This window comes from Triticum aestivum, chromosome 6B, assembly GCF_018294505.1.
Source record: "Triticum aestivum cultivar Chinese Spring chromosome 6B, IWGSC CS RefSeq v2.1, whole genome shotgun sequence".
Classification (NCBI taxonomy): domain Eukaryota; kingdom Viridiplantae; phylum Streptophyta; class Magnoliopsida; order Poales; family Poaceae; genus Triticum; species Triticum aestivum.
The window spans coordinates 487,343,618-487,415,706 of NC_057810.1; positions in this window are offsets into that span (position 1 = coordinate 487,343,618).

Here is a 72,089-nt window from a genome sequence, read left to right on the forward strand (position 1 = left end):
CTTTTCTCTATCATCTGCCGAGGTCAGGCATTGACCCGTGGTCAATTTCACACCTTGCAATATAGGCAAGAACCCCTTCTTGGACTGACCCATATTAAACTTCTTCAATATCTTATCAAGGTATATGCTTTGTGAAAGACCGATGAGGCATCTCGATCTATCTCTATAGACCTTGAAGCCTAATATGTAAGAAGCTTCTCCAAGGTCCTTCATTGAAAAACACTTATTCAAGTAGGCCTTTATGCTTTCCTAAAGTTCTATATCATTTCCCATCAATAGTATGTCATCCACATATAATATGGGAAATGCTATAGAGCTCCCACTCACTTTCTTGTAAACATAGGCTTCTCCATAAGTCTGCATAAACCCAAACACTTTGATCATTTCATTAAAGCGAATGTTCCAACTCCGAGATGCTTGCACCAGCCCATAGATATAGCGTTGGAGCTTGCACACCTTGTCGGCATTCTTAGGATCGACAAAACCTTCCGGCTGCATCATATACAATTCTTCCTTAAGGAAACCGTTAAGGAATGCCGTTTTGACGTCCATTTGCCATATCTCATAATCATTGAATGCGGCAACTGCTAACATGTTTCGGACGGACTTAAGCTTCGCTACGGGTGAGAAGGTGTCATCGTAGTCAACCCCTTGAACTTGTTGATAACCCTTAGTGACAAGCCGAGCTTCATAGACGGTCAGATTACCATCTGCGCCGGTCTTCTTCTTAAAGATCCATTTATTTTCTATGGCTTGCCAATCATCGGGCAAGTCTGTCAAAGTCCATACTTTGTTTTCATTCATGGACCCTATCTCGGATTTCATGGCTTCAAGCCATTTGTTGGAATCCGGGCCCGCCATCGCTTCTTCATAGTTCGAAGGTTCACCCTTGTCTAACAACATTATTTCCAGGACAGGGTAGCCATACCATTCTGGTGTGGAACGTGTTCTTGTGGACCTACGAAGTTCAGTAGTAACTTGATCTGAAGTTTCATGATCATCATCATTAACTTCCTCTCTAGTCGGTGCAGGCACCACAAAAACATCTTCCTGAGCTGCGCTACTTTATGATTCAAGAGGCAGTACTGCATCAAGTTCTACTTTCCTCCCACTTACTTCTTTTGAGAGAAACTCTTTCTCCAGAAAGGATCCGTTATTCGCAACAAAGATCTTGCCTTCAGATCTGAGGTAGAAGGTGTACCCAATGGTTTCCTTAGGGTATCCTATGAAGATGCATTTTTCCAACTTGGGTTCGAGCTTTGCAGGTTAAAGTTTCTTGACATAAGCATCGCATCCCCAAACTTTTAGAAACGATAGCTTAGGTTTCTTCCCAAACCATAATTCATACGGTGTCATCTCAACGGATTTAGACGGTGCCCTATTTAAATTGAATGAGGCTATCTCTAAAGCATAACCCCAAAATGATAGCGGTAAATTGGTAAGAGACATCATAGATCGCACCATATCCAATAGAGTGCGATTATGACATTTGTACACACCATTACGCCGAGGTGTTCCAGGCGGCGTGAGTTGTGAAACAATTCCACATTTCCTTAAGTGCGTACCAAATTCGTGGCTCAAATATTCTCCTCGACGATATGATCGTAAGAACTTTATTTTCCTGTCACGTTGATTCTCCACCTCACTCTGAAATACCTTGAACTTTTCAAAGGTCTCAGACTTGTGTATCATTAAGTAGGCATACCAATACCTACTTAAGTCATCAATGAGGGTGATAACATAATGATAACCACCACGAGCCTCAACACTCATTGGACCGCACACATCAGTATGTATGATTTCCAACAAGTTGGTTGCTCGCTCCATTGTTTCGGAGAACGGAGTCTTGGTCATTTTGCCCATGAGGCATGGTTCACATGTGTCAAATGATTCATATTCAAGAGACTCCAAAAGTCCATCTGCATGGAGTTTCCTCATGCGTTCGACACCAATGTGCCCAAGGCGGCAATGCCACAAGTATGTGGGACTATCATTTTTAACCTTACATCTTTTGGTATTCACACTATGAATATGTGTAACATCATGTTCGAGATTCAATAAGAATAAACCATTGACTAGCGGGGCATGACAATAAAACATATCTCTCATATAAATAGAACAACCATTATTCTCGGATTTAAATGAGTAGACATCTCGCATTAAACGAGATCTAGATACAATGTTCATGCTCAAAGCTGGCACTAAATAACAATTATTAACGTTTAAAACTAATCCCATAGGTAAATGTAGAGGCAGCGTGTTGACGGCGATCACTCTGACTATTGAACCATTCCCGACGCGCATCGTCACCTTGTCCTTCGCCAGTCTCCGCTTATTCCGCAACTCCTGTTTTGTGTTACAAATATGAGCAACCGCATCGGTATCAAATACCCAGGAGCTACTACGAGCGTTGGTGAGGTACACATCAATAACATGTATATCACATATACCTTCGGTGTTGCCGGCCTTCTTATTCGCTAAGTACTTGGGGTAGTTCCGCTTCCATTTCCCTTGCAATAAAAGCACTGAGTCTCGGGCTTGGGTCCATTGTTTGGCTTCTTCCCGACAACTGATTTACCGGGCGCGGCAACTCCCTTGCCGTCCTTCTTGAAGTTCTTTTTACCCTTGCCTTTCTTGAAACTAGTGGTCTTATTCACCATCAACACTTGATGTTCCTTTTTGATTTCCACCTCCGCTGATTTCAGCATTGAATATAACTCAAGAATGGACTTCTCCATCCCTTGCATATTGTAGTTCCTCACAAAGCTCTTGTAGCTAGGTGGGAGCGACTGGAGGATCCTGTCAATGACTGAGTCATCTGGAAGATTAACTCCCAGCTGAGACAAACGGTTGTGCAACCCACACATAGTGAGTATATGCTCACTGACAGAACTGTTTTCCTTCATCTTACAACTATGGAACCTGTCGGAGACTTCATATCTCTCGACCCGGGCATGAGCTTGGAAAACCATTTTTGGCTCTTGGGACATCTCATATGCTCCGTGCTGCTCAAAATGCTTTTGGAGCCCCGGTTCTAAGTTGTAAAGCATGCCGCACTGAACAAGGGAGTAATCATCACTACGCGACTGCCAGGCGTTCATAACGTCTTGAGTTGCTGGGAAAATGGATGCGTCACCTAGCAGTGCTTCAAGGACATATGCTTTCTTGGCAGCTATGAGGATGACCCTCAAGTTTCGGACCCAGTCCGTATAGTTGCTACCATCGTCTTTCAGCTTGGTTTTCTCTAGGAATGCATTGAAGTTGAGGGCAAAATTAGCGTGGGCCATTTGATCTATAAGATATATTGCAAAGATATTTTAGACTATGTTCATGATAATTAAGTTCATCTTATCAAATTATTTAATGAACTCCCACTCAGATAGACATCCCTCTAGTCATCTAAGTGATACATGATCCGAGTCAACTAGGCCGCGTCGATCATCACGTGAGACGGACTAGTCATCATCGGTGAACATCTCCATGTCGATCGTATCTACTATACAACTCATGTTCGACCTTTCGGTCTCTCATGTTCCGAGGCCATGTCTATACATGCTAGGATCGTCAAGTCAACCTAAGTGTTTTGCGTGTGTAAATCTGGCTTACACCCATTGTATGCGAACGTTAGAATCTATCACACCCGATCATCATGTGGTGCTTCGAAACAACAAACTTTCGTAATGGTGCACAGTTAGGGGGAACACTTTCTTGAAATTTTTTGTGAGGGATCATCTTATTTATGCTACCGTCGTTCTAAGCAAATAAGATGTAAACATAACAAACATCACATGCAAATCATAAAGTGACATGATATGGCCAATATCATCTTGCGCCTTTGATCTCCATCTTCGTGGCGCGGCCTGATCACCTTTGTCACCGACATGACACCATGATCTCCATCATCATGATCTCCATCATCGTGTCTTGATGAAGTTGTCTCGCCAACTATTACTTCTACTACTATGTCTAACGATTAGCAATAATGTAAAGTAATTACATGGCGTTTTCAATGACATGCATGTCATACTATAAATTAAGACAACTCCTATGGCTCCTGCTGGTTGTCATACTCATCGACATGCAAGTCGTGATTCCTATTACAAGAACATGATCAATCTCATACATCACATATATCATTCATCACATGCTTTTGGCCATATCACATCACATAGCATACCCTGCACAAACAAGTTAGACGTCCTCTCATTGTTGTTGCATGTTTTACGTAGCTGCTATGGGTTTCTAGCAAGAACATTTCTTACCTACGCAAAAGCCACAACGGTGATATGCCAATTGCTATTTACCCTTCATAAGGACCCTTTTCATCGAATCCGATCCGACTAAGGTGGGAGAGACAGACACCCGCAGCCACCTTATGCGACAAGTGCATGTCAGTCGGTGGAACCTGTCTCACGTAAGTGTACGTGTAAGGTCGATCCATGACCCTTCATCCCACAATGCCGCCGAATCAAGATAGGACTAGTAATGGTAAGCAAATTGATCAAACCAATGCGCACAACTACATGTGTTCTACTCGTGCATAGAATCTACGCATAGACCTAGCTCTGATACCACTATTGGGCAACGTAGCAATAATTCAAAATTTTCCTACATATCACCAAGATCAATATAGGATATTCTAGCAACGAGAGAGAGAGGGAGTGCATCTTCGTATCTTTGAAGATTGCTAGGCGGAAGTGTTACAAGAACGCGGATGATGGAGTCGTACTCGCGGTGATTCAAATCGCGGAAGATCCGATCTAGCGCTGAACGGACGGCGCCTCCGTGTTCAACACACGTACAGCTCGGGGACGTCTCCTCCATCTTGATCCAGCAAGGGGAGAGGAGAAGTTGAGGGAGAGCTCTGGCAGCACGACGGCGTGGTGGTGGAGCTTGTGGTATTTCTGCATGGCTTTGCCAAGCTCTATGGAGGAGGAGGTGTTGGGGAGGGAGGGGCTTCACCAGGGGGAGGGCTTGCCCCCAAGCTAGGTGGGGGCGCCCCCTTTAGGGTTTACCCCAACCCTAGGCGCATGGGCCCAAGGGGGGAGTTGGCGCCCAGCCCACCTAGGGGCTGGTTCCCCTCCATATTCAGCCCATAGGGCCCTCCGGGGCAGGTGGACCCTCCCGATGGACCCCCGGAACCCCTTCGGTGGTCCCGGTACAATACTGGTAATCCCCCGAACATTTCCGGCGACCGAATATGGACTTCCCATATATAAATCTTTATCTCTGGACCATTCCGGAACTCGTCGTGATGTCTGGGATCTCGTCCAGGACTCCAAACATCCTTAGGTAACCACATACTATTTCCCATAACAACTCTAGCGTCATTGAACCTTAAGTGTGTAGACCCTACGGGTTCGGGAACCATGCAGACATGACCGAGACATATCTCTGGCCAATAACCAACAGTGGGATCTGGATACCCATGTTTACTCCCACATGTTCCACGATGTCGGGGATTTAATCAATCTCGTATACAATTCCCTTTGTCCATCGGTATGTTACTTTCCCGAGATTTGATCGTCGGTATCCCAATACCTCGTTCAATCTCGTTACCGGCAAGTCTCTTTACTCATTCCGTAATGCATGATCCCATGACCAACTTCTTTGTCACATTGAGCTCATTACGATGATGCATTGCCGAGTGGGCCCAGAGATACCTCTCTATCATGCGGAGTGAAAAATCCCAGTCTCGATTCGTCCCAACCCAACAAACACTTTCGGAGATACCTGTAGTGTACCTTTATAGCCACCCAGTTACGTTATGACATTTGGTACACCCAAAGCATTCCTACGTTATCCGGAAGTTGCACAATCTCATGGTCTAAGGAAATGATACTTGACATTAGACAATCTTTTAGCAAACGAACTACACGATCTTGTGCTATGCTTAGGATTGGATCTTGTCCATCACATCATTCTCCTAATGATGTGATCCCGTTATCAACGACATCCAATGTCCATGGTTAGGAAACCACAACCATCTATTGATCAACGAGCTAGTCAACTAGAGGCTTACTAGGGACACATTACGGTCTATGTATTCACACATGTATTATGGTTTCCTGTTAATACAATTATAGCATGAACAACAGACAATTATCATGAACAAAGAAATATAATAATAACCATTTTATTATTGCCTTTAGGGCATATTTCCTACAGTCTCCCACTTGCACTAGAGTCAATAATCTAGTTACATTGTGATGAATCAAACACCCATAGAGTTCTGGTGTTGATCATGTTTTGCTCGTGGAAGAGGATTAGTCAACGGATCTGCGACATTCAGATCCGTATGCACTTTACAAATATCTATGTCTCCATCCTGAACATTTTCACGAATGGAGTTGAAGCGACCCTTGATATGCCTGGTCTTCTTGTGAAACATGGGCTCCTTGGCAAGGGCAATAGCTCCAGTGTTGTCGCAGAAGAGAGTCATCGGGACCGACGCATTGGGAATAACTCGTAGGTCGGTAATGAACTCCTTCATCCAGATTGCTTCATGTGCTGCCTCCGAGGCTGCCATGTACTCCGCTTCACATGTAGATCCCGCCACGACGCTTTGCTTGCAACTGCACCAGCTGACTGCCCACCATTCAAAATGTACATGTATCCAGTTTGTGACTTGGAGTCATCCAGATCTGTGTCAAAGCTAGCATCGATGTAACCCTTTATGACGAGCTCTTCGTCACCTCCATAAACGAGAAACATATCCTTAGTCCTTTTCAGGCACTTCAGGATATTCTTGACCATTTCCCAGTGTTCCATGCTGGGATTACTTTGGTACTACCCTACCAAACTTACGGCAAGGTTCACATCAGGTCTGGTACACAGCTTGGCATACATAATAGACCCTATGGTTGAGGCATAGGGGATGACACTCATCTTTTCTCTATCTTCTGCCGAGGTCAGGCATTGAGTCGTGCTCAATTTCACACCTTGCAATACAGGCAAGAACCCCTTCTTGGACTGACCCATATTGAACTTCTTCAATATCTTATCAAGGTATGTGCTTTGTGAAAGACCGATGAGGCGTCTCGATCTATCTCTATAAATCTTGATGCCTAATATGTAAGAAGCTTCTCCAAGGTCCTTCATTGAAAAACACTTATTCAAGTAGGCCTTTAAGCTTTCCAAAAGTTCTATATCATTTCCCATCAATAGTATGTCATCCACATATAATATGAGAAATGCTACAGAGCTCCCACTCACTTTCTTGTAAACACAGGCTTCTCCATAAGTTTGCATAAACCCAAACACTTTGATCATTTCATTAAAGCGAATGTTCCAACTCTGAGCTGCTTGCACCAGCCCATAGATGGAGCACTGGAGCTTGCACACCTTGTCAGCATTCTTAGGATCAACAAAACCTTCCGGCTGCATCATATACAATTCTTCCTTAAGGAAACCGTTAAGGAATGCCGTTTTGACGTCCATTTGCCATATCTCATAATCATTGAATGCCGCAACTGCTAACATGATTCAGACGGACTTCAGCTTCGCTATGGGTGAGAAGGTGTCATCGTAGTCAACCCCTTGAACTTGTCGATAACCCTTAGCGACAAGCTGAGCTTTATAGATGGTCACATTACCATCCGCGCCAGTCTTCTTCTTAAATATCCATTTATTTTCTATGGCTTGCTGATCATCGGGCAAGTCTATCAAAGTCCATACTTTGTTTTCATACATGGATCCTATCTCGGATTTCATGGCATCAAGCCATTTGTTGGAACCCGGGCCCGCCATTGCTTCTTCATAGTTCGAAGGTTCATCGTTGTCTAACAACGTGATTTCCAGGACAGGGTAGCCATACCATTCTGGTGTGGAACGTGTCCTTGTGGACCTACAAAGATCAGTAGTAACTTGATCTTAAGTTTCATGATCATCATCATTAACTTGCTCTCTAGTCGGTGTAGGCACCACAGAAACATCTTCCTGAGCTGCACTACTTTACGGTTCAAGAGGCAGTACTTCATCAAGTTCTACTTTCCTCCCACTTACTTCTTTCGAGAGAAACTCTTTCTCCAGAAAGGATCCGTTCTTGGTAACAAAGATCTTGCCTTCAGATCTGAGGTAGAAGGTGTACCCAATGGTTTCCTTTGGGTATCCTATGAAGATGCATTTTTCCAACTTGGGTTCGAGCTTTTCAGGTTAAAGTTTCTTGACATAAGCATCGCATCCCCAAACTTTCAGAAACGATAGCTTAGGTTTCTTCCCAAACCATAATTCATATGGTGTCATCTCAACAGATTTAGACGGTGCCCTATTTAAAGTGAATGCGGCTGTCTCTAAAGCATAACACCAAAATGATAGCGGTAAATTGGTAAGAGACATCATAGAGCGCACCATATCCAATAGAGTACGATTACGACATTCATACACACCATTACGCTGAGCTGTTCCAAGCGGCGTGAGTTATGAAACAATTCCACATTTCCTTAAGTGCGTACCAAACTCGTGGCTCAAATATTCTCCTCCATGATATGATCATAAGAACTTTATTTTCCTGTCACGTTGATTCTCCACCTCACTCTAAAATACCTTGAACTTTTCAAAGGTCTCAGACTTGTGTATCGTTAAGTAGGCATACCCATATCTACTTAAGTCATCAGTGAGGGTGATAACATAACAATAACCACGGCGAGCCTCAATGCTCATTGGACCACACACATCAGTATGTATGATTTCCAACAAGTTGGTTGCTCGCTCTATTGTTCCGGAGAACGGAGTCTTGGTCATTTTGCCCATGAGGAATGGTTCACACGTGTCAAATGATTCATAATCAAGAGACTCCAAAAGTCCATCTGCATGGAGTTTCTTCATGCATTTGACACCAATGTGACCAAGACGGCAGTGCCACAAGTATGTGGGACTATCATTATTAACCTTACATCTTTTGGTATTCACACTATGAATATGTGTAACATCATGTTCAAGATTCAATAAGAATAAATCATTGACCAGCGGGGCATGACAATAAAACATATCTCTCATATAAATAGAACAACCATTATTCTCGGATTTAAATGAGTAGCCATCTCGCATTAAATGAGATCCAGATACAATGTTCATGCTCAAAGCTGGCACTAAATAACAATTATTAACATTTAAAACTAATCCCATAGGTAAATGTAGAGGCAGCGTGTTGACGGCGATCACTCCGACTATTGAACCATTCCCGACGCGCATCGTCACCGTGTCCTTCGCCAGTCTCCGCTTATTCCGCAACTCCGGTTTTGTGTTACAAATATGAGCAACCGCATCGGTATCAAATACCCAGGAGCTACTACGAGCGTTGGTAAGGTACACATCAATAACATGTATATCACATATACCTTCGGTGTTGCCGGCCTTCTTATTCACTAAGTACTTGGGGTAGTTCCGCTTCCATTTCCCTTGCAATAAAAGCACTGAGTCTCGGGCTTGGGTCCATTGTTTGGCTTCTTCCCGACAACTGATTTACCGGGCGCGGCAACTCCCTTGCCGTCCTTCTTGAAGTTCTTTTTACCCTTGCCTTTCTTGAAACTAGTGGTCTTATTCACCATCAACACTTGATGTTCCTTTTTGATTTCCACCTCCGCTGATTTCAGCATTGAATATGACTCAAGAATGGACTTCTCCATCCCTTGCATATTGTAGTTCCTCACAAAGCTCTTGTAGATAGGTGGGAGCGACTGGAGGATCCTGTCAATGACTGAGTCATCTGGAAGATTAACTCCTAGCTGAGACAAACGGTTGTGCAACCCAGACATAGTGAGTATATGTTCACTGACAGAACTGTATTCCTTCATCTTACAACTGTGGAACCTGTCGGAGACTACATATCTCTCGACCCGGGCATGAGCTTGGAAAACCATTTGCAGCTCTTGGAACATCTCATATGCTCCGTGCTGCTCAAAACGCTTTTGGAGCCCCGGTTCTAAGTTGTAAAGCATGCCGCACTGAACCAGGGAGTAATCATCACTACGCGACTGCCAGGCGTTCATAACGTCTTGAGTTGCTGGGAAAATGGATGCGTCACCTAGCGGTGCTTCAAGGACATATGCTTTCTTGGCAGCTATGAGGATGATCCTCAAGTTTCGGACCTAGTCCGTATAGTTGCTACCATCGTCTTTTAGCTTGGTTTTCTCTAGGAATGCATTGAAGTTGAGGGCAAAATTAGCGTGGGCCATTTGATCTATAAGATATATTGCAAAGATATTTTAGACTATGTTCATGATAATTAAGTTCATCTTATCAAATTATTTAATGAACTCCCACTCAGATAGACATCCCTCTAGTCATCTAAGTGATACATGATCCGAGTCAACTAGGCCGTGTCCGATCATCATGTGAGACAGACTAGTCATCATCAGTGAACATCTCAATGTTGATCGTATCTACTATATGACTCATGTTCGACCTTTCGGTCTCTCGTGTTCCGAGGCCATGTCTGTACATGCTATGCTCGTCAAGTCAACCTAAGTGTTTTGCGTGTGTAAATCTGGCTTACACCCATTGTATGCGAACATTAGAATCTATCACAGCCGATCATCATGTGGTGCTTCGAAACAACGAACTTTCGTAATGGTGCACAGTTAGGGGGAACACTTTCTTGAAATTTTTTGTGAGGGATCATCTTATTTATGCTACCGTCGTTCTAAGCAAATAAGATGTAAACATAACAAACATCACATGCAAATCATAAAGTGACATGATATGGCCAATATCATCTTGCGCCTTTGATCTCCATCTTCGTGGTGCGGCCTGATCACCTTTGTCACCGACATGACACCATGATCTCCATCATCGTGATCTCCATCATCGTGTCTTGATGAAGTTGTCTCGCCAACTATTACTTCTACTACTATGTCTAACGGTTAGCAATAAAGTAAAGTAATTACATGGCATTTTCAATGACATGCAGGTCATACTATAAATTAAGACAACTCCTATGGCTCCTGCTGGTTGTCATACTCATCGACATGCAAGTCGTGATTCCTATTACAAGAACATGATCAATCTCATACATCACATATATCATTCATCACATCCTTTTGGCCATATCACATCACATAGCATACCCTGCACAAACAAGTTAGACGTCCTCTAATTGTTGTTGCACGTTTTACGTAGCTGTTATGGGTTTCTAACAAGAACATTTCTTACCTACGCAAAAGCCACAACGGTGATATGCCAATTGATATTTACCCTTCATAAGGGCCCTTTTCATCGAATCCGATCCAACTAAGGTGGGAGAGACAGACACCCGCGCCACCTTATGCAACAAGTGCATGTCAGTCGGTGGAACCTGTCTCATGTAAGTGTACGTGTAAGGTCGGTCCATGACCCTTCATCCCACAATGCCGCCGAATCAAGATAGGACTAGTAATGGTAAGCAAATTGATCAAACAAATGCGCACAACTACATGTGTTCTACTCGTGCATAGAATCTACGCATAGACCTAGCTCTGATACCACTATTGGGGAACGTAGCAATAATTCAAAATTTTCCTGCGTATCACCAAGATCAATATAGGATATTCTAGCAACGAGAGAGAGAGAGGGAGTGCATCTTCGTTCCTTTGAAGATTGCTAAGCGGAAGTGTTACAAGAACGCGGATGATGGAGTCGTACTCGCGGTTATTCAAATCGCGGAAGATCTAATCTAGCACTGAACGGACAGCGCCTCCGCGTTCAACACACGTACAGCTCGGGGACGTCTCCTCCATCTTGATCCAGCAAGGGGAGAGGAGAAGTTGAGGGAGAGCTCTGGCAGCACGACGGCGTGGTGGTGGAGCTTGTGGTATTTCTGCATGGCTTTGCCAAGCTCTATGGAGGAGGAGGTGTTGGGGAGGGAGGGGCTGCACCAGGGGGAGGGCTTGCCCCCAAGCTAGGTGGGGGCGCCCCCTTTAGGTCCTGAAATAGTCCTGGGTGTGTCATCCACAAGGTACACAATGAAATCATCACCAAAGGACTTTGCAGTCCTATGTCTCTTACTCCTTATAGGAGTTTCATTGTCACCCTCAACTGGATTCTCAACGTGTTCCATTGCAATGGTGGGTTCAGGAATTACAGTGAGTTCCTCACTAGATGGAATAGGTATCTCCTGATTTGATGAACTTGACATATCCTTCATAGGAAATATGTCCTCAAAGAAAGTTGCATCATTAGACTCCATAATCGTACCAACATGCATGTCGGATACCTCAAATTTTATTATCAAAAATCTATAGCCAATGCTATGAAAAGCATAGCCCAGAAGAACACAATCCACGGTTTTTGGTCCAAGCTTGCGCTTCTTGGGAATTGGTATATTGACTTTTGCTAAACAACCCCAAGAACGTAGGTAAGAGAGTTTCAACCTTTTCCTTTCCCATTCCTCAAATGGAGTCATGGTCTTATGCTTTGTGGGAACTCGGTTTAGGACATGACACGCGGTCATTAGCGCCTCCCCCCACCATTCCTTGGATAGACCCGATGTGTCTAACATGGCGTTAACCAAATCAGTTAGAGTTCGGTTCTTTCTTTCGGCCACCCCATTAGACTGAGGTGAGTAGGGAGGCGTCCTCTCATGGATTATACCATGTTCCACACAAAACAGATCAAATTCATTGGAAAAATACTCTCCACCATGCTCAGACCTAAGCCGTTTAATTTTTCGATCAAGTTGGTTCTCTGCCTCAGCTTTATAGTTTTTGAAGAAAGTTAAAGCCTCATCTTTTGATTTCAGAAGATACACATAACAATATCCAGTGGAGTCATCAATCAATGTCATGAAATATCTCTTTCCACCTTTTGTCAACACGCCATTCATCTCACAAAGATCAGAATGTATAAGCTCTAGTGGTGCCAAGTCTCTTGCCTCTGCAGTCTTATGGGACTTGCGAGGTTGCTTAGCTTGCACACATACTTGGCACTTAGAGCCTTTGACAGCAGAGATTTTCAGAATTAAATACAGATTGGCTAGCCGCGTCATGCAACCAAAGTTAATGTGACAAAGTCATGAATGCCAAATATCAGACTCATTGTTGTGGCAGACATTATTAATAACTTTAGTGCAAATATCTGACAAATATAGGCGGAACAAGCCTCCACACTCATAGCCTTTTCCAACAAATTGTCCACACTTGGAAATTACAATTTTATTGGACTCAAAAACCAACTTAAAACCATCTCGACATAAACAGGAACCGCTAACGAGATTTTTATTGATGGACGACACATGATGAACGTTCTTCAGACGCACGGTCTTCCCCGAAGTAAACTTCAGATTGACCGTACCAACACCTCGAACGATGGCATGTGACCCGTTTCCCATCAGCACGGGAGAAGTCCCTGTGGCCTGGTAAGAAGAAAACATGGAGGCGTCAGCACAAACATGTACATTGGCACCGGTGTCGATTAACCAATCAGGGGATTGAAATACTGAAAGGATGGTAGGAAAAATACCGTACCCTGATTCCTTCATATCAGTATCACCGATGACAACATTAGCGGACTTGCCGCTCTTCTCATGTTCGCGCTCCTCAAAGCGGTTAGGACACTTCGGAGCCTAGTGATTAGGATCACCGCAGACATGGCAAAGTCCCTTCCCCTTCTTATGAGAATTCTTCTTGAAGTTGGTAGAATATGATGGCTTGTTCTTTGTATCAAACTTGCCTTTTCCCTGAGTTTTGTTCTTGTTGTTTTTGAACTTGTTGGGCTGGAAGTTCTTCTTATGTACCATGTGGGCACTAGAAGCTCCCTCAGCAACTCGAGCACGTGTGTCTTTTGCTCTCGCCTTCTCTTCAACATCAAGAGTACCAATGAGATCCGTAACGGAAAACTCCTGTCTCTTGTGTTTCAGGGAAGTAGCAAAATTGTTCCACGAAGGTGGAAGCTTGGCAATAATGCCTCCAGCAACAAATTTGTCCGGCAACACACACTTGAAGTGCTCAAGTTCTTTTGCCAGCGATTGTATCTCATGAGCCTGCTGTACAACAGAGCGCTCATCAGTCATCTTGTAGTCATAGAATTGCTCCATGACGTACAACTCGCTACCGGTGTCCGAGACACCAAACTTGGCCTCGAGCGCAGCCCACATGTCCTTGCCGTTGTCAAACGACATATACGAATCCACAATGGAATCATCAAGAACACCTAGAAGAGCGCCTTTAAAGAGAGTATCGGTCTTCTCAAAAGCTTCCATCTGTGCTGGATTAAGATCGCCCTCAGGCTTGCCCTTAATAGCGTCATAGCAGCCCATGGTCTGAAACCAGTAGACTGCTCTCATGCGCCACCTCTTATATTGCGCCCCCTTAAAGGCAGGCGGCTTCAGATGCGCAGCAAAACCACTCGGCGTAAATTGCCTATAATCAAGTTTTTGGATTGTTGGAAATATGAGCAAATTACTACGAGATTTAATCTGAATAAATAGGAAATAGATCATGATAGCAATAGCAGAGATTAAACTAATCATGCGAACTAGCATAGCAGATGAACTTATCACATCTAGGGCACATACTAGAAACATGAATTCTACCACGATCTCAAACAGGAAGGACAGAATCACATACGGTGCAGCGGGAGCAGCACCGCCGGCGTTGACGTTGTCGCCCATGTCCTCGAGGATGAGGTTGCCGAGGTCGGGGAAGAAATCATCGTTCGCGAAGTCGTCGTTGCCAGCAGTCGCGCGAGTGCGCTCCCCAAAAACCTGATCGCCCCTCTCCCGTAGAGGATCACGAGAGGCGGGGTTCCGAAGGCCTGCTATCCCTTCTCCCAATGCACGCCGAAAGGAGGGATGGAGAAGACTTGCTTGGCGGCGCAATGATCTGGAGCGATGGTGAGAAACCATACGAAGCAGCGGCGGCTAGGGTAGACGTCTGCCTGACTATATAGTGCGGGCCGGGTAGGTCGTGGGAGTAAACCCCACGTCCGAGTCATCACGATCCAAAAGAATCGGAAACGGTTCAGTAATTAACGCGTCTGTTAATTATTAATTAATGACTCATTAATTTTTCCCGAGCAGCAAAAATAGACAACGTGCATAGCTCTGTCCTCGGCTCGGCTCAATCCCGCAACCCGCGGCGCGTCGTGACGAGGCGTGGCGTGGCGAGGCGAGCGAGGAGGAGGAGCGCGCGTGTAGGTCTCCTCTTCTCATGCTCATACAAGTGGTAGAAGAGCTCACCTTATAAAGAGGTGCAACTCTCTCTCAACTTATGAGGTGGGACTAAACTTTAGCCTCACTCACTCCACTCACATGTGTGCATGAATGGGCCAAGAGAATTTCAGAATTTTAGTTGGGCTTTGGGCCAAAAGCCACTAGCAAATTCCAACAATCCCCCACAAAGTCTCATTGGCACATTTCACCATTTATTTCCAAAACATTGTTTTTATACCGGTGCTTAGTGGAGACTGTGAAGTTGAACTTCCACTTAGAGATTTATGCTACACTAGATCACAACTTGAATAGTGGACTATGCCTTGAACTACAAGTTTTCTGCGAGACTAGTTTCACACAAGCTCTTGACCGATTCTGGGCTGCCACAAGGCTTCCCTGCGGGTGGAGCGTATACGTCATACTCCAGGGCCTTTCATGAATTTATTAGAGAACACCCAATTCTCACAGACTGCGACGTTAACAGTCAAATTCATATAGATGTGTTTCTCATAAGATGTTCTACAGGACAACATCTCTGCTTACCCGAATAAGCCACTTGGAACACATTAAGATAAGTATCAACCTACCATGCAGATCAGGAGAGTATTGCATCTTCACGGAGTGGGATAGTTAATATAGGGATACTCTCATCCCAGCTGACCAACAACTTGTCTCCCACTTCTACCTCACGGGATCTCCGATCACATAGAGTGGGTTACCACCATGGACAACTCATGCGGTGGGTCTCAGACCCATCTCCATCGATGCATTACCTATCACATTACGTGATAGACCCTTTGTGAAGGGATCTGCCAAGTTTTTCGATGTTTGGATATAATCCAATGTAATAACTCCGGAGTTCATCAGTTTCCTGAGAAATTTTAGTCTCCTCTTCACATGCCTTGAGGACTTCATATTGTCCTTAGAACTGTTTATCTTGACGATCACAGTTTGATTATCACAGTTCATCAGGATAGGGGGTATTGGTTTTTCAACCATAGGTAAGTCCATCAATAGCTCACGAAGCCACTCTGCTTCAACAGTGGCAGTGTCTAATGCTGTGAGTTCTGCTTCCATAGTTGACCTCGTTAAGATGGTCTGCTTGCAAGACTTCCAGGAAACAGCGCCACCACCAAGTGTAAAAACATAACCACTTGTGGCCTTAATCTCATCAGCATTAGATATCCAGTTCGAGTCACTATAACCCTCCAGTACCCTTGGATACCCGGTGTAGTGAATGCCATAGCTCGCAGTGCCCTTCAAGTAGCGCATAACTCTCTCAAGTGCACGCCAATGATCATCTCCCGGTTTTGACACAAACCGACTCAGCTTGCTCATAGCAAAGGAGATGTCAGGCCTCGTGGCACTCGCCAAATACATAAGCGTGCCAATAATCTGAGAATACCTCAGTTGATCTCTAGCAATCCGTCGATTCTTTCGAAGCAACACACTAGCATCATATGGAGTTGGAGAAGGCGTGCAATCGCTATACCCAAAACGACTCAAGACCTTTTCCACATAGTGAGACTGAAGCAGTGTGATCCCACCATTCTCATCTCTCAACAGCTTGATGTTTAAGATAACATCAGCTACTCCTAGATCCGTAATCTCAAAACACCGAGATAAGAAATCCTTAACCTCCTTGATTAAATCAAGTTTGGTTCCAAAGATCAATATGTCGTCGACATATAGACAAAGAATAACTCCTTCGCCCCCACGATAGCGATAGTACACGCACTTGTCACCATCGTTTACTACAAAGCCGGCAGTAGTTAATGTTCTTTCAAACTTCTCATGCCACTCCTTAGGAGCTTGCTTAAGGCCATATAAAGACTTTAACAACTTGCACACCTTTTCTTCCTGACCAGGTACTACAAAACCATCTGGCTGATCCATGTAAATTTCTTCCTTCGACTCTCCATTGAGGAAAGCCGTCTTAACGTCCATTTGATGAACGAGAAGACCATGTGAGGCAGCCAGTGATAGTAGCACCCGAATTGTGGTCAGTCTAGCCACGAGTGAGTATGTATAAAAGAAGTCTTCACCTTCTTTCTGGGTATAACCCTTAGCCACAAGCCGTGCCTTGTACTTTCCAATCGTACCATCAGGTCTAAGCTTCTTCTTGAACAACCACTTACATCCTACAGGTTTGCACCCATAAGGACGGTCAGTGATCTCCCAGGTTCCGTTAGCTAAGATGGAATCCATCTCGCTACGAACAGCTTCCTTCCAGTAGTCAGCATCAGGAGATGCATAGGCTTCTGAAATAGTCCTGGGTGTGTCATCCACAAGGTACACAATGAAATCATCACCAAAGGACTTTGCAGTCCTCTGTCTCTTACTCCTTATAGGAGTTTCATTGTCACCCTCAACTGGATTCTCAACGTGTTCCATCGCAATGGTGGGTTCAGGAATTACAGTGAGTTCCTCACTAGATGGAATAGGTATCTCCTGATTTGATGAACTTGACATATCCTTCATAGGAAATATGTCCTCAAAGAAAGTTGCATCATTAGACTCCATAATCGTACCAACATGCATGTCGGATACCTCAGATTTTATTATCAAAAATCTGTAGCCGATGCTATGAAAAGCATAGCCCAGAAGAACACAATCCACGGTTTTTGGTCCAAGCTTGCGCTTCTTGGGAATTGGTATATTGACTTTCGCCAAACAACCCAAGAACGTAGGTAAGAGAGTTTCAACCTTTTCCTTTCCCATTCCTCAAATGGAGTCATGGTCTTATGCTTTGTGGGAACTCGGTTTAGGACATGACACGCGGTCATTAGCGCCTCCCCCCACCATTCCTTGGATAGACCCGATGTGTCTAACATGGCGTTAACCAAATCAGTTAGAGTTCGGTTCTTTCTTTCGGCCACCCCATTAGACTGAGGTGAGTAGGGAGGCGTCCTATCATGGATTATACCATGTTCCACACAAAACAGATCAAATTCATTGGAAAAATACTCTCCACCACGATCGGACCTAAGCCATTTAATTTTTTGATCAAGTTGGTTCTCTGCCTCAGCTTTATAGTTTTTGAAGAAAGTTAAAGCCTCATCTTTCGATTTCAGAAGATACACATAACAATATCTAGTGGAGTCATCAATCAAGGTCATGAAATATCTCTTTCCACCTTTTGTCAACACGCCATTCATCTCACAAAGATCAGAATGTATAAGCTCTAGTGGTGCCAAGTCTCTTGCCTCTGCAGTCTTATGGGACTTGCGAGGTTGCTTAGCTTGCACACATACTTGGCACTTAGAGCCTTTGACAACAGAGATTTTTGGAATTAAATTCAGATTGGCTAGCCGCGTCATGCAACCAAAGTTAATGTGACAAAGTCGTGAATGCCAAATATCAGACTCATTGTTGTGGCAGACATTATTAATAACTTTAGTGCAAATATCTGACAAAGATAGGCGGAACAAGCCTCCGCACTCATAGCCTTTTCCAACAAATTGTCCACACTTGGAAATTACAACTTTATTGGACTCAAAAACCAACTTAAAACCATCTCGACATAAACGGGAACCGCTAACGAGATTTTTATTGATGGACGACACATGATGAACGTTCTTCAGACGCACGGTCTTCCCCGAAGTAAACTTCAGATCGACCGTACCAACACCTCGAACGATGGCATGTGACCCGTTCCCCATCAGCACGGGAGAAGTCCCTGTGGCCTGGTAAGAAGAAAACATGGAGGCGTCAGCACAAACATGTACATTGGCACTGGTGTCGATTAACCAATCAGGGGATTGAAATACTGAAAGGATGGTAGGAAAAATACCGTACCCTGATTCCTTCATATCAGTATCACCGATGACAACATTAGCGGACTTGCCGCTCTTCTCATGTTCGCGCTCCTCAAAGCGGTTAGGACACTTCAGAGCCTAGTGATTAGGATCACCGCAGACATGGCAAAGTCCCTTCCCCTTCTTATGAGAATTCTTCTTGAAGTTGGTAGAATATGATGGCTTGTTCTTTGTATCAAACTTGCCTTTGCCCTGAGTTTTGTTCTTGTTGTTTTTGAACTTGTTGGGCTGGAAGTTCTTCTTATGTACCATGTGGGCACTAGAAGCTCCCTCAGCAAATCGAGCACGTGTGTCTTTTGCTCTCGCCTTCTCTTCAACATCAAGAGTACCAACGAGATTCGTAACGGAAAACTCCTGTCTCTTGTGTTTCAGGGAAGTAGCAAAATTGTTCCACGAAGGTGGAAGCTTGGCAATAATGCCTCCAGCAACAAATTTGTCCAGCAGCACACACTTGAAGTGCTCAAGTTCTTTTGCGAGCGACTGTATCTCATGATCCTGCTGTACAACAGAGCGCTCATCAGTCATCTTGTAGTCATAGAATTGCTCCATGACGTAAAACTCGCTACCGGCGTCCGAGACACCAAACTTAGCCTCGAGCGCAGCCCACATGTCCTTGCCGTTGTCAAACGACATATATGAATCCATAATGGAATCATCAAGAACACCCATAAGAGCGCCTTTAAAGAGAGTATCAATCTTCTCAAAAGCTTCCAGCTGTGCTAGATTAAGATCGCCCTCAGGCTTGCCCTTAATAGCGTCATAGCAGCCCATGGTCTGAAACCAGTAGACTACTCTCGTGCGCCACCTCTTATATTGCGCCCCCTTAAAGGCAGGCGGCTTCAGATGCGCAGCAAAACCACTCGGAGTAAATTGCCTATAATCAGGTTTTTGGATTGTTGGAAATATGAGCAAATTACTACGAGATTTAATCCGAATAAATAGGAAATAGATCATGACAGCAATAGCAAAGATTAAACTAATCATGCGAACTAGCATAGCACTTGAACTTATCACATCTAGGGCACATACTAGAAACATGAATTCTACCACGATCTCAAACAGGAAGGACAGAATCACATACGGTGCAGCGGGAGTAGCACCGCCGGCGTTGACGTTGTCGCCCATGTCGTCGAGGATGAGGTTGCCGAGGTCGGGGAAGAAATCGTCGTTCGCGAAGTCGTCGCTGCCAACAGTCGTGCGAGTGCGCTCCCCAAAAACCTGATCGCCCCTCTCCCATACAGGATCACGAGAGGCGGGGTTCCGGAGGCCTGCTGTCCCTTCTCCCAATGCACGCAGAAAGAAGGGATGGAGAAGACTTGCTTGGGGGCGCAATGATCTGGAGCGATGGTGAGAAACCATACGAAGCGGCGGCGGCTAGGGTAGACGTCTGCCTGACTATATAGTGCGGGCCGGGTAGGTCGTGGGAGTAAACCCCACGTCCGAGTCATCACGATCCAAAAGAATCGGAAACAGTTCAGTAATTAACGCGTCCGTTAATTATTAATAATGACTCATTAATTTTTCCCGAGCAGCAAAAATATAGACAACGTGCATAGCTCTGTCCTCGGCTCGGCTCAATCCCGCAACCCGCGGCGCGTCGTGACGAGGCGTGGCGTGGCGAGGCGAGCGAGGAGGAGGAGCACGCGTGCAGGTCTCCTCTTCTCATGCTCATACAAGTGGTAGAAGAGCTCACCTTATAAAGAGGTGCAACTCTCTCTCAACTTATGAGGTGGGACTAAACTTTAGCCTCACTCACTCCACTCACATGTGTGCATGAATGGGCCAAGAGAATTTCAGAATTTTAGTTGGGATTTGGGCCAAAAGCCCACTAGCAAATTCCAACAATCCCCCAGAAAGTCTCATTGGCACATTTCACCCTTTATTTCCAAAACATTGTTTATATACCGGTGCTTAGTGGAGACTGTGAAGTTGAACTTCCACTTAGAGATTTATGCTACACTAGATCACAACTTGAATAGTGGACTATGCCTTGAACTACAAGTTTTCTGCGAGACTAGTTTCACACAAGCTCTTGACCGATACTAGGCTGCCGCAAGGCTTCCCCGCGGGTGGAGCGTATACGTCATACTCCAGGGCCTTTCATGAATTTATTAGAGAACACCAAATTCTCACAGACTGCGACGTTAACAGTCAAATTCATATAGGTGTGTTCCTCAGAAGATGTTCTGCAGGACAACATCTCTGCTTACCCGAATAAGCCACTTGGAACACATTAATATAAGTATCAACCTACCATGCAGATCAGGAGAGTATTGCATCTTCACGGAGTGGGATAGTTAATATAGGGATACTCTCGTCCCAGCTGACCAACAGCTTGTCTCCCACTTCTACTTCACGGGATATCCGATCACATAGAGTGGGTTACCACCATGGACAACTCATGCGGTGGGTCTCAGACCCATCTCCATCGATGCATTATCTATCACATTACGTGATAGACCCTTTGCGAAGGGATCTGCCAAGTTTTTCGACGTTTGGATAGTCCAATGTAATAACTCCGGAGTTCCTCAGTTTCCTGACAGATTTTAATCTCGTCTTCACATGCCTTGAGGACTTCATATTGTCCTTAGAACTGTTTATCTTGACGATCACATTTTGATTATCACAGTTCATCAGGATAGGGGGTATTGGTTTTTAAACCATAGGTAAGTCCATCAATAGCTCATGAAGCCACTCTGCTTCAACAGTGGCAGTGTCTAATGCTGTGAGTTCTGCTTCCATAGTTGACCTCGTTAAGATGGTCTGCTTGCAAGACTTCCAGGAAACAGCGCCACCACCAAGTGTAAAAACATAACCACTTGTGGCCTTAATCTCATCAGCATCAGATATCCAGTTCGAGTTACTATAACCCTCCAGTACCCTTGGATACCCGGTGTAGTGAATCCCATAGCTCGCAGTGCCCTTCAAGTAGCGCATAACTCTCTCAAGCGCACGCCAATGATCATCTCCCGGTTTTGACACAAACCGACTCAGCTTGCTCACAGCAAAGTAGATGTCAGGCCTCGTGGCACTCGCCAAATACATAAGCGAGCCAATAATCTGAGAATACCTCAGTTGATCTCTAACAATCCGTCGATTCTTTCGAAGCAACACACTAGCATCATATGGAGTTGGAGAAGGCGTGCAGTCGCTATACCCAAAACGACTCAAGACCTTTTCCACATAGTGAGACTAAAGAAGTGTGATCCCACCATTCTCATCTCTCAACAGCTTGATGTTTAAGATAACATCAGCTACTCCTAGATCCTTCATCTCAAAACAACGAGATAAGAAATCCTTAACCTCCTTGATTAAATCAAGTTTGGTTCCAAAGATCAATATGTCGTCGACATACAGACAAAGAATAACTCCTTCGCCCCCACCATAGCGATAGTACACGCACTTGTGACCATCGTTTACAACAAAGCCGGCAGCAGTTAATGTTCTTTCAAACTTCTCATGCCACTCCTTAGGAGCTTGCTTAAGGCCATATAGAGACTTTAACAACTTGCACACCTTTCCTTAGGAGCAGTCGCGCGAGTGCGCTCCCAAAAAACCTGATCGCCCCTCTCCCGTACAGGATCACGAGAGGCGGGGTTCCGGAGGCCTGCTGTCCCTTCTCCCGATGCACGCCGAAAGAAGGGATGGAGAAGACTTGCTTGGCGGTGCAATGATCTGGAGCGATGGTGAGAAACCATACGAAGCGGCGGCGGCTAGGGTAGACGTCTGCATGACTATATAGTGCGGGCTGGGTAGGTCGTGGGAGTAAACCCCACGTCCGAGTCATCACGATCCAAAAGAATCGGAAACGGTTTAGTAATTAACGCGTCCGTTAATTATTAATAATGACTCATTAATTTTTCCCGAGCAGCAAAAATATAGACAACGTGCATAGCTCTGTGCTCGGCTCGGCTCAATCCCGCAACCCGCGGCGCATCGTGACGAGGCGTGGCGTGGCGAGGCGAGCGAGGAGGAGGAGCGCGCGTGTAGGTCTCCTCTTCTCATGCTCATACAAGTGGTAGAAGAGCTCACCTTATAAAGAGGTGCAACTCTCTCTCAACTTATGAGGTGGGACTAAACTTTAGCCTCACTCACTCCACTCACATGTGTGCATGAATGGGCCTAGAGAATTTCAGAATTTTAGTTGGGCTTTGGGCCAAAAGCCCACTAGCAAATTCCAACAATCCCCCACAAAGTCTCATTGGCACATTTCACCATTTATTTCCAAAACATTGTTCATATATCAGTGCTTAGTGGAGACTGTGAAGTTGAACTTCCACTTAGTGATTTATGCTACACTAGATCACAACTTGAATAGTGGACTATGCCTTGAACTACAAGTTTTCTGCGAGACTAGTTTCACACAAGCTCTTGACCGATACTGGGCTGCCGCAAGGCTTCCCCGCGGGTGGAGCGTATACGTCATACTCCAGGGCCTTTCATGAATTTATTAGAGAACACCCAATTCTCACAGACTGCAACATTAACCGTCAAATTCATATAGGTGTGTTCCTCAGAAGATGTTCTGCAGGACAACATCTCTGCTTACCCGAATAAGCCACTAGGAACACATTAAGATAAGTATCAACCTGCCATGCAGATCAGGAGAGTATTGCATCTTCTCGGAGTGGGATAGTTAATATAGGGATACTCTCGTCCCAGCTGACCAACAGCTTGTCTCCTACTTCTACTTCACGGGATCTCCGATCACATAGAGTGGGTTACCACCATGGACAACTCATGCGGTGGGTCTCAGACCCATCTCCATCGATGCATTATCTATCACATTACGTGATAGACCCTTTGTGAAGGGATCTGCCAAGTTTTTCGACGTTTGGATATAATCCAATGTAATAACTCCGGAGTTCCTCAGTTTCCTGACAGATTTTAATCTCCTCTTCACATGCCTTGAGGACTTCATATTGTCCTTAGAACTGTTTATCTTGACGATCACAGTTTGATTATCACAGTTCATCAGGATAGGGGGTATTGGTTTTTCAACCATAGGTAAGTCCATCAATAGCTCACGAAGCCACTCTGCTTCAACAGTGGCAGTGTCTAATGCTGTGAGTTCTGCTTCCATAGTTGACCTCGTTAAGATGGTCTGCTTGCAAGACTTCCAGGAAACAGCGCCACCACCAAGTGTAAAAACATAACCACTTGTGGCCTTAATCTCATCAGCATCAGATATCCAGTTCGAGTCACTATAACCCTCCAGTACCCTTGGATACCCGGTGTAGTGAATCCCATAGCTCGCAGTGCCCTTCAAGTAGCGCATAACTCTCTCAAGCGCACGCCAATGATCATCTCCCGGTTTTGACACAAACCGACTCAGCTTGCTCACAGCAAAGGAGATGTCAGGCCTCGTGGCACTCGCCAAATACATAAGCGAGCCAATAATCTGAGAATACCTCAGTTGATCTCTAGCAATCCGTTGATTCTTTCGAAGCAACACACTAGCATCATATGGAGTTGGAGAAGGCGTGCAGTCGCTATACCCAAAACGACTCAAGACCTTTTCCACATAGTGAGACTGAAGCAGTGTGATCCCACCATTCTCATCTCTCAACAGCTTGATGTTTAAGATAACATCAGCTACTCCTAGATCCTTCATCTCAAAACAGCGAGATAAGAAATCCTTAACCTCCTTGATTAAATCAAGTTTGGTTCCAAAGATCAATATGTCAACGACATACAGACAAAGAATAACTCCTTCGCCCCCACCATAGCGATAGTACACGCACCTGTCACCATCGTTTACTACAAAGCCGGCAGCAGTTAATGTTCTTTCAAACTTCTCATGCCACTCCTTAGGAGCTTGCTTAAGTCCATATAGAGACTTTAACAACTTGCACACCTTTCCTTAGGAGCAGTCGCGCGAGTGCGCTCCCCAAAAACCTGATCGCCCCTCTCCCGTAGAGGATCACGACAGGCGGGGTTTCGGAGGCCTGCTGTCCCTTCTCCCGATGCACGCCGAAAGGAGGGATGGAGAAGACTTGCTTGGCGGCGCAATGATCTGGAGCGATGGTGAGAAACCATACGAAGCGGCGGCGGCTAGGGTAGACGTCTGCCTGACTATATAGTGCGGGCCGGGTAGGTCGTGGGAGTAAACCCCACGTCCGAGTCGTCACGATCCAAAAGAATCGGAAACGGTTCAGTAATTAACGCGTCCGTTAATTATTAATAATGACTCATTAATTTTTTCCGAGCAGCAAAAATATAGACAACGTGCATAGCTCTGTCCTCGGCTCGGCTCAATCCCGCAACCCGCGGCGCGTCGTGACGAGGCGTGGCGTGGCGAGGCGAGCGAGGAGGAGGAGCGCGCGTGTAGGTCTCCTCTTCTCATGCTCATACAAGTGGTAGAAGAGCTCACCTTATAAAGAGGTGCAACTCTCTCTCAACTTATGAGGTGGGACTAAACTTTAGCCTCACTCACTCCACTCACATGTGTGCATGAATGGGCCAAGAGAATTTCAGAATTTTAGTTGGGCTTTGGGCCAAAAGCCCACTAGCAAATTCCAACAATCCCCCACAAAGTCTCATCGGCACATTTCACCATTTATTTCCAAAACATTGTTTATATATCGGTGCTTAGTGGAGACTGTGAAGTTGAACTTCCACTTAGAGATTTATGCTACACTAGATCACAACTTGAATAGTGGACTATGCCTTGAACTACAAGTTTTCTGCGAGACTAGTTTCACACAAGCTCTTGACCGATACTGGGCTGCCGCAAGGCTTCCCCGCGGGTGGAGCATATACGTCATACTCCAGGGCCTTTCATGAATTTATTAGAGAACACCCAATTCTCACAGACTGCGACATTAACCGTCAAATTCATATAGGTGTGTTCCTCAGAAGATGTTCTGCAGGACAACATCTCTGCTTATCCGAATAAGCCACTTGGAACACATTAAGATAAGTATCGACCTGCCATGCAGATCAGGAGAGTATTGCATCTTCATGGAGTGGGATAGTTAATATAGGGATACTCTCGTCCCAGCTGACCAACAACTTGTCTCCTACTTCTACTTCACGGGATCTCCGATCACATAGAGTGGGTTACCACCATGGACAACTCATGCGGTGGGTCTCAGACCCATCTCCATCGATGCATTATCTATCACATTACGTGATAGACCCTTTGTGAAGGGATCTGCCAAGTTTTTCGACGTTTGGATATAATCCAATGTAATAACTCCGGAGTTCCTCAGTTTCCTGACAGATTTTAATCTCCTCTTCACATGCCTTGAGGACTTCATATTGTCCTTAGAACTGTTTATCTTGACGATCACAGTTTGATTATCACAGTTCATCAGGATAGGGGGTATTGGTTTTTCAACCATAGGTAAGTCCATCAATAGCTCACGAAGCCACTCTGCTTCAACAGTGGCAGTGTCTAATGCTGTGAGTTCTGCTTCCATAGTTGACCTCGTTAAGATGGTCTGCTTGCAAGACTTCCAGGAAACAGCGCCACCACCAAGTGTAAAAACATAACCACTTGTGGCCTTAATCTCATCAGCATCAGATATCCAGTTCGAGTCACTATAACCCTCCAGTACCCTTGGATACCCGGTGTAGTGAATCCCATAGCTCGCAGTGCCCTTCAAGTAGCGCATAACTCTCTCAAGCGCACGCCAATGATCATCTCCCGGTTTTGACACAAACGACTCAGCTTGCTCACAGCAAAGGAGATGTCAGGCCTCGTGGCACTCGCCAAATACATAAGCGAGCCAATAATCTGAGAATACCTCAGTTGATCTCTAGCAATCCGTCGATTCTTTCGAAGCAACACACTAGCATCATATGGAGTTGGAGAAGGCGTGCAGTCACTATACCCAAAACAACTCAAGACCTTTTCCACATAGTGAGACTGAAGCAGTGTGATCCCACCATTCTCATCTCTCAACAGCTTGATGTTTAAGATAACATCAGCTACTCCTAGATCCTTCATCTCAAAACAGTGAAATAAGAAATCCTTAACCTCCTTGATTAAATCAAGTTTGGTTCCAAAGATCAATATGTTGTCGACATACAGACAAAGAATAACTCATTCGCCCCCACCATAGCGATAGTACACGCACTTGTCACCATAGTTTACTACAAAGCCGGCAGCAGTTAATGTTCTTTCAAACTTCTCATGCCACTCCTTAGGAGCTTGCTTAAGGCCATATAGAGAATTTAACAACTTGCACACCTTTCCTTAGGAGCAGTCGCGCGAGTGCGCTCCCAAAAAACCTGATCGCCCCTCTCCCGTACAGGATCACGAGAGGCGGGGTTCCGGAGGCCTGCTTTCCCTTCTCTCGATGCACGCCGAAAGAAGGGATGGAGAAGACTTGCTTGGCGGTGCAATGATCTGGAGCGATGGTGAGAAACCATACGAAGCGGCGGCGGCTAGGGTAGACGTCTGCCTGACTATATAGTGCGGGCCGGGTAGGTCGTGGGAGTAAACCCCACGTCCGAGTCATCACGATCCAAAAGAATCGGAAACGGTTCAGTAATTAACGCATCCGTTAATTATTAATAATGACTCATTAATTTTTCCCGAGCAGCAAAAATATAGACAACGTGCATAGCTCTGTCCTCGGCTCGGCTCAATCCCGCAACCCGTGGCGCGTCGTGACGAGGCGTGGCGTGGCGAGGCGAGCGAGGAGGAGGAGCGCGCGTGTAGGTCTCCTCTTCTCATGCTCATACAAGTGGTAGAAGAGCTCACCTTATAAAGAGGTGCAACTCTCTCTCAACTTATGAGGTGGGACTAAACTTTAGCTTCACTCACTCCACTCACATGTGTGCATGAATGGGCCAAGAGAATTTCAGAATTTTAGTTGGGCTTTGGGCCACAAGCCCACTAGCAAATTCCAACAATCCCCCACAAAGTCTCATTGGCACATTTCACCATTTATTTGCAAAACATTGTTCATATATCGGTGCTTAGTGGAGACTGTGAAGTTGAACTTCCACTTAGAGATTTATGCTACACTAGATCACAACTTGAATAGTGGACTATGCCTTGAACTACAAGTTTTCTGCGAGACTAGTTTCACACAAGCTCTTGACCGATACTGGGCTGCCGCAAGGCTTCCCCGCGGGTGGAGCGTATACGTCATACTCCAGGGCCTTTCATGAATTTATTAGAGAATACCCAATTCTCACAGACTTCGACGTTAACAGTCAAATTCATATAGGTGTGTTCCTCAGAAGATGTTCTGCAGGACAACATCTCTGCTTACCCGAATAAGCCACTTGGAACACATTAAGATAAGTATCAACCTGCCATGCAGATCAGGAGAGTATTGCATCTTCACGGGGTGGGATAGTTAATATAGGGATACTCTCGTCCCAGCTGACCAACAGCTTGTCTCCTACTTCTACTTCACGGGATCTCCGATCACATAGAGTGGGTTACCACCATGGACAACTCATGCGGTGGGTCTCAGACCCATCTCCATCGATGCATTATCTATCACATTACGTGATAGACCCTTTGTGAAGGGATCTGCCAAGTTTTTCGACGTTTGGATATAATCCAATGTAATAACTCCGGAGTTCCTCAGTTTCCTGACAGATTTTAATCTCCTCTTCACATGCCTTGAGGACTTCATATTGTCCTTAGAACTGTTTATCTTGACGATCACAGTTTGATTATCATAGTTCATCAGGATAGGGGGTATTGGTTTTTCAACCATAGGTAAGTCCATCAATAGCTCACGAAGCCACTCTGCTTCAACAGTGGCAGTGTCTAATGCTGTGAGTTCTGCTTCCATAGTTGACCTCGTTAAGATGGTCTGCTTGCAAGACTTCTAGGAAACAGCGCCACCACCAAGTGTAAAAACATAACCACTTGTGGCCTTAATCTCATCAGCATCAGATATCCAGTTCGAGTCACTATAACCCTCCAGTACCCTTGGATACCCGGTGTAGTGAATCCCATAGCTCGCAGTGCCCTTCAAGTAGCGCATAACTCTCTCAAGCGCACGCCAATGATCATCTCCCGGTTTTGACACAAACCGACTCAGCTTGCTCACAGCAAAGGAGATGTCAGGCTTCGTGGCACTCGCCAAATACATAAGCGAGCCAATAATCTAAGAATACCTCAGTTGATCTCTAGCAATCCGTCGATTCTTTCGAAGCAACACACTAGCATCATATGGAGTTGGAGAAGGCGTGCAGTCACTATACCCAAAACAACTCAAGACCTTTTCCACATAGTGAGACTGAAGCAGCGTGATCCCACCATTCTCATCTCTCAACAGCTTGATGTTTAAGATAACATCAGCTACTCCTAGATCCTTCATCTCAAAACAGCGAGATAAGAAATCCTTAACCTCCTTGATTAAATCAAGTTTGGTTCCAAAGATCAATATGTCGTCGACATACAGACAAAGAATAACTCCTTCGTCCCCACCATAGCGATAGTACACGCACTTGTCACCATCGTTTACTACAAAGCCGGCAGTAGTTAATTATCTTTCAAACTTCTCATGCCACTCCTTAGGAGCTTGCTTAAGGCCATCTAGAGACTTTAACAACTTGCACACCTTTCCTTAGGAGCAGTCGCGCGAGTGCGCTCCCAGAAAACCTGATCGCCCCTCTCCCGTACAGGATCATGAGAGGCGGGGTTCCGGAGGCCTGCTGTCTCTTCTCCCGATGCATGCCGAAAGAAGGGATGGAGAAGACTTGCTTGGCGGCGCAATGATCTGGAGCGATGGTGAGAAACCATACGAAGCGGCGGCGGCTAGGGTAGATGTCTGCCTGACTATATAGTGCGGGCCGGGTAGGTCGTGGGAGTAAACCCCACGTCCGAGTCATCACGATCCAAAAGAATCGGAAACGGTTTAGTAATTAACGTCCGTTTATTATTAATTAATGACTCATTAATTTTTCCCGAGCAGCAAAAATATAGACATTGTGCATAGCTTTGTCCTCGGCTCGGCTCAATCCCGCAACCCGCGGCGCGGCGCGGCGAGGCGAGCGAGTAGGTCTCCTCTTCTCATGCTCATACAAGTGGTAGAAGAGCTCACCTTATAAAGAGGTGCAAATCTCTCTCAACTTATGAGGTGGGACTAAACTTTAGCCTCACTCACTCCACTCACATGTGTGCATGAATGGGCCAAGAGAATTTTAGAATTTTAGTTGGGCTTTGGGCCAAAAGCCCACTAGCAAATTCCAACAATATATAATATATGGTACTCCCTCCGTTTCATAATGTAAGACGTTTTTTGACACTACACTAGTGCGAAAAAAGTCTTACATTATGAGACGGAGGGAGTACCTTTGATCTGGCGTGAGTCGTATTGTGAAGCCTTGAGAGTGAAATTTTGAAGCGCCTCGTACAGGAAATCATGAGATTGGCGCACACGCAGATCCCAGTGAACCGCCTCGTACAGGAAAATCATGAGATTGGCGCACCCACAGATCACATGCGATGGATGAGGAGGGTGACGATCAGATCGGGCACGAAGCGCCGCCAGTTGCTGGCGATGCCCTAGCACCAGTTCAATCTTTTATTTTGAACAGAGCACCAGTTCAATCAGGTCAAACAATAGTTGGACTATTCTATACATCTGGTCCAGACATGAGGCTTGGGCCACCGTGGGTTACTTCCTTCTCTAACTAGGCTTGGGCCATTTCCAAGCTTTTGGGCTGTCTAATTAATCGTAAGTTATTGCTCAATAGTCCCCGCTGACGGTCATTATGGGTGGCCGATCGATATGGGGGGCACTAGTAGAAAAAGGGCCTATTGTCTTGATTCATAAGGGCCTTTAGTCTCGGTTCTTGAACCGGGACTGAAGGGTTGTTACTAAATCCTCCCCCTTTTAGTCCCGGTTCTTACACGAACCGGGACTAAAAGGCCGTCCACATGGCCGCTGCTGGAGCTTCACCTTTAGTCCCGGTTGGTAACACCAACCGAGACTAAAGGTATTTTTATGAAAAAAAATGATTTTTTTTATTTTCAAATTTCTGAATTATTTTCCAATTTAATCTCTAATCACCCCTCATCACTGCTCAATTTAACCTTTAATCTCTAATCACCATCATCATTCCAAATCATCTAACTTGCCGGCCGGTCACCCATCCTCTCACTACTCCAGCCTGAGCACACTTAACTTTCGGGTTCTATCCCTCTTCGTTTCCAAGTCTGCACTTGTTGCTTTCCTGACAATAGTAAGATGTCAATCCTATTAACCCTCAGGAGTTTAGCTTGAGCATGAAGTCACACGTTTCACTGTTTGAGTTTGAAACCATTATTCTAAAAAACAATAACTATTTAGTAACACTAATATTTCTTCAATAAGTAGTTTGACCATAGTTTGACCAGATTTGACCAAAATTCAAAAAAATGAAATAATTATTTAGTAACACTAATATTCTTGAATAATTATGTCGTAACACTAATATTTCTTGAATAAGTAGTTTGACCATAGTTTGACCACAGTTTTACCAGATTTGACCACAGTTTGACCAAAAATTCTAAAAAACTGTAATAATTATTTAGTAACCCTAATATTGGTAAAAAAATATTTAGTAACACTAATATTTCTTGAATAAGTAGTTTGACCAAAGTTTGACCTGATTTAACCAAAATTAAAAAAAAATCGAAATTTGAGCATAACTTTTTTTCTTTTTAGAATTTGAGGATTCTAAAAATTTGCAAACAAGCTGTAGGCGGTCAAAATCAAATGCTGATTTTTATGCTGAACATTTTGATATATTATACGTTTCTTTCTGACATCGTATGCAAAAGTTATAGCCGTTTTACATTTTCCCTACACTTTTTGCAAAACATGTCCAAATTTAAGTTTTTAAATTTTACTAACTAGTACATGTAGTAACATAACTACATCTGGAAGGATTTTAATTTTTGAAGTTTTTACCATTTTTCTTTTGCTTTTTACAAAACTAAAAATGCAATCCACCGCGGGGGGGGGGGGGGGGGTGTAGAGTCTGAAAATGAGACCTTTAGTACCGGTTCGTGGCAATGCCTCAAACCCCATTAGTACCGTTCGTGGCTCGAACCGGGATTAAAGGTCTACCGGTTGGTCCCGGTTCATGGCACCAACCAAGACTAAAGGTCTCATTTGAATCGGGATTAATGCCTGTACGGTGCCCTAACCGCTCGAACCGAGACTAATGCTGCAATCGAGATTAATGCTTTTTTCTGGCCGAACCAAATTCTTATTTTCTACTAGTGGGGGTCTGGCCCCTGCTTCACCCCGCGCGCAAACGGACGCGAACGGACAGGACGGGGTTAGTGTTGGAGTTGGCCTAGCGCCCGCCGCCGCGGATGAATGGTCAGCCTGGACGATTCTAGCGAGGCCCATTTCCAAGCCATCCTGGCTAACACCGCATTTTACGCAGGCGGCGGCGATGGTCGTGGCCATGAAGGTGACGGTAGCGGTGGCGGCGATGGTGGTCGATCGCTAAGGACAAAGCTAGCTAAGCGAAGACTACTACCACGCGACCGGGTGAATCCGTGAAGCTTATGCAATGTGATCGACGGACCAGATAATGCGAGAAGAACAAAGTGACTGGCGAGCTGGGTACTCGTGATGGTAGCTTAAATCTCTTTCCACTTCCAGCTCGTGCATGCAGTGCGTGTTGATGGGGCTGATAAGATATTGTACTATCGTGACAAAGAGAGTTGGTTGTTACGTAGCAGCACTTGATCGTTGACAAACCGACAGCGGAACCTATTGCAAGCTGCGTTAAGGGCATCTTTGATTCGCGGGATTGCAAAAACATAAAAATAGGAAAAACATAGGATTGAAATGACATGTCCATTGGATTCCTATAGGATTTGAGGGCTCCTTTGATTCAAAGGAATTCAATAGGATTTTTGAGGGATTAAAATCCTTTGGAATTTTTTCTATGTTTGTCCTTTGATTCATAGGATTAAATCCCATGGGAATTTTTCCTTTGGAATCTTTTGTACTACATTTCATAGGAAATCTAACATCCATTCCAACCTCTTTTTACAATTCCTTTACTTTTCATGTGTAATCAAACACTACTTGCTAATCCTACAGGATTCAAGTGGACATGATACACCAATCCTATGTTTTTCCTATTCCTACGTTCTCAAAATCCTGCGAATCAAAGAGGCCCTGAGTTTGTTTGATTGTATCACAGGAAAAATAAAGGATTTCTTCTAAGAGGTTGGAGTGGACGCTACAATTCCTATGAAATGTAGTTCAAATGAATCCATAGAAAAAAATCCTATGGGATTCAATCCTGCGAATCAAACAATCAACGCAGGGAAAATTCCGAAGGATTCTTATCCTTCAAAAATTCTATGAAAATCCTTTGAATCAAAGAGGCCCTAAGTGTTCCACGAGCATCCCATCAAAAGAAAAAGTGTTCCACGAGCGCAACTGAAAGAGCTTGAGCTGCCTTAATCAGTGTCCTTTCCGCCCATTAGTGCACTGCTACTTTGTGTCATTTTCCGAACCATATGGAGCTGAGTTGCAAAAAAACAGGCGGCATACATATATCATAAAATTAACTAGATCAGATGTCCTCCTGGATATAATTTATTAGATCATCTCCAGGCATACCCTGCTAGATGGCCATTTGAACCGCGCCAAGATATGATTGATGACGAAAAAGGATAAAGCAGCGCGCAAAACCCAGCCCCCTTGTGCATGATCGAGAGGGCCACATCGACCAACACGAGAGTCGAATAAATTACTGCTAGCAGATAGGAAGAAAGCCTTGGTGAGGCGGCAAAAATAATTAAAAGTATAAATAAGCGCATGGAACGCATGCCCACTCTCCGTATATAAATCGACCTTATCACGAGACAATCTTTCGATCCTTCTCATGTTTTACAAAATCATTGTTTTGATTTGGGTGCGGCAGCATGTAGTGTACCTGATCAAGGCCTCAAGGGGGTAGTGCTACTCCATTATCACCAATAAACAACAGCACCATCGCGTGTCAGGTTCGTTGCGCCCAAGCTATCACTTCGATCAGCACTTGTATCACATGCATTTCGTGCCATATCCTCCCGTCCGGCCTCGTCGATTTCGACCACTCCCATGGTTCCACTCACGTAACGTAAGCAGCAGTGTATTTTTTTTTTTTTGAAACGAGGCAAAAGCTTTGCCTTATATTGATAGAGAAGGAGCAAGAACAACAGCAAGGTGGGAATGGCTTAGGCCATCCCAAAGGAAAAGGAAAAAACAAAAACAACAAACAGATCAGCCCACAAGATCCGCCAGGTTTTTTGCTCCCGCTAGAATCCAATCTTTTGCTACCTCTCTTATCTTGTGCATGACCACCACCGGCAGAGAGGATTTCTTGTTGAAGACTCTCTCATTTCTTTCCTTCCAGATTTCCCAGGTGATGAGCATGATAGCCGTTTTTAGACCTTTGGGAGAGGAAGAGGGCGACCTAGCTAAGGCCTGCCAGTAGTCCACCACCTTGGGGCGACCAGAGCCCATGCTAAGCAGTAATTCCGGGCAGGAGAGCCAGGATGCCGCCGCGGACCAGATCCTCTTGGAGTAACGGCATTCAAAGAGCATGTGTCTCGCCGTCTCAGGGGAGCACCGGCATAGCTGGCAGGAGGGCTGGTGTGGCCATCCACGTTTGGCCAGGCGATCCGCGGTCCAGAGGCGATTTTGGACGGCGAGCCAAGCGAAGAAGCGGCATTTGGGAGGCGCCCACGTTTTCCAGACAATCGAGCCGAAGGAGCAAGGCAGCGCGGTCATGAACTGCGCCTTATAGGCGGAGCTCGCAGAGTAGCATCCATTTGGGGAGAGGGTCCAGATGATGGAATCTTCTATATCTGGGGAGAGCTGGATATCTGAGATGAGATCCCATAGCTGGACGAACTGGCCAATGTGCTCTGCCGTGAAGGCCTCCACCGCAATATCCGCTACCCAGGTATGGTCAGTAAGGGCATCATGGACCGTTCGGTTTTTCCTCCTCGAAGCTTTGAAGATCAGAGGTGCCATATCTTTCGGTGGCTTGCCGTCAAGCCATGAGGAAGACCAAAAGGAGGCCTTCTTGCCATCCCCGATAGTAACACGAGTCGCGGCGTTGAAGAGCTGTCTATCTGAGGCATCGTTAGGAGTTTCAAGACCTACCCAAGCAGCAGTGTATTGTAGCGTTGGTTGGCAGATGGCAGCCATCGGCGCGGCGTCGTTTCTGCTCTCTTCCACGGCCGGCGGCCGCCACCAGCTCGCTCGGGGTCCGGATCGAGAACCAACCTGAAAGCCATCCGCGCGCGACTGCCTGACCACCTCTGCTGATCATGCAGCAGACATTGGCGGGCAAACAAACGATTGTTAGAAGAAAGCATGGCGGTTGAAGACGACCGGCTTGAGTGGCGCGCGCACACAATGAGCAAATCTTGTCTGACGGTCTGACCTTTTAGTTTAGGACGGGACACCGGATCCGCCATTGATACAGAGCCGTTTAGTTTAGGACGACTCTGCAAATGCGCAGGAGAAAGGGGCCAACACAATTAGTTAGCCGGTCCAGCCGGGAGGCTGCACGAAGATCGCCCGAGGTGTCATCCTTGTCCCGTACCGGCACCTAACGTGATCCCCTAAGCAAGTGGCCTTTGGTGCCTTCCCCTCTGTCGTCTTGTTAAGGAGCACATGACCCTTGTGTGCTACTTTAGTTTTCCTCAGCACTGGCCGAATAAGAAATTCGTCAGGTAATCATAGCCATTTGTGTATTGTATAATAAACTCGCATGACCCACCGGATAATTAGGGTACCCGATGGAAGTCGTCGTTCAAGCCGAAAAGTCCATTCTGCACCCGAGCTCATATGCTCCCGCATAAACAGTAAAATCGAAAAAAAATCAAAATTTTTTTAGAAAATTCCAAAAAAAATTTGAGACAAACATTGACAAAAGTTCTAAGTGCCTGCAAAAATTCGTCATGAAATCACATTCCTAGAAGGCGTGGCAAAAAAAACAAATTCAGTGCTTCAAAATGCGTTTGAAAGTAGCTTTTTCAGAGTACTTTTTTTGTTTTTTTTGCCACGCCTTCTAGGAATGTGATTTCATGACGAATTTTTGCAGGCACTTAGAACTTTTGTCAATGTTTCACTCAAAAAAAAATTGGAATTTTTTGAATTTTTTTATTTTTTTTTCGATTTTACTGTTCATGCGGGAGCATATGAGCTCGGATGCAGATTAGCCGCGTCCCGTTCAAGCCCGCCTTTCTAGTTGCGTGTGTACTCTTACCGGTCGTGGTCTCGTGGGTAGAGCTCAAGTCAAAACTGAGCTCCTCACCAACAAATGATCTCAGAGAGTTTGTCGTGTGGAACCATGGGAACAATTTGGGGCAGAGACCTTTGGGAGAGTAGTCAAGCAATTAAGAAGCGGTTGGAGCCAAGCTCACTCGAAGGAAGAGCAGAGAGCCATCAACTGGCGACTTGATGTGACCGGGCCGACCGGGACCAATCTAGGAGCCTTTGCTCGCTCTGAAAGCATGTGATTATCCCTTTTTCGTCTTTATAGATCTGGAAAATATTTGTAGAGTAGAATAATTACAACCCTAGTTAATAGGCGAAATTCTATATCCTTTTTATCATGATATATTTATTTATTTTTGCCGTGAAATGGTAGGAAAAGACCCTACTGTGTAAAAAAAAATTAAAAGTTGGCAAGTTTTATATTTACTTTGCACAACACCGAATTTATTGTTTCAAACATGCTTCGGCAATCCTTGGAATCCTTCTTATTTTTGAGTCGGCGTCATGCTCTTGAGATGTGTGAGATGTGTACCATATTGTAGTTAGTTGGTGACCACGTGGGCGGACGCGCGCGCGGGGGGGGGGGGGGGGGGGGGGGGGGATCGAGAGCTCATACTTGAGCTCCGCGGTGGAAACCATGTTTGGCCTTCACTCAATGGGTTGTAAACCTGAAGGGTCAAGGATGTTAACCCCCATGCGATGGGGTCAATAGCACTACAATGTTAGCATATTCGTTGAATTTAGGGAAATGTGGACCGCTAAAATGTGATTAGGTGAATTATCCTATATCTTTTATGTTTAAGATTGCTTTTACAACGCTTGTCGCGTGGTAGTGACTCGACCTATATGACGAGATAACACTAGCAAATAGGGCATCACAAGCCTACCCCTCGTCCTCTCCTCCCAAGCGAATGGGGAACTAGGGTTCCTACCGCCCGTCAGTGGCGCCGCTGATCTGCCTCGTCTCCTATGGCCTTAGGGCCATAGGGGGTGATGGATCCCAGCCCTTGCCGGCGGGAGGGCTCTGTTTTTTGATGTTTCTTTGAGTTTTGTTGGGATTTGTGCCATCCTCAGGAAGACGATACTGGTGGCTCTCTGAAGATGGAATAAGGTTCTACCCGCCTAGCCCCCGTCCTAGTGGTGCTTCTAGCATCATCGAATGGGTGTGAAGGTGTCTCTCCGGCGGATTTGCGCATGATTCGATCGGTTGTTGTCTTTGATGGATGTACTCAGATCCGGTCTTTATTCGTCTACGTTCATATGTCTTTAGGTTGGATTCTTCTGAGTGCTCATACTCGAGCTCCACGGTGGAAACCATGTTTGGCCTTCACTCGATGGGTCTGCCAATGACAAAATATGTATGCCCTTCATTATGAATTTTGATCGACATGCTGTCTGGAGGTGTAAACCTAAAGGATCAAATATGTTAACCCCCATGGGGTGGGGTCAATAGCACTACAATGTTAGCATATTCGTTGAATTTAGGGAAGTGTGGATCGCTAAAATGTGATTAGGTGACTTATCCTATATCTTTTCTGTTTAGGATTGCTTCTACAATGCTTGTCGCATGGTAGTGACTCAACCTATATGACAAGATAACACTAGCAAACAAGGTATCGCAGCCTACCCCTCGTCCTCTTCTCCCAAGCGAATGGGGAACCAGGGTTCCTGTCGCCCGTCAGCGGTGCCGCCGATCCGCCTCATCTCTTGTGGCCTTAGGGCCATTGGGGGAGGGGGGGGGGGTAGATCGCAGCCCTTGCCGGCGGGAGGGCTATGTTTTTAAATGTTTCTTTGATATTTTGTGTCATGCTCAGGAAGACGAGATAGCGGCGAATCTCTGAAGATGGAATAAGGTTCTACCCGCCTAGCCCCCGTCCTAGTGGTGCTTCTATCATCGTCGGAGGGGTGTGGAGGTGTCCCTCCGGTGGATTTATGCAGGATTCAATCAATTGTTGTCTTTGGTGGATCTACTTAGATCCGGTCTTCATTCGTCTATGTTCATATATCTTTAGGTTGGATCCTTCCGATTTACACATCTCTTCATTAACGGCAGTTGCTATTCTAGTGAGCTGGTGCTTTGGGACCTTAGCACAGCAACTTCTTGACTATCTACTCAAATAATTACCTAGGTCCGATGAGGGAGGGGTGATGACGGCGGCGCGCCTTCGCCTTACTTCAGTGCTTGTAGTCGTCGTTAGATGGTCTACGGATTTGGATGTATTATTTTATTATTTTTTGTGTTCGTTGTATTGCCATGATTAAGATGAATAAATTGGAAATTTTCCCGCAAAAAATAAGGTACACAAGGTAAACAAGTTAGATAACCAGCAAAAGCTTATATCCTCGCACCAGAGGTCGTCTCCTGTCTTAGAATCAAGATGTCCAACATCGCCCTTCAGTACGAGCGTTGGTATGAGCGTGGATGCTCATACCGCACACCATATTTTGTTCTAGTGAGTTGGGGCTTTGCGTCTAAGTTTGGTATGAGCGCGGTGCGAGCTAAGATGCTCTTACCACACATTGTCTTATCTTCTGGAAGGGTTCTCTTTGCGTGGACACATTCGGTACTAGCACTTCCCCTTGTACTGCAGCCCATCTTTTTTTTGGACTTATTTCCTCTCGCGGTTGGAGCTGTTATGACCTGGAGCGGTCGTATCGCACACGTCTTCCCTTCTGGAGTTGCAGAACTTGATGAAATTTTTTGTGCTCCCTCCTTATGTTAAGTACATAACATATTTGCAATCAAAATGCAAGGAGGCGTGCAAAAAAAAATTTGAGGCTACCAATATGTTGAAAATTTTCCTTCAAAGGTTAGTATAAAACAAACTTTAATAGCAACTTATGAAAAAATAAAACTTTCAATGCAAACATGAATACAACTGAACTCAAAGACACAAAACTAAGAAGCACACCTAGTGACTTTTGGGTTGCCTCCCAGGCGGCGCTTTCTTTATTGCCATTTTGCTAGGCTTCGATGTTCCATTACCTCATCCACCTGAATCCTAAGCGATGTCGACTTGAAGTGTGATAATTACTTCTGACCGAGGTTCGGAGCACCTCATAGCAAATTTTGGTCGGAGTCATACCCGCTTATGGTACATCGACATCATATAAGTAAATAAGTTCTCTTTGAAGAGATAAACGATGCACCGAGCGAGGTGAGCGTGTCTCCTCATATATCTGCAATGAGAAAGTTAGAGAGTTATACAATATATTTAAGGTAGTATACCTTGGCTACTGTTGTTGGTGAACACATCATAATATTGTTTTGAAGCTAGTAATTCACCCTTCTCTAATGGGACTCTGTGCAATATATTAGCATAGCAAGGAACTATTAGACGCATATAAGGTTTCACCTCCAGCTCATCATTATTAATGATATTAGGAAGATTATCTAGATAATGCTAATTAGAGTAAAAGTCATTTGAGAGTTTTCATCAAGGATTTGGGCATGATAAGATTTATCACTAGAGAAAGAGTCATCAGCTGAGGACGAGACTTGCCTGCTCCCTTCCCATGCTCCCATCCGTGCTCCCGCGTACGTGGCTTAATTTGATTGGAAGAAAATAAGACCCGGCCCCACCCCCTGAAAATCAGGGGGGGATGGTTAGATTAGAAAAGAAAAGGGAAAAAGGACAGCCGTAGGATGAAGTGGGAGCACGGATGGGAGCATGAGAAGGGAGCAGGCAAGCCGGATCCATCAGCTGAGGGCATATTATTCCTGTGTAGAAAATTACTAAGCAAGGTGTAAGGTGTTAGCCGGTGATTAATCTGTTCCTCCTCCTCTTATTCATTGTCATATTTTTTTAAACACACTTTTTCGTGCTAGATAGGTAGCTCTTAATGTACATTTAACTGGTAACCTTGATAAAAAAATACTTACATGAATCAAGAGACATCTTCCAGAATACCAAATAAGCCATCTACATGCCAGCAGGATTCAGAAAGCCATAGAGGAGACAGGGGCGGGGAAAAAAAGGCAGATGAGTACACTACAGACTAACGCCGACGAGCAGAAAATCGAAGCCTTCTGGTCGACTTAACTGTGTACCACTGCTGCTTAGAAATTGGATGTATGCACAAATATAAATGGCAATAAAACCAGGAACCCAATTACTTGAACTGAAAATCAAATATCCACATTAGAATCCCCATATGCGAAACTGAATCTGCACAATATATACAAATAGTTACTTGACTGATCCTGTAAATTAGTAGGAGCTCAACCACAGTACCTTTACAAAATCATACATCTGAAATGAAAGGGGAAGGGAAACGTGGATGCTTACCGGTCACAGGCCAATGAACACAACGCGAATACAACGACTGCAAAAATTGATAGAACCGGAGGGATAATTCTACTGCTTGGTTGCTGTTAAATTCAGAATGGGCGTTAGCGGCATCGTCATGAAGTGAAATGAAATCAGGTGTGTAGGGCAGAGTTTCGCGACATACCTTAGCCTTGACCTTCTCCCTGCGGCCGGCTGTCAAATACTCAAATGCATCGATAGCCGGGACATCGAACTGGAATCAGGACGCAAGAGTTCTTCACCACGCCGTTGTCATCGCCTGCCCATTACCTTCAAGGACGTCTTCGTGAAGGGGCGTCCGCCGCCGCCACCTCAATAGGGTTGCGAGTGTAGTACTGCCCCTTCGCATCTTCCTTGTGCATCGACGGCATCTCGCTCAAGCTGGCAGCACACCAACGATTCACCCTCGGTCATAAGAGGTGAGGGAGGGACGGGGTTTGCGGATGAGTGGAACCGACGGCTGCAAGAGTAGCAGCGGCCCAGATGGAAGAGGAGATCGGCGGCGGCGGCATACCTAGGGAATAGGAGACCCGCATCGTCGTGCCTACTCCGTAGGTTTTTCTACGCACCGCGTCGATTCGATGTGTGTTGGTCTGTAAGGAGGTTGCTAGAGGCCCATTAGGCCCAATTTATCAGGAACGCCCAAAAAAGTGACCGGAGCAGCGGCCCGCGATGGTTAGCGATTGTTATTAACGATGAGTACCCGATTAGGAGCGATTCATAGCTTATCCAACGGCAAAAAATGCTTCAAACTGGCGATCCGATGGCTCGGAGCGCTGATGCCTTGAGAGGGCTGGAAAAGCGCTCAGTTTTAATATATCTAAATACCTTTTTGTGAGTCTTGCAAAGATTCATTTCTCCCAAGGCAGTTGCAAGCCACTCAGGACCATTGATCACTAATGCATTATCATAGAAATTATCTATGCAAAATTAGCAAATAATATGATGCAATTGCTTTCACGCGCTATCATGTAAAATCTACCAATATGTTTCCTATTCAATGCAGAACCTCTTTGCACCTACACGAAGTACTAATTGTACGACCTCCATCCTAAGATCGTGCTTATCACCTTTATTATAAGTTCCTAATGCTGGATCGATCAATATTGTACTCACATTGATAATATAAATGTCCTTTGGAGTTGCATTCTTCACGTGTTAATATCCTTTGCATATTATTGATGACCATTTGTTTCACCAGTTGTAACCATTCTTTTATCTTCTCATAATCAGAAGCCAGATGTGAAAAACTTGTGTCTCTATTGTCCTCCATTGTAGGTTTCACCTGTTCAGGAGCAGTCATCTTGGAAGACATGATTAGCAATTTCTTTTTCCTTTTCTCTTTGAATTAAAACACTAAGATAAATAACAACAAACAAAAATAAACTAAGTGTGAATGTGATGGTAGTGACCAAGCGCTATGCTCCCCGACAACGACGCTAGAAAAAGCTTGATGTCTGCAAGTGCAAAGAGTTGTTGTCAAGCACAATTTGCGAAAAGTATTTTCCCAGTTTATATGTCAGACCCACAAAGAGCTTATAGGAATGGAACTACCATCCCCGCAGCTACGTTGTCATGGATGCAACTACTCCCGCGCCCAAACCAGAGTTTGGAAATATATTACTCTTACCAGTTGCTAGGGAAAACAATTAAAAAATGTGATTTTAACTAACTACTACTATGACGTAAAATAAATACAAAACTAAACCTAGAAATAAACTAGAAAGAATTAGTTTGATGTTTTAGATGAGCGAAGTGATATCAAGGTAGAGGTTAGTAGTACCCTGTGACATGGATGGTGGTGCCGCACATATGTGCAATGTCACCTTGTGTTGATCGAATAATCTACTTATGGTGGGCATTCGCTCAAATAGCATTGTCTCCCAAGCAACGCTTAACTGAGACAACTCAATTTTCCTACCTCTCATCAAATACATGCAACAACTAATTGAAGACAACAAGGTCAGAAGGATGGGACCAAAGACAATAATTTATATGGACAACCGTACCTCCTAGATAAGTGTGCCCCTCTCAAGATACCAAAGCATGTCACCCAGAGGTCTATCGGGTCACACAACTACCTATCAACTTCATGTCCGGTCTAGGGAGTTGTATGTCTCCAACTACGCTAGTGGATTGGACATCTTCAATCACGAATTTACCACAAGGTAAATAATAACATGAAGATGAAACACATAAATAAACTATTTCCATCAATAACACATGTAGTAAATATTAGCCAATAACAATTGATCACTCAAATAACATCACATTAAAAGGAGGATTTAAGAGTCGTTACAACCATGATGAGGAAGGAAGGAGTGGTTGTGATGGAGCTGGTGGCGTGGCAACAGTGACACTTGGTCGTGCCCCTGTGGTGGTGGCTCATTCGGTGGCTTTCTTCCTAGCTTTCTTCAAGGCTACAATTGACGGAGATGGAGCTTGGAAAAACCCTCTAATGCCTCAACCGGCCTCCACGAGTCTCCGTTGTGGCTGTAGCTTCTTTCTTTTGATGCAAAGACTCTAGATGAGCCTCATCCTCTCCCAATATCTCCCTTGATGGCCAAGGAACTCGTAGGAACAAATAGGGACGGAAGTGGAGAATCGCAGAAGTTATGGATGATTTCAAATTCCTGGACACCTCGTACGAGCGCTTATATGAACCGACACGGTCGTATTGTGCCATGTCTTCAACTATGGAAGTTGTGCATGGAATTTCGTTTTTGGTCGCCATTTTCTCATATGAACTCTGACTTTGGGCATTCTTGGGCTCGTTAGATTCCTATTGAAAGCCCCAGCAACATCCTTGTACTAGATATTCAATTAGGGTATGTCGATAAATCTCATTTTGAAAAACTCCACGAAAGACCTTTATCTGGTGCTTGTGATTCCTCCATACACTACTATGGAAAACCCTACCAGTAGCGCGGGCTAAAAGCCTACCAGTAGCGCTGGACGCTATAGCTATTGCATAGTAGTAGCGTTGGTTGAACCAGTACTGCTGCTAACCTACCTAGCAGTAGCGTTGATCCAACCTGCACTACTCCTGCCCTACCTAGCAGTAGCATGTGTGTAACCAGCACTGCTGCTATAATTTCATGTATTTTTATCTTCTTCGGCGTATTTGCGATGTACTTGTACAAGTTTTATAAAGTAAGCCTACTAATCCAACTTGGTCACTTTGGATCCATCCACTTGCATCTAATCCGTGTTTCTTTCATCCAATGATATAATAACTCATCATGATCATAATAACAACTCGTCATCATCATCATAATATATAAACAACTCATCATCATCATCACAGTCATAACAACTCCTCATCATCATAACAACTCCTCATAATCATCATCTATATTAAAACTGAGCACCCTACCATCCCTCTCAGGCCATCAGCATTTTTATCCGTTAGATCGTCACTTTTAGTCGTTTTTGGCCGACGAATTTACTGTTAGTCCCACCTAAATCTCGTCAGGCTGCGCTGGACTTTTCGGGCCGCTGCTTTGGTGGCTTTTTTGGGTGTCTCACGTTCAATTGGGCCTACTGGCCTACTGGGCCTTTTCTACCATCTGAATCGAGACACTCCCACCTCCGCTTGCACCGCCATGGATCCTCCGCGGCTTCTCCCTTCCCTCAGGCTTTAGGAGGGGCACCACAACCGCAGGCACCGGTGGCGGCACGCCATCCACAGCGCGCGCGCTGCACCGAGCCCAGCTAGCCTCCGTTGGCCGCAACAGCGCCTCTCCTTCCACTGGTCTCGAGATCCGCCGACACCAACCCCGTCCTCCAGCGCCAGGTACCCGGGATCAACATGCCTCTTGCGCCTCGCATCGGGACAGGACGGTCGCGGTCGCTCCCCAGTGCGCCTATATCGGGGGGACAGGGTGGAGGGGCCGCTCCTGTATGCGCCTACATCGGGGCTGGATGGAACGGCCGCAGCGCCTCACATCAGAATTGGTAAGGACTCAGTCCCTCCTATGCATTTCCCTCATCGATGGATCCTCTTCCTGATGTGAGTTTTGCTTGGAATTATTTTCTGTTGTTGGTAGGATGAAAGTGGAAGTTTGTTTGCCGAAATTGACGTGCGAATTTTATGTGTAATGGTTGTAGCAGAAGTCACAAAAAAATAGACCATGACGATGGTGGCAATGGGTGCCTACTTCCTCCGATGATGTCTAGGTGGATAATCTCACATTCAATATCAATTCCATCCTCTCTAGGTAGGTCTGTGTCTCTTCCCCTTCCGCTCATCCCCTGTTTTTTGATGGATTCACCTACTTGATTTGGTCTCCGTGTTGGTGGAAGGGGAGATGAGAGGATGAGCACAAGAGGATCGGACGACAGAGTCAAACTAGTAGAAAGCTGAGACTTGAAAATATATTCTTCCTCGAGGAACAGCGCCCGGACCTGGACTAGCCTTGAGGAGCTCCATTCACGGCAACTTTTTGAGGGCTGTAGTCCCTGATGAGGATATAGACCTAGGGTAGGGTCATAGGCCTAACCTATACGCCGTACCCAAGGTCACTACCTAGAAGCAAAGAAGCCCAAGAGACAACAAGAAATACCCAGAGAAGTCGTCGAGTGAAATCCACTCGACGAGTCAGTCATTCGGGTACCCCTCCTTCCTGATGACATTCGACCAATCAATCACTAGACCTACTGTAGACCAAGAGTCACTCAGAACGGCAACGATCGGACAATCACTTCGTAGTCTTTAATCTCATTAATAGCATTTATGGCTGGCGTTATCAGTAACGTCCCATCTTTATGTACATTGAACTCCTTGTAATGGGGGATGGCTAGGGTCCTGGCGCACTCTATATAAGCCACCCCCTTCTCTGGGACAAGGGTTCGCACCCCCTGTAACACACACCCTCATAATCCAGTCGACCGCCTCCGGGCACCGAGACGTAGGGCTTTTACCTCCTCCGAGAGGGGCCTGAACTCGTAAACACTTGCGTATAACCTCACCGTAGCTAGGACCTTGCCTCCTCATACGTAACCACTACTATTACTGTCAGTCTTAGTACCATGACAGTTGGCGCCCGCCGTGGGGCAAAGTGTCTTAGCGACTTCTGGCGAGGTTGCTATTTATTCAATCTTCACCAACATGGTTTCCGGCGGCGCTTTGGTCATGGGCAGCGAGTTCCGACTCGGTGCGCTCACTTTCATCGCCGACGACTCCGCCTGGCTCCAGGAGGCCCCCCTCGACGTCGAGGCCCTCCCGGTTCGTGGTTCGTCTCACTTTCACGTGAGTGCCTACGGCGTCCTCCTCCGGCAACCGTTGACTCTGTATCAGTTGGTCCTCGCGTCATCGTCTCACTCTGCTGGACGCCTCCGCAAACGATCTGGTCGTTCGCGGCTCCAGCAATGGATGAAGCACGTGGTGTCCCGTCAAGCATTCACCCCCCAAGTCGTGGCAATCGAGCCCGATGTATTTCGCTGTGGGCCAGTCGATTTGTGGACTGGTCATGCATACACCTTTTTCGAGAGCGGGAGTTGTGATCCCGCGGTAGAGGTCCTCATGGTCGACTCCCATCGCAGTCCACCTGGTTTTCATCGCGGCGGCGACGGTGGTAGAAGCGTCGGCCCGTCACTCGAACATGAAGAGTATCAGCCCCAACCTCTCAGCTCGCAGCAAAGGGAGGAGCTGCATCGCCGTAACGTGGAGGCTCTCCAGACCCCCATCATAGGGTAAACCGCCGAGGCCCGGGCCTTGGAGGATGTGTGCCTGGCCACTCTGGCTGAGCACACTCGTCTGGAGAATATCCAACATTCTCTCGACGAGCGTTCTCGTCGATTGATCCCTGAGTCCATTCGACGTCCACGGCAATTGTTTCCACTGGAAACTTAGGTATTCCGCACGCCAATTCAGAATCTTGCAGCCGCTGCGCGTATTGCAGAGTCCATTCAGCCGTCCCATTCGGAGGCTGGGAGAGGCCTAGAACAGATCAGAACGCAGCTCCGAGCAGCACGGGACCAGAACTCCGCTGTATCTCATTTGCGAAACAGAATCCACAGCAGGTCGGTAAGAGCGGACACCATTCAGTTGGCACACAGTCCTAGGTCACCTTTGCAGCACGGTGCCCGTGATCATCGCCAGGATCGGCATCTGGGAAGAGTTCATGGAGAATATGATCGCGAGTACGCCCGCGACAACCACCGTCGAGCGCCTTCGCCCCTTCAGAGGGACGGGTCGTACGCGCCCTGGCGATACGACGACAGGCGTTCGTATGAGAACGACCACAGAGTTCCAGTCGACCCCAGAGAGCCCGACTTCGATGCAAGGTCCATCCTTGTGCAGGGTTTGGTCGACCAGAACAGAGCATACAAAGAAGGGTTGGATAGAGACAGACCCAGTGGAAGCAGGGTTCACATTTCTGGCCTAGAGTGTTTTGGAAGAGCCATCAAAGCCGCTGAGATCCCTCATAACTTTAGATTGGCGACTGGCTTCAGTAAGTTCACAGGAGAGTCGAAACCCAACACTTGGCTTGAGGATTACCGAGTAGCTGTGCACATTGGCGGCGAGAGTGATGAGGTGGCCATGAAGCACCTCCCTCTGATGCTTGAAGGTTCTGCCAGGGCTTGGTTGACTTAGCTGGCCCCTGTGAGCATTTTGAGTTGGGATGAGTTAGCCCGAGTGTTTACCAGAACATTCGAGGGCACTTGCAAGAGACCTGCCGGTCTGCTGGAGTTGCAGCACTGCATGTAGAAACCAAATGAAACCTTGAGAGACTATATCCAGAGATGGATCACTATGCACCATATAGTGGAGAATGTCAGATCACCAAGCAGTCTGTGCCTTCAAGGAAGGCGTTCGCTACAGAGAGCTCAATCTGAAATTCGATCGGACTGGAGATATGTCTTGGACTCGGATGACGGAGATTGCCACCAAGTACGCTAACGGCAAAGAGGAGGATCGACTCCGGAGCGGTAAACACAAAACAGTCGCCCAGGACACCGGAGGAGGAAATTCCAGTCGGAAGCATAAGCGAAAGGCTGAGGCAGCAGGTCCTACCGAAGCAGCAGTGTTGAATAAAGGAAAATCAAAGGAAATCCCAAAGGGCCTTGGGCCCCTAAGAAGGTGAAGTACCAAGATGGAATAATGTGATGGACTTGCCGTGTCACATTCATACCAAGAAGGATGAGGAGGGGAACCTGATTCTCCCCAAGCATACCACTCGACAATGTCGACTCCTAATCCAGAACTTCGGAGAGAGTAAACCCGGTGATAAGGACAAAGAGTCTGAGAAGGAAGAAGAAGATAAGGATGATGATGATGGTTACCCCAATGTCAATGCCACCTTGGTGATTTTTGCTGATCCCGAGAGCAGAAGTCGACTGAAGGTCATTAACAGAGAGGTGAACATGGTTGCTCCGGCAACACCAAGGTATCTGAAGTGGTCAAAAAACCCCATCACATTCGACCAGTCCGACCACCCGGCACGCATAGCCACCCCTGGGCGGCAAGCGCTAGTGGTCAACCCAGTCGTAGGGGGCACCCGACTGACCAAGGTTCTGATGGATGGTCGCTGTGGTCTGAATATTCTGTATGCTGAGGCCCTCAAATGAATGGGCACTCTGATGTCCAAACTCATCAAGAGCAACACGCGATTCCATGGAATCATACCAGGAAAGAATGCCGAATCACTCGGCCAGATCACTCTTGATGTGGTTTTCAGCAACGAAAAGAATTTCTGCAAGGAGAAGTTCATGTTTGAGGTTGTGGATTTCTAGAGTGCCTATCATGCCATTCTGGGCCGACCTGCATATGCCAGCTTTATGGCTCGACCGTGTTATGTATTCCTCAGGATGAAGATACCTGGCCCCAAAGGCGTGATAATGGTTTGAGGCAACCGTAAGAGAGCGGAAGACTGTCTTCAAGACAGAGCAAAGATAGTAGACGAGCAGATGGCGGTAGTAGAATGGCAAGAGCACCAGAAAACTGCAAATCCGAGTGATTTGCTGCATGCTAAGAGGCCTGCCTTGGAGTCCGCATTTCAGTCGGCCGGCGATACCAAGCCAGTCCACATTCACCTGACTGACCCCAATGATGCTCTGACCCATATCTCACCAACACTCGACATCAAATAGGAAGAAGCGCTCATCCAGTTCCTCCGTGAGAACTGGGACATCTTTGCACGGAAGCCATCTGACATGCCGGGTGTACCCAGGGGACTGGCTGAGCACCATTTGCGAGTCGACCCAAAAGTAAAACCTGTTAAGGAGCATCTCCATCGGTCCTCCACAGAGAAGAGAAAGGCCATTGGCGAGAAGGTGGCTCGGCTCCTGGCTGCTGAGTTCATCCGCGAGATATATCACTCCGAGTGGCTCGCCAATGTTGTTATGGTTCCCAAGAAAGACAAATCACTTCGAATGTGTATTGACTTCAAGCACATCAATCGGGCCTGCCTGAAAGATCATTTTCCTCTGCCCTGCATCAACCAGATAGTTGACTCAACTGTGGGGTGTGAGCGACTGTCGTTCCTGGACGCTTATTCCGAGTACCAACAGATCCGATTGTATGGACCCAACGAGATAAAGACGGATTTCACCACCCCGTTCGGGTGTTTTTGCTATGTTACTATGCCCTTTGGCCTCAAGAATGCTGGCGCCACATTCATGCGCATGATTCAGAAGTGTCTGCTCACTCAAATCAGTCGGAATGTGGAAGGATTCATGGATGACATAGTGGTTAAGTCACGCAAAGGTTCCGACCTGCTGACTGATCTTGCTGAAACCTTTGCAACCTGAGAAGGTATGATATCAAGCTCAATCCATCAAAATGTACATTCGGAGTCCCAGGCGGAAAGTTACTCGGTTTTCTCATTTCCGAACGAGGGATCGACGCAAATCCAGAGAAGATTGGCACAATCCTCTGAATGAAACGCCCAGTGCGTGTGCATGACGTTCAGAAGCTTACTGGTTGTTTGGCTGCATTGAGTCGATTCATCTCACGCCTCGGTGAAAAGGCACTGCCTCTTTATAAGTTCGAGTGGAATGACGAAGCTGAAGAAGCGTTTGAAGAGCTCAAAGCCCTGCTTTCCACCCAGCCGGTGCTTGCTACTCTGGTTAGCAAGGAGCCTCTACTGCTTTACATCGCAGCCACAGGACAAGTTGTCAGCACGGTGCTCATGGTCGAGCAGGAAGAGGAAGGCAAGGCCTTCAAAGTTCAGCACCCAGTCTATTACATTTCAAAGGTCTTGACCCTGCCCAAGCAGAGATACCCTCATTATCAGAAGCTTGTTTATGGGATTTACCTAACCATGAAGAAGGTTGCACATTATTTCTCTGATCACTCAGTTTCAGTCGTCAGTGACGCTCCATTGTTAGAGATTCTGAACAACAGAGATGCAACAGGTCGACTGGCAAAGTGGACGATTGAACTTCTTCCACTAGATATCAAGTTTGAGGCAAAGAAGGCCATCAAGTCTCAAGCAATTGCAGATTTCCTCGCAGAGTGGACAGAACAACAGCAGCCAACTCAGATCCAGTCGGAACATTGGACCATGTTCTTTGATGGGTCCAAGATGTTGAATGGCTCTGGCGCAGGAGTGGTCTTAGTATCCCCACGAGGGGACAAGCTCAGTTATGTCCTCCAGATTCACTTTGATTCTTCGAACAATGAAGCAGAGTATGAGGCGCTATTGTATGGGTTGCGTATGGCCATTTCACTCGGGGTCTGATGCTTGATGGTTTATGGCGAATTAGAGATTAATCAAGTAATAAAAGAATGGGATGTCAGGAGTCCCGCAATGACAAGATATTGCAATGCAGTGAGAAAGCTAGAGAAGAAGTTTGAGGGGTTAGAGCTCCACCACATACCTCGAATCAAGAATCAAGCCACTGATGATCTGGCAAAGATAGGTTCCACTCGGAAACTTATTCCCAGCAATGAGTTCTTGGAGCATCTCCATACCCTATCAATACAAGAAGATCCCTTCAAGGAAGAGCCCCCGCAACCGATAAGTTCAACCAACCCGGCTGAGATCGAGGTTCCAGCCGTGGTCGACCTAATCATGGAAGTCTTGGTGATCACGCCCGATTGGATAGTACCATACATCGCGTACATTCTCAGAAAGGAGCTCCCAGAAGATGAAGATGAGGCGTGCCAGATAGTACGTCGATCCAAAGCCTTCAGAGTGATAAAGGGACAGCTTTTCAGAGAAAGCGTCATAGGAGTGGCTCAGCGCTGCATCACCCCAAAAGAAGGTCGAATGATCCTAAATGATATTCACTCGGTGACCTATGGTTACCATGCGTCCTCTCGGACCATTGTGGCCAAAGCATACCGAGCGGGATTCTATTGGCCTCGAGCAAATGAGATGGCAAAAGATATAGTTGACAAGTGTGCAGGTTGCCAGTTCTACTCCAACATGTCCCACAAGCCTGCGTTTGCCCTGAAGACTATTCCACTCGTCTAGCCATTTGCAGTCTGGGGATTAGATATGATTGGACCCTTCAAGACTGGCGCGAGTGGTTTCACCCATTTGCTTGTAGCATTCGACAAGTTCACCAAGTGGATCAAAGCCAAGCCCATCAAAAACCTCGGTGCAGGCACTGCCATCAGTTTCATCAAGGAGTTGATATTCAGATATGGAGTACCTCACAACATTATCAGAGATAACGGCTCCAACTTTGATTCTGACGAGTTCAAGGCGTTCTGCGCATCCCAAGGCACTCGGGTCGACTATGCGTCCGTCGCACACCCGCAGTCGAATGGACAAGCAAAAAGGGCGAATGGTTTGATCCTTCAAGGGTTAAAACCCTACCTGATGCGCGACCTCAAGCACGCTGCTGGAGCTTGGGTGACTGAGTTACCGTCCGTCATATGGGGTTTGAGAACAATGTCGAACCGGTCGACTGACCGAACCCCTTTCTTCGCGGTGTACAGCGCCGAGGCTGTGCTACCGAGTGACTTGCTGCACAATGCTCCCCGAGTGGAACTCTTCTCAGAAGCTAAAGCAGAGCAGGCACGCGAAGACGCAGTCGATCTCTTGGAAGAGGAACGCGAGATGGCTTTGATTTGGTAGACCATTTATCAGCAAGATCTGCACCGATTCCATGCTAGTAACGTCAAAGGTCGAGCATTTCATGAAGGTGATCTTGTGCTCCGAGTGGATCAGAAACGACCCCACAAGCTCGCTCCGGCCTAGGAAGGCCCCTTCATCATCACCAAGGGGCTTCACAATGGAGCGTACCACATCTACAGCGTAGCCAAGAACATGGACGAGCCACACGCATGGAACATAGACCAAGAGTCACTCAGAACAGCAATGGTCGGACAATCACTCTCATTAATAGAATATATGGCTGGCGTTATCAGTAACGTCCCATCTTTATGTACATAGAACTCCTTGTAATGGGGGATTGCTGGGGTCCTAGCGCACTCTATATAAGCCACCCCCTCCTCTGGGACAAGGGTTTGCACCCCCTGTAACACACACCCTCATAATCCAGTCGACTGCCTCCGGGCACCGAGATGTAGGGCTTTTACCTCCTTTGAGTGGGGCCTGAACTCGTAAACACTTGCGTACAACCTCACCATAGCTAGGACCTTGCCTCCTCATACGTACCCCCTACTCTTACTGTCAGTCCTAGTACCACGACAGTGCCGTTGAACCAGTGCCCAGGGCATGCGACCGTCAAGATAGCCTCTGCGCTGCTTTAGTACGCCCACTATAGCCATGTCTTCCCCTCGGTGTGTGAGGAGGAGCAAGTAGGAGTACAAGGAGCAGGGCGCCTCTATCATATACTTTCCACTTTATGAAATCGAAATCAGAATAATGAGAAGTTATCAATCATTCTCCATATGTGGAGTTCTACAACCAGAAATATACTAGTCACTTTCACCATGTTGGCTTAATTTGTGTTCACTACTTTGAAAATTTGGTATGTGGGTGGACCGGTGCTTAGGTGCTATTCTTACTTGAACAAACCTCCTACTTATGATTAACCCCCTCGCAGGCATCCGCAAATATGAGAAGTATTAAGAATAAATTCTAACGGCGCATAAACTAGGGTTTCAGATTCTATCACTCTCGCAACCCATCATCTAATAACTACTCCACAATGCATTCCCTTAGGCCCAAATATGATGAAGTGTCATGTAGTTAATGTTCACATGAAACCACTAAGGGAATCACAACATACATATCATCAAAATATCGAACACATATCAAGTTCAAATGATTACTTGCAACATGATTTCTCCCATGACCTGAAGAAAAATAGTAACTAATCACAAATGATAATCATGCTCAAGATCAGAGGGGTATTAAATAGCATAATGGATCTGAACATATAATCTTCCACCAAATAAACCATATAGTAATCAACTACAAGATGTAATCAACAGTACTAGTCACCCACAAGCACCAATCTATAGTTCTGGTACAAAGATTGAACACAAGAGATGAACTAGGGTTTGAGATGAGATGGTGATGTTGGAGATGTTGATGAAGATAGCCCTTCCCAAGATGGGAGAGTTGTTGGTGATGATGATGACGATGATTTCCCCCTCTGGGAGGGAAGTTCCCCTAGTGGAATCGCTCCGCTAGAGGGCAAAAGTGCTCCTGCCCAGGTTCCGCCTCGAGACGGTGGTGCTTCGTCCCAAAAGTCTTCCCTTTATTTTTCTAGGTCAATATGAGTTATATACCAGAAGAGGGGCACCGGAGGTGGGACTGGGTGAGCACAACCCACCAGGGCGCGCCTGGGCTCCCTGGCGCGCCCAGGTGGGTTGTGGCCACCTAGTGGGCCCCCTCTAGTACTTATTTGCTCCAATATTCCTCAAATATTCCATAAAAATTCTCGTAAAGTTTCAGCTCACTTGGAGTTGTGCAGAATAGGTAGCCTGACGTAGCTTTATCAGGTCCAGATTTCCAGCTGCCAGAATTCTCCCCCTTTTTGTGTACCTTGCATATTATGAGACAAAATGCATTAGAATTACTCCAAAAAGCATTATTATACAATAAAACAACATAAATAACAGTAGGTAAACATGATGCAAAATGGACGTATCAATGACCTTTGCTAAAATAGGACATATCGAGCGCCTGAAATTTGCCAGAGTGAAAACGAGTCAACACTCCAGCAAAACATAGGCCACTCGGATTTTCCCTGCAATACAAATATGTCCTTAAACATACAAACATGTTTAAACTTGAAAAGCTATCTAAATCAATTATTATTTTAAAAAACCTGCTACACATTGTCCCAGCCACTCATCTACTGCTACTGCATCTATAAGAACATCCATGAAAAGTTTATTTTCGTATGTAAGCAACCACATAGACCATGTTTGGTTGTCGACCGGGCGCGGGTGCCGTTGGTGATCTTCTGGGCGTCGTCGACTCGCTCATCGGTGATCTACCCTGCGCCACACACGAGCATTCGCACGTGAGCATTGATCAAACTTGGTGCTCATTCACAATGGTTCAATATAGAAAGTAGATCTCTCTCTCTCTCTATCTCTCTCTCTAAATTTGGCAATGTGAGATTGACATAACTAAATACCCCAGTTCTACTCTATTCAGCACTTACTAAAAAATTCTATTACTATAAGTGCTATACCTAAATTTTCTTAGTACAAACTTCTATTACTAAATGTGATGCCTAAAAAATTCTCATATAGCATTCCAATACGTTTCTATATTGAAAATTTTCTAGACATAAAAATTTCTATTACTTCATTTTTACTAAAAAGTTCTATTACTACAATATATTTTCTATTCTATTACTAATTTTCTATTCTATTGCTAGTTATAATCTCTACCAACTAAGTGTCCAATACATGTTTCTACCAAATAAATTTTTAACTAATTAAGTAAATTAGAAAGTATAAAGTAGAAACCATAAACTAATTTACTAAACTACAAACTAAACTAGAGGATGGAGGAGGAGGTGGTTGGAGGAGGGAGGAGGGCAGCGACTAGAGGAGAAGGAGCGAGGAGGGGCAGCAGCTGGAGGGAGGAGGGCGGCAGCTAGAGGGAGGGGAGGAGGGAGGAGGGGTGACGGATGGAGAAGGGGCGACGACTAGAGGAGGAGGAGGGGGAGGGGTAGCTACTGGAGGGGAGTGAGGAGCAGCGGCGTTTGGAGGGAGGAGGGTGGTGGATGGAGGAAAGAGGAAGGAGGGAGGAGGAGGAGGAGGGAGAAGGAGGCTTACCGAGGTCGAGACAGCGACAATGGTGGACGGCGCCGCGCGGCGGCGATGAGAGCGAGTGAGCACATGAGAGTGATAGATAGACGGTCGCGCGTGTGGTGGGGGAGGGGATAAGGCTGTGTAGTAGTAGCACGGGCTACAATGCCGGCGCTACTGCTAAGCCAGGCCCACGCGGGCCGCAGTGCCTCCCCGGGGCTCTTCATAGTAGTAGCGTGGGCCGAGAATACGCGCTACAACTATGTGATTAGTTGTAGCGTGGGTTTGATGACCCGCTACTACTACGGCGAAATCCGGGGGAACCCTTAGGCCACCTAAAGAGGCAGCGTAGGTTTATAACCCGCGCTACTACTAACAGAGTAGTAGTAGCGCTGGGCCTGACCCCAATGCTACTACTAATTAGCATAAGCATGTGCTATAAACCCCTGCAACCGCTAAGCATCTATGTATAAGGTTTTTTCTAATAGTGATATTGATTTGAAGCTTGGTCTATTCATCATGATAAGTTCATGGGAGTTCCAAATAACCTATACGCACGATAAAACAAGGAAAACTAATAAAAATAAGGAAAAATAAAGACTATGCAATGTTCACGTTAAAACTGGCTACATCTCGTAGTTCCAAAGAACTTCCATGTTGTAACTTTTCGCTTAATCATTGCGCGTAGATGAATAGAGCTATATCTATTTGGTGTACTTTGTAACCTTTTTCATGTGTGACTGTTATGTTAATCAATACAAATTGGGTTGGATGTTGCAACTAAACACAACTATTACATGAGCCCTGGCCAAAATACTGAAACACGGGCAGCCAAACGCAATGTAGAAAATGATGCAATGCGAGCTGCCAAACAAAGTGGACAACACAACCCAAAGGTTGTTTGCCCTAGCCAAGCTCCATAGAGTTAGGCTCATCGAAAAGGTGAATATGAGGCAAGTAACTAAACATGACCTGGATGTTTGGTAGCATTTAAACTCGATCTTTCTGTTAGTCGATCGAGTATTACCACCTTGCTTTCAATGAATCTTTTTGATAAATAACTAAATATTAACCCTCAAATGGTACTGACTCATAGTTTTGTGTGTCCAACGTGGCGCTATAAAATCATATATATGTTTCCCTAAATAAGTAGGTCGACGCCACATTGTCGGATATCGGGTTCCGGCAAAACCCTTAAGGTTCGAACTCTGGGGTGCGCACGAAGATTTCCCCCTACCGAATCTTGCTCTCAGCCTTGCCGCGATCCCTAAGCTAAGCTCGATGAACTCACAACACAAGGGACACAAGATTTATACTGGTTCGGGCCACCGTTGTGGTGTAATACCCTACTCCAGTGTGGTGTGGTGGATTGCCTCTTGGGTTGATGATGAATAGTACAAGGGGAAGAACAGACTCCTGAAGCGAGGTGTTCTTGTGCTAGGTGGGTGATTCTGCTCACGGTGAGATTCGTCTCTTGGTCCCCTCTCCCCCTTGCCTTGGTGGTGGCTAGCCCTATTTATAGAGGCCCTGGTCCTATTCCCAAATATTGAGCGGGAAGGGATCCAACAACGGCCATTTTGAAAGGGGACATCTAGTACAAGCTATTCTGACTAAAGGTGGTCTTCGCCTGTCAAAGGCTCTAGTGATGGCGCCGTCTTGGGCTCCACGATGACCTCCTCTTGCCGTCCTGCCAGTCTTGGTCTTGTTGCACCGATATGGAAACCTTTGCCTGATGCCTCGGTACTACGCGCCTGCGCTTGCCCCCTTAGCACTAAAGGGGAAACAAGGACACTGTGCACGCTGGCACCCGCCTGGCTTTGGTCGTCATGGCTTGCGTCACGGGAACCTCGTGAGGTACCCTTTTCCTTGATCTCTCCGCCTCCTCGTGACCCTGCCTAATGAGGCCACCCCTAAGGAGATCTCGTGTCGTCTGCCCCGCAAGGCTTGGCCCCTCGCGAGGGTCTGGAGTGTTTTGCTGATGAAGATGGGCCGTACTGGGCCACTGTCCGAGCCATGCCACGGGCCACGGGCAGGCAAGTCTTGGGACCCCCGTTCCTAGAACGCCAACTGTTGTGGAATTATCACGTCAGATGTCCCAGTGAAAGGACTTAGTCATGGAGCCATCGCGATCGGGTTAGCTTAGAGGGGTTAAACCGGACAAAGGACACAGGGAGTTTATACTGGTTCAGCCCCTTGCGGTCAAGGTAAAAGCCTACGATCCAGTTGTGGTGTTTTTGATGTGGTCTCGATTACCAGGGAGCAAATATGCTTTGCCTGGTCCTTGAGTTGTTGTTTGTTGTCCCTGAACCACTGCCAGGTCGTCCCTATATATACACATGTTGACACCCGGCCAGTCTATAGAATCTAAGGCCGGCTCATACAAGTGTCCGGCTCGGTTTCTTCCTTTCCCTAACTTACAATACAAGTTACACATCTATGGCGGTTTACTACTATGGGCCCCAATCTGCCATTGGGCTCTGGGCCTCTAAGCCTCCATAGTTAAAGCGCCATAGCCTTCATCTTCATGGGCTCTTATATAGGACTCCTTGTGAGTTTAATCCAGCCCCTCCTGGGCGGTTTAAACTCAGTAGTCATATCCCCAACATTAGGCCCCAGATTGGTTTGAACTTGTTCATGTCAATCTTCAACTTAGAGAAATTCCAATTTGAACATCTTCGTGTTGACCTTGTAAACCGACGTGACGTCATCTTCTGGAATCGCCATAAACCGCCATGAAGTCATCTGCGTAAAAGACCTATAAACATTTGCCTTTATTAATTGATCTCCGAATATCGAGGCGACAACTGTGCCCTATTCTCCTTTTTAGGCTCCTCGATTTCCGCGCTGGCTTACTTATCCATTTTCCTCATAAATAGTACCAGACGGTCTCTCTCTTTTCCCTTCCGTGCCTTTTCGCCTCTTCTTCCTCCTCGCGATGCCTGAGCCCTAAAGCTCTGTCGCCGCCCTCGACCTTCAAGCTCTGCACCAACAAGGCCGCTGCATCAACCTGTTCTTGATCAGATAAACTGTGATGCACCTCCGCTGCCCTGCAGCACCACTAAGTACTCCTCTTCCAACTATCAGATCTGCATTAGGGTTCCACTGTTCTTCGGTGTTCTTCATTGTTCGTCCTTTTTCTCTCTTAGATCTCATAACTTGTTCGAAAACTGATAATAAAGGCGTGCGGTAGTAGTTCAGTGCCCCTAGTCACCCTCAGAAACCACTTTTTATCGCATGAGATCCCGTCCAAGCATATGCGCTTTTCTGCTGTCGCGACCTTTAGGTTTAAAATTTCTCCCCTTTTGTAGAATTGTGGTAGATCCAAAATTATCACACCAACTTGTAAAACCTGTTTGTGCAACACTTAGCAATTTTCAGATCTGTTTCTTCCATACCACTGTAGGCGGTTTAACTTTAAAAAAATGATAATCCACCAGGTACCATTAGCCCTCATGTAAACCGCCAGCTTTACCTGAACATCAGTATCCGGTTTAACATGCACATATGCTCTGATTGAATCCCCCGGTTTGACACTGGTTTATACATGTCAATCTTGAACCGTGAACCGGCATTTGAACTTCTTTTACAGCTTGTCATCAAAAATGTCCAAACAGTTCTCCTCTTGCAATTGGGTTCCCTCCCGGGTTACGGAAGAGCAACTTACTAGGTATGTTTTGACTGGCGCTTTAGCAAAGCCAAAGACCATCCATTGGAGAGTACCTGGTACTGAAAATCCTCCCGAGCCTCAAGATGGAGAAGTAATTGTGTTTGCGCATCATCTGGACCGAGGGTTTAGCCCTCCCAGATCAAAAAATTTCCATGATGTGCTTGCGAGCTTCCAACTCCATCCTCAAGATATTGGACCGAACTCTGTGTCCAACATTTGTAACTTCCAAGTGTTTTGTGAAGTTTATCTGCAAGAGGAACCAACCATTGACTTTTTCAGAGACTTCTTTCACTTGAATCGCGTACTGAATTCACCAACGGCCCCAATACTGAACTTGGCGGGGTATCAATTCAAAAAAGGAAATAAGTGAATTCTCCTCATGCCAAACATCACAGCCACCCAAAGGAATGGAACCAAACTTGGTTTTACTGCCGAAACACTGCCCCTGAAGACGAAAATCCTCTGTCGGGTTATCGTGCTCACCGGCTCAGTAATGAACATCCACTACCTCAACGGTTGACTGCCAAGGAAAGAATGAAATATGCCACACATATTTCCAAGATCTGGGCTTTTATGGCAAATGGTTTAACCGGTGTCGATCTTGTCCGCTGCTGGGTTTCGTTGAGTATCTTGCCTTTAAGCCGTCATCCCAGTTTAATGTGCGAGTACACAGGGGATTTGAAAGACCCTCAACATCATATTGACATTCAGTTAACTGATGACGAGATTACTGAACCCGTCAAGAAGATGTTGGATGAACCAATAGCTGAGTGCAACAAAACTGGTATGCGTCCCTTTTATGCTTCCAACAAACCGCCAACTGTAAGAATTGCATCTTTCTGCTTTAATCCGCCCTCTTTTGATATTTTCTGATGGCCTTCTGTTTATCTTTGCAGGCCAATGATCCGTTCTAGAAGAGAAAACCTCAAGATAAACCGGGAAAAGCACAAGACAAACCGGTGAGAGCACCTCGTGTAAAGACCAAGGTCACAAAGAGGCTAGCCAAGAAGAGAACCACCGAGTCCCCTGATCCGGCTGAAGATGTTGATGACTCGGAATGAGAGGTAGAACTTGATTCACTTGGTTCATTTTTCATGCACCTTATTGACAATGATCATTATCAGGATGATGCAGAAGCCAGTCGTGCTAACAATGTAGAGGTAATTTCCCTTTCCTCCGATTCAGATCGTGTGCCAGTACAAAAACTCCGTCGCGCAGTCCGAAAAGTAAAACGTTCACATCCTCTCGCTTATTTGGATCTGCAGTTTTCTTTGAAGACACAACAACATGAAGCTCGTCGCACAACCCGGCACAATGGTCAACAAGTCACTTCTTCTGGTTTACCAAACTCTCCGGTTCACAAATGTCATCCAGAGGTCTCTTGTACTTCCAATACATCTTATCCCAAGGCGGGTTGCTTTCGATATCCTGTTAATCAGTCTGATTCGAATTATCAAGGAACTTCCAATTCATCCTCTGGCGATTCATCAACCACATAGGTGACTCAACTCAAGACCGTTCCTGGGTAAGCATAATAGACTTACTTTTATATGTTGCTCCCATTTACTGTACTAATCTTTGTACTTTATTCTTTTAAGTGCCAAAGCCAGACTTAGCAAGAAAGCTAAGATGACTATTCCAACTGAAGATAATCAAACCCCTGAACCAGAGAAGACCCCTGAACCTCATGATTCGTATGTTGATGTTGTCCAAGAAGATCCAGTACCTCCGGTTCAAGATACTTTTGCTGAACCGGACGAGAGAAATGTCATGAACCAGCCTGCTAATCCACCAAGCCCAGCCAAGGATGAAGATAATTTGCCAAGCCCAGCCGAAGGTGGTGATGATGATGTTGTCATTACTGGTACTGGTCATACTGTTCCTGGCAACCCGGTCGCCTTATCCAAGCATAGTGCCAAGAAAGAATTTGCTGCTATGGGCAAAGGCAAGTGGAAAACAAATTTATCCAGCTATGTTAACCTCAATGCTCAGGAACTCCACTCTGGATTTCTAAACCGCCTATATACAAGTCGTGATTATGAAGCCGGTTTAGTCAACTTGATGAAGGAGCGCTATGAGGTAACTTCTGTTCGAATGTTTTATAGAGTTCTTCCTTTTGCTTTATATCAACTCCAGTGTAGCCCCCAAGGGCCGGTTTATCTCTTCAAGATGAACCGGGACTTTGATACGAAAAACTTCAACTGTGTAGCCCCCAAGGGCCGGTTTATCTCTTCAAGATGAACCGGGACTTCCTGTTGTAAAGCTTCTCCTTGCTGATCTCCTTTGCATCCGGTTGATCTGATCAATTAGGCATTAGCCCCCAAGTGCCAAGATTAAAACTTGTATTGAGCCTTGGGACTTAAAATAGCAGTTAAGAAGAAGCAATCCGCATTAGCCCCCAAGTGCCAAGTGTATAACTTGTTATGTGCTTGGGACTTTGAAAAGGTATTACAAATTGAATAACTGTCTCTTGCAGGTTGACTTAACCAACAAGGATTCTCAAATCACCGACCTCCAGGAAAACATCAAGTCCCAGCAAGTCGAAACCTCCACAGCCAAAGATGAATTGAAGGGTGCTTTAACATCCATGGAACAATTGAAGGACGGCTTCAAGAACAAGCGGGCAGGCTGGGAGACTGAAAAAGCTGCTTTGTTGAAACAGGCTGAAGATGCTGAAGCGGCACTTAAACCGGTAGCAGAAGAGCTGAGTGGCTTAAAGCGGCAAATCAATGCGATGACTTATGCTGTCTTTGGTAAGTACTCTTCTTTAGCTTTTTAGTAAACATCTTTGACACTGCCGTTTTAACAGCAATTTTTATACCATTGCAGGTAGTCGCGTTGCTCATCTTGGCTCAGATATGCGGAAGAAGTTGAAGGCTGCCTACACCTTGATAGAGCAGTTGTATATCGGTGCTCAACGGGTCATCTGCGTAGCCTCATATAATGAATTGCCGCCAACCTTAATCAAGGATACGTTGGCCAGATTATCCATGACTCCTGCCCAGCTAGATGTAACGCCCCGAGACCGATGTGCCAGGTGTCGTGCAGTTATTCGCTGTTGTTGCGTTGTCATTGCTTGCGTGTCATGCATCTCATATCATGTCATCATGCGCATTTCATTTGCATACATGTTCGTCTCATGCATCCGAGCATTTTCCCCGTTGTCCGTTTTGCAATCCGGTGCTTCGTTCTCCTCCGGTGGTCATTTCTACCTTTCTTTCTTGTGTGGGGATTAAACATTTCCGGATTGGACCGAGACTTGTCATGCGGCCTTGGTTTACTACCGGTAGACCGCCTGTCAAGTTTCGTATCATTTGGACTTCGTTTGATACTCCAACGGTTAACCGAGGGACCGAAAAGGCCTCGTGTGTGTTGCAGCCCAACACCCCCCAAATTTGGCCCAAAACCCACCAAACTCTGCTCCATGTCCTAGAGTGTTCGATCACGATCGTGTGGGCGAAAACCGCACCTCATTTGGACTCTCCTAGCTCCCTCTATGCCTATATATACACCCCTCCGTTTTCGGATCTCTCCCTCTCCCCGAAACCCTAAAAAAATCATCCCCGCCAGATCCGCGCCGACGGACGTGTCCGCCCCGGCCGGACAACGTCCGCCGCCGCCCGCCTCAGCCACCCAGCGCCCGCCACGTGTCCCCCGCGGGACCGCATCGCCGCCGCCGTCCCGGCCCGGGAGGCCCAGGAGGGGCCCCCGCGAGCCCGCGCCCCGCGCCCCCTTCTCCTCCCGAGCGCCGCCGCCTTCCCCGGCTCAGGCGGGCGCCACCTCCGCGGACCGCCGCCGCCGCCCAAGTCCGGCGACCTCGCCGCCCCTCCGCGCCCAGCCACCGGCTGCCTCGCCTCGCCTCCTCGCCATGCCGCCCGGCGCCGCGCCGTCCTCCTCCACGCCGGCGTCGCCCCGGCGACCTCCTCCCCGCTCTGGCCGCCTCCTCCCTCGTCGCCGGCGAGCTCCCAACTCCGGCGCCGAGCTGCTACAATGCCGCCGTGAACAGTGCCCCGATCTGGATCTCAGATCCGAAATTCTAGGGTTGACTTCTTCCCTCTCCCTCTAGATTTTTATGCTATCTTTGACTGATAATATCTCTGCAACCGTAGCTCCGTTTTGGGCATATGATATATCAAAATCTTCGTCTCGACATGTACATCATTTCATTCCATTGCATCATTTGCATTTGGGGTCATCTTGGTGCCCAAAATGCTGTTAGAAGGAGGCTTCGTGAGTTAAATTGCAGATCCGTTAGTTCATCATGCACTTTTGTCATTTTTGCCATGTTTAATTCGTGCATGATATGCCTGTGCCCCTTTGGGATGAATTGTTAAGCATTTTGTCTTCTTTCCAGAGGTGCCACCCATGTATTTTTAGGATGTGTGTGTTGTCTTGTGCAAGCTTGCGAAGAGAGGTACCTGAGATTGCTGATTTCAGGGACTTTGTGATTTTCACTAAGTCTGGGATATTTTAGTTCATGATGCTATATGTCCAGCTTGTTTCCTAGTGATCCGTGCCTCTTTTGAGGATGATCAGTAAGGGAGTTTTGATATTTATGTTATGATATATCCATCCATGTCTTTGTTTGCATATGTGGAGTGCTCTAGGTTGACTCAATCGAGCTCAACTTTTGCTTCGTTGTTAATCTGGGCAGATCGTCAACTTGTTTGCGATTTTGCCGATGCTACCCTTGGTGTTCCATGCATGCTATGCCTTCGTTCTTGCCATGTGTAGCTAGCACTTTGTGCCTTCTTGCTGGTTATATGCTTTCCTTGCCATGACTTGCACCGTAGTGAGTGCATCGAGCTCGTTTACATGCCTTCGTGAGTTATATTTCAGCGTGTCTCAGTTTTCACTAAGTCTGAAAACTGATTGTGTTCGAGCGATGTTCGTGAGCTCGGTAGAGCATTTTGTGAACCCTTTTGGCCCCAGGTCACTTTGGGTGTTTTGTTAAGATTGTTGAGTAGCTCCATGCCATGTTCTTACTTGTCATGTTCAGGTTTTCTATCATGTTGTTTTGCTGCTCCGAAGAGAGCATCGTGATTTGAAATTTCAGACTAGTGTTAATATCACCAAGTCTGGAATCTGTTTTGCATTTGCGTTTTAGCCATGCTTGTTTGAACCTCTTAATGGATGAATTTGCCTATGGCTCAGTGCTAGTGTTTTGTCAACCATCTTATGTACATCACTGCCATGTATTTTGTTTTCATGTTTGGTGGCTGTAGCATGTTCATTTCGTTGCATTTAGATGCCTACTTGCTGTTAATCGCAGACCGGTGTCGTATCTTAAAACGCTTGCCATTTCCAAACCGTAGCTCCGATTCCAATGATCTTTACATCGTTTTCAAGCGATTTCATCCCCTCTATCCAGTGGCACACTTGGTTTTCCAAGTTGATGCCAGTTTCATGCATTTCCTGTCATATCTTGCATTTTGCATCCCGCATCGCATCCCGCATAGCATATCGTCATTTCATCATATTGCTTGGTCTTGCCGTGGTTGATTGTATCCTTGTTGCTTGTTTGTCTTGTTGGGTAGAGCCGGGAGACGAGTTCGCTACTGAGGAGCCCGTTGAGTTTGCTTGTGAGGATCCAGTCAACTCTCACAACTGTGCAGGCAAGATGATCATACCCTCGAAATCACTACTATCTTTGCTATGCTAGTTTGCTCGCTCTTTTGCCATGCCAATGCTACGATGCCTACCATTTGCTTGTCAGCCTCCCAAATTGCCATGTCAAACCTCTAACCCACCATGTCCTAGCAAACCGTTGATTGGCTATGTTACCGCTTTGCTCAGCCCCTCTTATAGCGTTGTTAGTTGCAGGTGAAGATTGAAGTTTGTTCCTTGTTGGAACACGGAGATGTTGTTCCTTGTTGGAACATGTGTACTTGTTGGGATATCACACTATATCTTACTTAATTAATGCATCTATATACTTGGTAAAGGGTGGAAGGCTCGGCCTTATGCCTGGTGTTTTGTTCCACTCTTGCCGCCCTAGTTTCCGTCATATCGGTGTTATGTTCCCGGATTTTGCGTTCCTTACACGGTTGGGCTATAATGGGAACCCCTTGACAGTTCGCCTTAAGTAAAGCTCTTCCAGCAATGCCCAACATTGGTTTTACCATTCGCCACCTAGCCTTTTCTTTCCCTTGGGTCGGCCAGCCCGAGGGTCATCATTATTTTACCCCCCCGGGCCAGTGCTCCTCTGAGTGTTGGTCCACCTGTCAGCTGCCGGTGGCCACCAGGGGCAACTCTGGGTTGGCCTACCCGCACCTAAGACAATCTGAGTGTGCCCTGAGAAAGAGATATGTGCAGCTCCTATCGGGATTTGTCGGCACATTCGGGCGGTGTTGCTGGTTTAGTTTTACCCTGTCGAAATGTCTTGTTGTACCGGGATACCGAGTCTGATCGGAATGTCTCGGGTGGAGGTCTATTCCTTCGTTGACCGTGAGAGCTTGTCATGGGCTAAGTTGGGACTCCCCTGCAGGGATTTGAACTTTCGAAAGCCGTGCCCGCGGTTATGGGCAGATGGGAATTTGTTAACGTCCGGTTGTAGAAAACCCGAAGTTGACCTTAATTAAAATACATCAACCGTGTGCGTAACCGTGATGGTCTCTTTCCGGCGGAGTCCGGGAAGTGAACACGGTGTTGGAGTTATGCTTGACGTAGGTTGCTATAGGATCACTTCTTGATCATACTTTTATCGACCGTGCTTTGCCTTCTCTTCTCGCTCTCATTTGCGTATGTTAGCCACCATATATGCTAGTCGCTTGCTGCAGCTCCACCTCATACCTTTACCTTACCCATAAGCTTAAATAGTTTTGATCTCGCGGGTGCGAGATTGCTGAGTCCCCGTGGCTCACAGATACTTCCAAAAACCAGCTTGCAGGTGCCGTTGAGTCCGTGCAGAAGACGCAACCAAGCTCAAGGAGGAGCTCGATGAAGATCTTGCCCTTTGTGTTGTTTCGTTTTAGTTGATCAGTAGTGGAGCCCAGTTGGGATCGATCGGGGACCTTTGTCGCATTTGGGGTTCTTCTTTTATTTTGGTTCCGTAGTCGGACCTTGATTGTATCTGGATGATGTAATGCTTTATTCATGTAATGGTGTGAAGTGGCGATTGTAAGCCAACTATGTATCTCTTGCCCTTATGTATTACATGGGTTGTGTGAAGATTACCTCACTTGCGACATTGCTTTCAATGCGGTTATGCCTCTAAGTCGTGCTTCGGCACGTGGGAGATATAGCCGCATCGAGGGCGTTACACTAGAAGAGGTGAAGAAATCTGCTGCAAGGGCTGGCGCTTTATCTGCACTGACTCGGGCCAAAGCTTGGATATCTGATCTTGATCCAGAAGATATTGGAAATGGCTATCCTAGCCAAAAAGAAGACGGGTCAGATTTTGACAATGAAGCCCGCAAAGCTTTGACAAAGGAGATGCGCCCGCTTGCAAGCCGATTGGCCGAAGAAGTTGACTTGTCTGTCCATCGGTCCAACTATGATGCGGACAACAAACGGATTGATGCATCTGGGATTGAAGTGCAGAATCTAATCCCACCAATCCATAAGCACACTTATGCCCCTGACATTGAACCGTCATATCTTATAGGTGATGAAGCTGTCTTCCGAGCTTTGCCTGGAATTGACTGGGCAAACATTAACTTCCAGCGAGTGGATGGGGAGGAGGAGGGTGAACCGGCACAAGATGATCCATCAACTTCACGTCAACCTGGTGACGAATCATGATCCGGCAGCCAGCTTGATTTCCGCAGACTGCGATCTGTGCAACAAACAGTCATTATTTTGGGCATCAAAGCGCCTTGTAATAGGCTAGTTGAAATACTTTGATCTGCTGCCATCATGCACTGCTACATGACACTGTTTAATCTGTCATGATTGTTTCTATGCTTGCTTATATGCCTTGGTAATTTCATGCAATCCTTGTTTCTGCACACAAAAAAAGTTGTCCTGGCGGTTTACCGCCGGACGAGTCATAATGCCCAATACAAAGCCTGGTTTATAACCAAGGCTGCAAGAATATCAAAATATGAAATACATCATACTTGTGACATTGAATCATATTGTTGGTTTACCAACTTGATTGTAGTAAGGGTGATAACCCCAAATCTTGAGTGTTGATAACTCCCACCATGCTGTGCTGGTGTATAATAAGCCATACCGGGTTATGATAAAAACCGGATGATCATCCTGGCAACGTATAGTCAATGCCAGTCTGGGTCAATAAACACCGGTTTATAATTGAATGTGGTCTGACAACTTGTAGTTGAAAGCCAAGCTGGGTTAACCAACAACGGGTTAATTTGATGACTGATAGTCATGCCGGGTCAATATACGCCGGTTCAACATAAAATTTTATCAAAAGAAAAAAATCTTGACAAAGGCAAATAAAACCGTGTAGTCGAGGATTTTCAAGGGCTGCAAGGCCCAAATTCGAGGCTTTTCATGGGCTGCCAGGCCGCTGAGTTAAACCATTTTTGCAAAGCCTTTCAAGATGGGCCTCCAACTAACCAATCATCATTTTAACTTTGACAAGTTCAGGGTCTGTATAAGATTGACTTGTCAAATGTTCGGCGGGTCATGCCAGGATTACCTGGAAAGGAGTGGCTTATATGATGAAGGCAGATTAACCCTGGGTTTTAGGTGAATACACCAGGCTTCCAAGCCGGGATTGATAGCATATTACAAGGGTCCTTTCAAACTCTTTGTTGCATTGCACAAAGAGCCCCCAAGTAACTTTGTGAGCTGTGCTCTATGGGTGCCTATGTTTGAGCTGTGCATAGCAAAAAGACTCTCTTTGGCCCCTTGGGTGTGAATCTCCCAAGCTTTGTTGTGGCGTGAAGCCGGATTAATGGGCAGAAACCCGCTTTTTCAGCTGAAGCCCCCATGTAGCCAAGAAATATTGGAAAAAATGGTAGAGGCCCTGCTTTTAGCAAGGATGACGGTTTATTATATTGATCATAATATATAAATTGTCAAGCTATGTACATAACAGGAGCCTATGGCTCAAGTGTAGTAAGGCCGAAGGAGAGCTATGTTCCACGGCCGCCGGGTCTCCTCCTCAGATTTGCGTGAGTCTGCGTGCTCTCGAACATCGATGAGGTAGTATGATCCGTTGTGCAGATTCTTGCTGACCACAAAGGGTCCTTCCCAAGGTGGCGATAACTTGTGCATATCGGTCTGATCCTGGATGAGCCGAAGCACTAAGTCGCCTTCTTGAAAGGTTCTTGTTTTAACCCGGCGGCTGTGATAACGCCGCAGGTCTTGCTGATAAACCGCCGAACGAGCCAACGACATGTCCCGTTTTTCATATAATAGGTCCAGTGCTTCTGGACGTGCTTGCTCGGTGTCCACTTCAACATAATTGGCAACCCGGGGCGAGTCATGACGAATATCACTTGGGAGTACCGCCTCTGCCCCGTAAACCATGAAGAAAGGTGTATATACCGTAGATCGATTGGGGGTGGTGTTTATGCTCCATAACACATAAGGTAATTCCTCCACCAAACAACCCGGCGTCCTTTTCAAAGGAACCATAATCCGGGGCTTGATACCCTTCAAGATTTCCTGATTAGCTCTCTCAGCTTGACCATTAGACTGGGGGTGGGCCACTGATGACACATCAAGCCGGATGTGCTCTCTTTGATAGAAGTCCTCCATCTCACCTTTGGAGAGGTTCGTGCCATTATCTGTGATGATGTTGTGTGGAAAACCGAAGCGGAAGATCACCTTCTTGATGAATTGAACCGTCGTGGCTGCATCACACTTGCTTACTGGCTCCACTTCAACCCATTTAGTGAACTTGTCAACCGCCACCAACATGTGGGTCTTCTTATATTTGGATCGCTTAAAAGGTCCTACCATATCAAGCCCCCAAGTAGCAAACTGCCAAGTGATTGGAATCATCCTTAGCTCTTGAGCCGAAACATGAGCTCGGCGTGAAAATTTCTGACAAGCATCGCACCATTTTACCAAGTCCTCAGCATCAGCATGAGCTGTCCGCCAATAGAAGTCGTGACGGAAGGCTTTAGCAACCAAGGATTTTGAACCGGCATGGTGACCATAGTCTCCTTCTTGGATCTCACGCAAAATCTCACGGCCCTCTTCAGGAGAAACACAGCGTTGGAACACACTTGAGACACTGCAGTGATGTAACTCGCCATTGTGAATAACCATGGACTTGGACCACCGGACTATCTGTCCGGCCAGAACTTCATCTTCTTGCAACTCGCCCCGGTTCATATACGCCAAATAGGGAACCGTCCAATCTGGAATGATATGTAAAGCGGCCACCAACTATGCCTCCGGATCAGGAATAACCAAGTCCTCCTCTGTAGGCAACTTAACTGATGGGTTATGCAGGACATCCAGAAAGGTATTGGGTGGCACCGGTTTACCCTGAGACCCCAGCTGGCTTAAAGCATATGCTGCTTCGTTTTTGCGTCGATCAATGTGCTCAACCTGATAACCCTTGAAGTGACCAGCCACAATATCCACCTCTCGTCTGTAAGCCGCCATGAGTGGATCCTTAGAGTCCCAAGTACCAGAAACTTGCTGAGCCACCAGATCAGAGTCCCCAAAGCATCGTACCCGGCTTAAGTTCATTTCCTTAGCCACGCGAAGACCGTGGAGCAAGGCCTCATACTCAGCTGCATTGTTAGTACAAGGAAACATTAAGAGGAGAACATAACGAATTTTATCACCTTGAGGGGAAGTAAGGACAACTCCAGCCCCCGAGCCCTCCAATTGCCTGGACCTATCGAAGTGTATTGTCCAGTATGTGTTATCCGATTTGTCTTCCGGTGCCTGCAAATCTGTCCAGTCATTGATGAAGTCGACGAGCACTTGAGACTTGATGGTTGTCTGAGGCATATACTTCAACCCGTGTGGTCCAAGCTCAATAGCCCACTTTGCAACCCGGCTAGTTGCCTCCCTGTTCTGAATTATATCGCCCAAAGGAGCAGAACTGACCACTGTAATGGGATGGCCCTGAAAGTACTGCTTAAGCTTTTGACTCGCCATGAAAACCCCATACACCAGCTTCTGCCAATGCGGATATCTTTGCTTTGACTCCATGAGCACTTCGCTGATATAGTAAACCGGTCTTTGAATAGGATATTCCTTCCCAGCCTCCTTGCGTTCGACCACAATGCCCGGGCATTAGCAGCCACGTACAATAACAGCGGCTCATTATCAACCGGAGCAGCAAGGACCAGCGGTTCAGCCAACTGCCTCTTCAAGTCCGCAAACGCCACATCAGCAGTGTTACTCCAGACAAACATGTCTGTCTTTTTCAACATCTGATATAGAGGGATCGCCTTCTCTCCCAACCGGATGATAAACTGGCTCAGGGCTGCAATACGACCCGCCGGACGTTGAACATCATTGATACACGCCGATTTAGCCAGAGACGTAATAGCCTTGATCTTTTCTGGATTAGCCTCAATACCCATGTTAGACACCAGGAAACCTAAGAGCTGGCCTGTCGGAACACCGAAGACGCACTTGGCCGGATTGAGCATCATCTTATAAACCCGAAGATTGTCAAAGGTCTCCTTCAAGTCTTGAATCAATGTCTCCTTCCTGGACTTTACCACAATATCGTCCACATAAGCATGAACATTGCGTCCAATTTGGGTATGAAGACAATTCTGCACACAGTGTTGATAAGTCGCCTGGGCACTCTTGAGCCCAAAAGGCATAGATACGTAGCAGAAGGCTCCAAACGGAGTGATGAAAGTTGTTTTCTCCTGGTCCTTAACTGCCATCTTGATCTGATGATAACCAGAATAAGCATCCAAGAAACTCAAACGCTCACAACCCGCCGTAGCACCAATGATCTGATCAATATGAGGGAGAGCAAAAGGATCAGCCGGACAAGCTTTGTTCAAGTCCGTGTAATCCACACACATGCGCCAAGTGCCATTCTTCTTAAGCACTATTACCGGATTAGCCAGCCACTCTAGATGAAAAACCTCAATGATAAACCCAACAGCCAACAGCCGAGCTACCTCTTCACCAATGGCCTTGCGCCTTTCTTCGTTGAAGCAACGAAGAAACTGCCTGATCGGTTTAAACTTGGGATCAATATTGAGATTGTGCTCAGCGAGTTCCAGCGGTACACCTGGCATGTCAGAAGGCTTCCATGCAAAGATGTCCCGGTTCTCATGGATGAACTCGATGAGCGTGCTTTACTATTTCGGATCCAAATTAGTGTTGATACTAAACTATTTGGATGAATCACCAGGAACAAAATCAACCAGCTTAGTCTCATCAGCCGGTTTAAACTTCAGGGTTGGGTTATGCTCTGTGGTGGGATTCTTCAGAGGAGTCATATCTACCGGATCAACATTGTCCTTGTAGAACTTCAACTCTTCTGCCGCACAAACCGACTCAGCATAAGCCGCATCACCTTCTTCTCAGTCCAAAGCGATCTTACGACTCCCGTGTACCATAATGGTGCCCTTATGACCCAGCATTTTGAGCTGTAGATAAAGATAACAGGGCCTTCCCATGAACCTTGCATAAGCCGGCCGTCCAAATAGGGCATGATATGGGCTCTGGATTTTTACCACCTCAAATGTTAAGGTTTCTGACCTGGAATCACAGTCATCTCCAAATGCCACCTCCAGATTTATCTTACCAACTGGGTATGCTGATTTACCTGGTACCACTCCATGGAAAACAGTGTTTGACAGTTTAAGATTTTTGTCCGTCAATCCCATGCGCCGGAAGGTTTCATAATACAGAATATTGATACTGCTCCCTCCATCCATGAGCACCTTGGTGAACTTATAACCTCCAACCTGAAGCGCCACCACCAAAGCCAGATGACCCGGATTGTCAACCCGGGGTGGATGATCCTCTCTGCTCCACACAATGGGCTGTTCAGACCAACGTAAGTAACGCGGCACTGCCGGTTCCACAGCGTTTACTGCCCTTTTGTGAAGCTTCTAATCGTGCTTGCACAAGCTAGTGGTGAAAACATGATACTGCCCAGTATTCAATTGCTTCAGGCGACTCTGATAACCGGACGGCTGCTGATTCCCCTGATTATTCTATTGATTATAACTACCCTGGTTGTTCTGATTGCCCTGATTGCCTTGATTGCCCTGGAATCCGGAGCTTGAACCGCCACCGCCGTAACCCGGCCCATGAGATCCGGGACCTGAACCGCCAGATGGACCCTGATCATACCGGAAAAGATCATAGTTTTTGAACTCTCGCATAATGAAACAGTCCTTCCAGAGGTGCGTGGCTAGAACCTCCTTTGTCCCGTGCTTCGGACAAGGCTGATTCAACAAACGCTCCAGATTCATACCGCCATCGCGCTGGGGCGGTTTACCCTTACGACGTTGATTATTACCCTGCACATTGGTGTTAGCCACAAAATTTGAATTATCTGCTTTTCTTTTACCATTGTTACAGTTGCCGGCCGGGTTAGGCTGCTGTCCCTTGGTGTTGCCGCTCTTCTTTCCCTTCCCCGGCTTTTCCTCGTCAGACTCGGGACCTTGGTACTATCAAAGTCAGCATACTTAACCAGAGCCCCCATGAGTGTTCCCATATCATTGCAGTGACGCTTCATCCGCCCCCACTTGAACTTCAAAGGCTTGAACTTGCAATTGCCTTCCAACGTTATAATTGTTGAATCTGCATTGATGCGGTCAGATGAATGTAAGATCTCAGAAACCCGGTGTACCCAATGGGTAGTCGATGCACCCTCTCCTTGAACACAAGCAGCCAGATCAACAATTTACATCGGTTTCTTGCAAGTATCTTTGAAGTTGTTGATAAACCGGCTCTTCAAC